At 47.1% G+C, this 72,089-nt stretch overlaps 1 long non-coding RNA gene across 1 annotated transcript; it reads left to right on the top strand.

Moving 5' to 3' along the window:
* Positions 1-54,164: 54,164 nt before the first annotated feature.
* On the top strand, positions 54,165-71,863 carry LOC142783967 (uncharacterized). Its single transcript, XR_012888540.1, has 2 exons — positions 54,165-54,477; positions 71,453-71,863. It is a non-coding gene; the product is annotated as an uncharacterized LOC142783967 (long non-coding RNA).
* The last annotated feature ends 226 nt before the right edge of the window (positions 71,864-72,089 follow it).

Raw genomic sequence — 72,089 nt, 5'->3', positions numbered from 1 at the left:
GACCTAATTAAAGTGACCTATCAACTTTCCTCATTCGTGCTTCGCATATACCATCGATTCCCAGTGCACGTGGGATCTGCCAATTTTTACTACCAGACGCCGCCTGAATCGTCCTTGCGAGGCGAGAGATGTTTTGAGAGTGTTTCAATGTTATTTCGTTTTAGGGGCGAAGCTCCTTATAGCAGCACCCGTTCGTCCCTCGTAGTCGTAGTAGCAGTGTGTAACCAGTCCTACATTTTGACCTTTAAGGTGGTGCCGGTGAGACATTTCTTCTGTGCGTTGTTGAACAATAACAAAAAATCGCAGCGTGCGCGTTAACTAAAAGCCGAATTCTCCTGTCTATCATTCTCCCTTGGCAGCCATTTTCATGCACATTGAGCACCATCTGACAAGAAAGGGTTGCTACGTTATACTCGCTGGCGTAACCTCCTTGGTTTTAGAAAGGTTTAGCGAGTGTTGGGCCGCACTGCCATGAATTCATTGAACTAGTATATACCACGAACTCGAGGTGGTTAAAGGTGGGAAGCAGACACGAAGCGCAAGCCGTAAGAAAGTGTGCGTGTGCCTGCTCTCAATCAGTCCTTGGAATGTCTGCTGGATGGCGGTGATTCTATATGGGGAATATATGATGAAAAGATGCGAGATGATGGTACATGGAGTGTTGAATAGGGGGATGAACGGACACACAGACACATGCATGGACGGACGCACGGATGGCTGCACAGACGGATAGACGCATGGATGGACGTTGGAGCGGATGCATGAAGGAACGCAGGGACGGACACACAGATGGACGTGCGGACGCACGAAGAGACGCACGCACGGACGGGCGGATGGACGCATGGGTGGCCACACAGACGCGGGCATGAACGGACGGTAGCTAGAACGAATGGACGGGCGGATGCTTCGCCCCACTCTGCATCATTCACTCCGTGGATATGCTGTCATTTTCATTATTCTAAAATAAAGAACTGAGACAGCCAGAACTGTTATTCGAGACCAGGTAGGAGGGTAGGCCTAGCCAGCGAAATCAGCGACAACGTCTGGGCCGAGCGTCTCGTACTTAGCACTGACAATGTGTTTGCCGAGCTTTGCATGACCCACTACATTCATCATTACATGTTTTCTCCTCGCTGAAGATGGTGCGAAGTAAGTGTTCTAAGGTGTCGTGAGGATAGGTGGTTCGTGATACGGCTTGAGGCGATCCACATGTACAATTTCACGGCCTCGGCGACACAGGTCCACAGTGGCCGTGAGGAGTTCGATGAGGTAGTTAACAGCGGAAGTTTGTTCTATGACACGTTAATGTCCATGGTACCTGCTGACAAACTTTGTAGAGGTACCAGGAGCAGCACTGGGAGGCACCCACAGCCAAACAAGAGAGTTGGGCGAAAACTGGTAGTTGGACTGTCCATCGTCGTGACGAAATTTCTGTACGCCTTGTTTTTGTGTTGTGAGGGTGCGAGCTAAATGCCGACATTCTTCCCAAAACTGGTAGTTGGACCGTCCACCGTTGTGACGAAATTTCTGTACGCCTTGTTCTTGTGTTGTGAGGGTGCGAAGTAATTGCCGACATTCTTCCGCATACCGAGCGGCTTCGAAAACTGGGGTGCCTTCGGATGAGTCGGGGCGGTAGGGGAGAGTGGTGTCAATTGGAGATGATGATTCTCGACTATAAAGTAAAAAGGAGGCAGAAAAGCCTGTCGTCGCTTGAGGTGCCGTGTTGTAAGCGTACGTTACGTAGGGAAAGATAAGGTCCCAGGTGGTGTGGTCGGAGGCGACATACATAGAAAGCATGTCGCCAATAGTACGGTTGAAACGCTCGGTCAAGCCATTTATTTGTGGGCGATATGCGGTAGTACAGCGGGGAATCACACGGCATTCAGCAAGAAGTTCTTGAAAAACATCCGCGAGAAAGACGTGGCCTCGGTCGCTCAAAAGTTCACGTGGAGCGCCGTGACGCAGAACAAAACGTTGCAGCAGGAAAGACGCAACGTCACGTGCCGTCGCGGCTGGTAGAGCGGCCATTTCTGCATATCTCGTGAGATGGTCGATCGCTACAATAATCCAGCGATTCCCAGCTGATGTATATGGTAGAATACTATAAAGGTCTATACCAACCCGGTCGAATGGTCACACTGGGCACAGTAGAGGCTGCATTGGTGCCGTAGGACGGCTAGGATTGTACTTGCGGCGTTGGCACTGTGTGCAAGATCGAATGTACTTATGAACGAATGTGTACATGCCGCGCCGATACAACCAAAAACGTAGCCTAGCGTAGGTTTTAAGCAAACCGGCGTGCGCGCACTGCGGATCGGCATGGAAAGCAGCACATAAGCTGACACGAAGATGCCTGGGTATGACGAGTAGCCATTTGCGGCCATCAGGGTGGTAGTTGCGGCGATAAATTTTTCCATCATGAATGGCGAAGTGAGAGGCTTGTCGGTAAAGTACTCGAGATGGTGAGTGCGCGAGTTTTTCAGATGGGTAATCCATCAGAGACGCAATCCACGAATCTTCGCGATGCTTCGCAGCCACGCTGATGGGTCCTGCTTGTGGAAGGAAGTTGTCTTGGATGGAGACACTCGCAATATCAGTAGAAACAGGCGAATGCGAAAGAGCGTCGGCATCGGCGGGCTTCTGGCCTCAGCAATAAATGACATGGATGTCGTACTCTTCGAGCCGTAAAGCCCATCGTGCCAAGCGTCCGGAGGGTTCTTTGAGGAAGGATAACCAGAAGAGCGCGTGGTGGTCGGTAACAACATCGAAAGGGCGGCCGTACAGATAAGCCCGAAATTTTGTAATGGCCCAGATAATTGCTAGGCATTCTTTCTCAGTTACCGAATAATTTGCTTCTGTTCTTGTAAGAGTGCGGCTCGCGTACGCAACAACATATTCTTGGTTACAGGCTTTCGTCGGGCGAGTACAGTGTCCAGAACGACACCACTGGCATCTGTGCGGATTTCTGTGGGAGCGCGTGAATCGAAATGACGCAGTATGGGTAGTGTTGTAAGCAATTCACGGAGTTTTGCAAAGGCACTCTCGCAGGCTGGAGGCCACGCAGATAGATTGCGGTCTCCCTGAAGTATGTCTGTCCGAGGCGCCATGATCGAGGCGAAATCCCGGACGAAGCGGCGGAAGTATGAGCAAAGCTCACTGAAACTACGCAGCTTCTTGAGATACGCGGGCCTCGAGAACTCGCGAACAGCACGTAGCTTAGCGGGGTCAAGAAGAACGCCATCCTTAGACACGACGTGTCCGAGAATGGTCAGCTTGCGTGCTCAAAAGTGACACTTCTTCAAGTTGAGTTGGCGGCCTGCTGCAGAGAGGCATTGTAGAACATGTTTCAAGCGACGAAGGTGCGTGGGAAAATCGGGCGAGAATACCACTACATCGTCTATGTAGCGCAAATACGTGTTCTATTTGAGGCCTCGTAAGATGGTGTTGATCATGCGCTCAAATGTTGCCGATGCATTGCACAGGCATCGAATGGCATCGCGAATGGCATCGTGGTAAAATGGTATAAGCCGTCTGGTGTAACAAGGGCAGTTTTTCGCCTATCATTCGGATTCATGGGCACTTGCCAGTACCCAGAGCGTAGACCAAGAGAGAAAAGGAGCTCTGCGCCTTGTAAAAAGTCGAGGGCGTCATTGATTCGAGGCAAAGGATAACCATCCTTTCATGTTATTTTATTTAGACGACGATAATCTACGCAAAAGCGTATGTTGCCATCCTTCTCTTCCACTAAATCAACTGGTGACGCCAGGACTCTTTGATAGTTGAATGACGCCTCGCTTTAGCATGTCACCTACTTTTTCATCAATGACACAGCGTTCCGTTGGTGAAACACGGTATGAACGCTGTCATAGTGGTGGGTGATTATCTGTGTCAATCTGGTGGCATAATGTAGGTGTTCGACTTAAAGTGGCGCTATGTCTGTCAAAAGATGGCCGAAAGTTGTCAAGGAGGCTCAAAAGCTCACACCTCTGTTGTGGGTGGAGGCCTTCTTCGATAACATGGTCTAAAATGTCGGTAGTGGAAGGGTCAATCACATAACTACAGGAGAGGGCACTGAATTTCGATGATCCATCAGGAACGTCAAGTGTAGCGATAGTTTCAAATGATTCTATCGAACCGATACATTCGCCTGAAAGCAGCATAATCATGAATAGGAACGGATTCTCCACGGGCACGTCAATCGCACCACCTTGAAGTGTAAGGAGAGCAGTAAGGAGCGCTGATAAGTGGCGATGAATGAAATCAGCGGAAGGCGTGAAGATTGCGGTAGCGTCGACGACGGCGTAACGCGACACAGGTGCGAAAACAGTAGCGCGTAGAGGGATCTCGGTGTCGTTACTAATGACATATTTCGCGCAGAAGGGCGATCGTGCGCTGGTAGCGCATCACCAAGGAGACAAAAGACGACTTTTGCACAGGCGCAATCAATGACGGCTTGGTGATGGGAGAGAAAATCCCAACCTAAAATGATGTCATGAGAAAAGGTTGGGAGTACTACGAACTGCGCTGTGTAGGGCACTCCTTGAATTACAAGTCTGGCAGTACACGCGGCTACAGGCTGCACAGACTGTGCAGTGGCAGTGTGAAGACATGAATCCAAGTAAGACGTTGTCACTTTTTGAATAGAACGGCAAACGTTTTCGGCGATGATAGAAATTGCGGCACCAGTATTGATAAGGCCAAGTACGGGTACACCTTCGGAAACGTCATTAATTACATTCGGCGGCGAACAAAGAGGGCTTGTGCTTTGCGAGGAGGACGCAGTTGTTGCCTCGGGAACTGCTTCATTTAGTTTTCGCGTCAATTGTAGGGGGGCGTCGGTGCATCAGGGATTGCAAGCGTCGACGTAAAGAAGAAGATCGGCGATCAGGAGCTGGTTGGTGGCTCGGTCGAAGAGCGTACAATGCGGGGTCTGAAGTGTAGGGAGTGTACGTGTAATCGTTCTCGTAGGGACGTAGGTTTTCACGTGAGAGGGGTGAGCGGCGGCGGTACAGACGTGCGACGTGTCCAGGTAGACCACACGAAAAGCAGATAGGTCGGTTGTCGACCGTGCGCCATAGATTAGGGACTCGGCGGACTGGAGACCGTGGCGGCTGGGCGGCATAAACGGGAGCAGGCAGTGGAGGTGGCGCTTGGAAAGTCTGTGGTCATAGTCGTGCTGCTGCTTCGGCGTGCGTCAACGGTGCATTGACTGGTGGCACAAGCTGCGGAGGAAGGACCTCAGACACTTCATCTTGTATAATAGTTCGTAGTGTAGGGCTAAGCGGCGCACTGCGCTTCGGTAGGCTGGAGATGAGCGAGAGTTGGCGGGCAACTTCTTCAAGCACGAAATCTTTGATCTGCGAGAGGAAGACGGGGTCTTGCGAGGGAGTTAATCCGGACATCGATTCCTGATGTGGGACAGCATGGCGGGTGACGAGACGTTGCCTGCGGAGCTCGTCATAGCTTTTACAGAGCTCGGTAACTTGGGCGAATGTAGCAGGGCTTTTTTAAATGAGCATCTAGAAGGCGTCCCCGTTGATTCCCTTAAAAACATGCTTGATGCGGTCCACCTCTGTCATGTTCACATCGACGCGTTTGCACAAGGAAAACACGTCTTCTATGTAACTTGTGAAATTCTCACCAGGCATTTGATATCTCGACTGAAGGCGCTGATCTGCACGAAGTTTGTGGACAGCAGGACGACTGAAGGCTTCGCTGAACTTTGCCTTGAAAGCTGTCTAGGTGGGAACGTCGGTCTCATGGTTCCAAAGCCACAAGTGGGCAATGCCACTGAGGTAAATGCGGACAGTGGCCAGTCTCGTGGCTTCGTCCTATTTGTGCAAGACACTGACGAGTTCTCGTCACCATCAGCCTGACTACTCCCACTGCTGGGCAAAGGCCTCTCTCACGATCTCATGATCATACTAATCCCGTACTCATTTCTGTTTACCCTAAGTCAATTATGTCATCACGAGAACACTCAGGCGTAAGAGACAGATCTATATATATATATATATATATATATATATATATATAGAGAGAGAGAGAGAGAGAGAGAGAATGAAGCACGAAAAGAAATGATTCGCAAGAAAAGCCACATGTCCGCCAGACACTTTGACGAGCAAAGCGAAAGGTATTCTTAGAGTTTTTAACAAACATACGGCATGCAGTGCACGTGGTCCCCTCATCTCCCGATAATGTAGCGACTATGCAGCTTGCGAAATTATGCGAGGCAAGCAAGTTGGACCTATGCTGACACCAAGCAGAGATTAGCCAAGCACGTACAATCTGTATACATTGATATTTTACAAGATATGGGGATCTTGTCACCACATTGGATTTCTTTTGCTTTTCTTTTATATGAAAAAAATGCCGCCACATCCACGAAGTGAATGATGATGAGTGGGCGAAGCTCCGGAGGTAAACCTGGTAAACCATGAATCCTCCGTACATTTTGCCCACTCGATTTTATTGCAACGCTCCCCCTAGCGTACGTCGCCGCACTATATCGAACGATTACACGCGCCATATGTGGCATCATTCCTATTTTATAACACCTCGCATCTTTAATAATCAACTACACGTACCGTCGTCTAGTTTATAACATCTTGCATCTTTTGGATGGACGGACGGACGGACGAATGGATGGATGGATGGATGGATGGATGGATGGATGGACGGACGGACGGATGGACGGATGGACGGATGGATATGGCTGTACCCTTTAGATCGGGCGGAGGCTAGCGTAATACTTAATGCCGTCAGCTACAAGTACCGCCATCTAGTGAACACTGCAAGAACTGAACGAGAGGTGGCTACATACAGGGGACGCACAGCCCACGACTTAAGGAGCTTCGCTCCTAAAAATGGTATTACCTAGGGGAAGAAGCTTCAAAGAATAAAAAGTTTTCAGTATGTGTTGTCACTGGAGCCTTTAGAAATTTGTGCAATAGAATTTATTAATACAGCCATGACAGTGCTCCTCTGCGGTCAAAGGATGCTGCAGCAAATCATCATCATAATCACCTCCTTTAGATCATTTACTCACTTTAGCCACGGCAGAGTTTTTACGTTTTTTAGTGCCACACGCATGCGCTTTGGCTAATCTCCTATTGAAAAAACGTCCACCATAGGAATGATGGATTCCACCATCCACCATTTATGTGTATTATGGCGGTGGAAATGTAGGTGGCGCGTAGTGTATGGTGACTATGATGAAGCGGATGGTGGATGGCGTGCTCCAGCTGGCAATGCTGCAGCACGCAATCCGTTGCGCCACGCCGACAAATGGATGTGGGTGTTAAAGCGGTAGTCAAGTAAGGAAGTCACTGTTTAACTTCACTTCTGTTTGTTGTTTACTCGGGAGGGACGGGGTCTGCATCTGCTAAAATTTGCACACTTGATAAACACGAACAACTGCTGCCTGTAACGATTGCCACTGCGATGATGGCAACATCGCTAGGTTTTGTTACAATTTACAACGTAAGGAAAAAAAAACAACTCAGTGGCCTAGGGAGCAGGTAGAGTTTATTGGTGGTTACTGCCAAGTTTATTATCCGTTTCTCGCTCCTTCAAAAGAGCGATATCAGTTCAGGCTTCATGACGCTTCTATGCTCATTCGATAGAAACGCCCAAACAATTGATTCTAATGTTTTTCGCGCAACGCAGAGTGCAGTCGTGCCAACGCACCGCTGTTGCTCTGTCGTTAGGAACTACATAACGGCTTGGCGAAAACGAATGCAGTGCGCCAGAAATATTATTCTATTATATTAATTCAGTAAGCATACAAAATGACTGATTGATTGATATTGATATGTGGGGTTTAACGTCCCGAAACCACTATATGATTATGAGAGACGCCGTAGTGGAGGGCTCCGGAAATTTAGACCACCTGGGGTTCTTTAACGTGCACCCAAATCTGAGCACACGGACCTGCATCATTTCCGCCTCCATCAGAAATGCAGCCGCGGCAGCCGGGATTCGAACCCGCGCCCTGCGGGTCAGCAGCCGAGTACCTTAGCCACTAGACCACCGCGGTGGGGCGCATACAAATTGACGTGCTATGTTCTCGCTTGAGAGTTAGTGAAGGGCCGGCGAGTGCGACCGGCGGCTGTCGATGAGGAGAGGCGAACCTTTGGTGGAAGTGCTGCAAGCGCGTCGCATCGATGTTTGTCGCTTCTTTCGCGGACATCGTCCACAATAAAAAAGGCTTCATTTAGGGTAAATGATGCCACACCTGTGCTGTATTGTCATCTTTAGTCATCAAAGTTGTGTATTCTGAAAGCCAGAAGTGCTAAAAACACTTAAACGGGCTCGGTTGGTATGACTAACCTTTGGTGGAAATCATGGTGGTAGAACAGAGGGGTAAAAATCGAATTCGCTGGGGCTCATCTCAACGCATGTCGAAAGTGAAAGTTTGTGCATATTCGCACGCACTTTGTTAACTTAAAGGTACGGCTCAAACAATAGAGTGTGCTACAATTACCAGAGTTGAGTTTCCAGCGTGACGACATCGAGGGATTACGGTGTTCTGCTCTAACATTGACAGGGGCGATTGCGAACTGGAGCCTATTTATTGGTCGACAACTGCGCGCCAATGTAAAACATTTACTGTCAAGTTCACAGTAACAATTCTAGTTTTCTAAATATCACAACAAAGAAACACATCGCGGATGTCGAACTGATGTAAGTACGTGCGAGAACCGTAAACATATTCTCGGCCGCATATTCTGTGCTCCACAAAAATTGAAGCGTTGTTGACACCACAGGACTAAAAAAACAAACGTACTAGAAAGCGTAATAAGCAGCGTCGGGTTCTTTTGGCTGTAAACATATATATCTGCGCATTCAAGAATGAAACACTACAAAGGAGTGATTTCGCATATTTTTCTGTGCTTTTCATTATGCCACCATCATCCACCAAGCTTCCACCATGCCCCCATCATCCACCTTGCTCACCAAGCATTCCACCAAACACGTTTTGCCTCGCCACCATGAGCTGGCATTTTCCACCGTTACTACTATATGCTCGCCACCACCACCACCATCTGACACCATTTTTTTCACCCTAGCCGTCATCAGCCGGCAATTTCCACCATCACCACCATCGACTCGCCACCACCACCACCATCTGCCATCATTTTTTTTCCACTTTCGTCGTCATCAGATAATATGCTCAATACAGTTTCCACCATATCCACTAATGTTTCCACCATATCCACTATTCTTTCGATCATATCCACCAACGATTCCAGCATCCACCAACCCAGGATTTTCAATAGGGCAGTATACTTATGAATAGGTGACAAAATATGGCAAAGACGAAGAATGCCGTAAAGATAATCCAAAATATGTTCTGTGCAACAGGAATACTAATTAAGTATCATTTGCTCATTTCCAGATGCCCATGTATGAAGCGGCCTCGCTAGCATAACAAATCGGCAACATTTGCACCCATAGGCACGTCTGAGATGAGCCACTTCACATAATGGTCTTCTACTGCATGAAATATGGCTTTTTATATAATAATGACAAACTATTTGCGTGTACCATTCTACGCCATCACGCAGCTGGAAACGGCAGTGGTGGGCGTGAGAACTTATCTGCATACTTGGAATGTTTCCCGAGACACGTATACATAGTGTACGCACTGCTCCAGGCAATATATCGTTGCCCTTGCAGCAATACCACCTGATAAACCTTACCTTACACGGTACTCAAGAGTGTCTTTTACTCAATGCTGTAAACTCATACTAAGGTTTCTTAAAATAATGTGTAACATGTCGATGGAGCGAAATGCTAGGCATCGTGTACAGTGATATTACTGTGTAGGCTTTAGAACACTTACAGTGTTCTAACTTACCCAAAGCCCTCATATGCAGCGTTTTAAGTAGTGTCACATCGCTACGTTAAACCCCACAAACCAAAGTAAAACAGCATACCCACGTTGTTATACCTATACTTATGATACCCGGGCCTGATTCGGGCCGGACGCAGGACCGCGCCCGACCCGGGCCCGCAGCTCCCTGGCAGAGACAGGCCCAGCCCCGATTCTACAAGCTCTTACGTAGCCTGACCCAGCCCGCGGGTCGGGTTGGCTCCGGCTCATGCACTGATCTATCCTCTGAAACACTGTCCCTCCATCCACACGACTCCCCTCGATGTAGGTGTTCGAGCGCTGCCAAGTAGCTCACGCCCTCGAAGCAGTGTGCCGTAACATCTCCCTTTCTTGCCTACTGCGTATCAGCTCTTTCTAACTTCACCCTCTCTACCACTCGCGAGGCTCGAAGCCACTCCTCACGTGGGCATCATTTCGCCTGCACCACTGTCTTCATCTGCCGGCGAGAAGAAGCCACGAGCCGGCGAGTGCGGCCTCTGCACGCGCCTCCAGAATCTCGCAGTGCTGGTAATGTAGACAGAGCGCCGCTGTTTCCCGCAGGATCGCACCGAAGGGCTGGACGCCATCGCGGCTTGCTTCCCGCTAGTGTGCGCATGCCTTTCCCGGCTGTCGCATGTGCAGCGAGGGTTAGCGAACACCGACGAGGTGCGAGCCAGGGAAGCCGAATGCAAGCGTCAGCACTTAAAGACCAGCGACAACTATGAGGTGCGAGTCAAGAACACCAATCGCGTTCGAGAATACAGACGGGTTGCGGTTAACACAATGGCAGCCACAAGAGCACGATTCAGCTGTTCACCACCCTCTCCTCTAGCTCTTTTCTGTTCTCGCCCATCGCCTAGATTTCGCGCGTGCTTTTCGGTCATGGGGAAGAGAGCCTCTCATACAGTGCCTCATGGCCGCTGTTGACAGAGGCATTTCTTAGTGAACTTCGGTTATTTTGAGCGTATCTATCTATCTATCTATCTATCTATCTATCAATCTAGCCACCTACGACTCTCCTGGCCGTTTCGATATTGGTATCGATACCAAACTTGGTATGGCATAACATCACTGTATGAAGAGCATGTTTGACTAGTCATTAGTTGAAAATCGTGACATATACGTCATGAATGTCATGATTCGCGTTTCTTGGTCCTGCAGCCTTTGCGGTCAACTTTTCTCATTCATGCTTCGTATTCAACACTTCTCATTCGTGCTTCGCATATCATCGATTCCCACTGTACGTGAGACCTGCCTTTTTTTTCGAGAAGTTGTACCATTGTTGTACCAATATGTGGGAGACGGTACTTTAAAATGCTCTTGGTCATCATGCTAGGCTGTCCGACTTGGCTTTGAAGAGACGCGACGTTTGCTGCTCACGTGTCTTTATTCCGCTAGCAGCAGCATGGCGCAACGTGCGCTGCCAATAGTAACTTGCAATGCTGCGCTGTCTTCAGAAGCGCATCACCTGCTTTCAAAAGAATGCACCTGCTTTCAAAAAAAAAAGCGAAAAGCTGTCATGTGACACTGATTTGATAGGCCATATCCGCACACCTAAATGGCGGTGTGGATCTTCATGACAAAGGTGAATATCATTAATAAATGAGAGTTTACAGTTCGTTAATACAGCAATAACTTGTTTTGAAGTACTTTTTGCACAAGTTGCAATACATGCTATCAGCATCTGTAATGCCACAGAGTGTTGTTACCAGAACCTTTAGCTGACTAAGCCACCTTATTTTGTTTTTCAAGTGTAGCGTAGCGAACCTTTCTGGTTAACCTTCCTGCCTTCTTACTTTCTGATTACTTCCACCTTCCTTTAATTTAAATGCGAAACGTTCCTTCGCAGACTTCTTTCACAACGAGCTTATCTATCTATCTATCTATCAATCTATCTATCTATCTATCTATCTATCTATCTATCTAACTAACTATCTGTCTATCAATCTAACCAATATATCCTAGCAGTAGCCAAGTGAAACGATATTCAGCCAATGTTCAACATATACTACAATCCTTGCTTACGATTTTGAATGGTAGACTTAGGGCAAAAAAGGTGCCACGCCGAGAAACGCGTAACAATAATTCTCGATGCTTTGCTAAACCATGTTCACAATGATCGTCTACCTTCGAACTACTCTTAATTAAGACATTCCCTATGCTGCGAAGGGTATTGTATTCGTGATTGCGAAGCCTGCTCTGCTTTTCTGTATCTTTAGCGCCTATATTAAGATTGGCGTGTACCGTTGTTGCCGCCTTGCATGTGACCGAGGAGCGAGGCACCTGCGGCCATGCTGGCAACGGAGCAAGAAAAGCTCTTGCGAGGCTCCTTACGTAGAAGAACAATATATTTGTTTAAACATTTGCTTGACAGTTAAACTAGGCGTACAGACGCGCCTTTACATGAAACATGAGAGGACCAAGGAAGTCCAGAGAAAGAGAGAGCAATCGGTGCACACGTGACGCTCCTTTTATATCGCCCGGTCTGAATACGTGCTTCTTGTCCGACACCTACTGCACGTCTCAGCGACACCGGTGCGTGTCATATGTGGCGCACACGTACGCCTCTCGCGTTGTTGCAGGATGCGCTACACGTTAGCAGGGCTCATCGATGACTGTCTCTTGCAGGGCTCTCTTTGCTGTGTCAGTCATAACGCCGCACGCAATCTTACTGCGATAGCGTGGATGAATTCTACCAACCTTAATCTCATTAACAGACCTTAATCTCATTAACAACTGGTGTGGTGCATGGCAAATGACTTTAAATTTATCAAATTGTAATGTAATATCTTTTAGTCGAAAAAAATTAACTCTCGAATTTGATTACACCATAAATAATTCCAACGTGTCACGGTCGTCTTCGTATAAGTACCTCGGCGTGCATTTCACTTCTAATCTTGCTTGGGCGGCACATGTAACCTACATATCTGCAAAAGCATCAAGAACACTGAAATACTTACGTCGAAACCTACGAAACGCGCCAAATAACGTCCGCAAACAAGCTTACATAACCTTTGTTCGCCCACAGGTGGAATTTGCATCACCCATATGGTCCCCCTTCTAAGCCTATCTCATTACCCAGCTAGAAGCTGTGGAAAACAGGGCGGCACGGTTCATTTCACGTATTTACAGTCGCCCCTCGAGCGTCACACAAATAAAACATGACCTTTCATTACAGCATCTAGACATACGGCGCACAGTTGCCCTCCTGTCTTTGCTTCATAAATATATTCACGCGTCCAGGCCACCACCCTTCCCACTAACGGCACCATTGCGCATGTCTGAACGACTTCACAATCAGCGAAGCATCACACGCATCTTTGGAAAAACAAAATCATTCAATTCATCGACTTTGCCTCGTGCCATAGCACTCTGAATTGAGATATCCGACGTCATTGTCAATTTAGCTAATCATGAAAATTTTCGCGAGCAATTATTGATACATCTATCTCAATAGCATTGTATAACTTCCTTGAATTCTGTTTTTGTTCTTTGTGCTTTCTTGCGGCTGGGAAATTCTTGTTGTTGCTTAAAGCCCTCTTTGTCATTTGTGCAACCACTGTTATTAGTTCCAATGTTATTACTTGCTTTGTATTTTATTAGTTATTAGTTGCTCTGTAGTTGCTTTGCTTAGTAGTTGCTTTGTATTGTGACAACAGTATCACCCACTAGCATTCTTTCCTATGTACGCCCCTTACTCTATGCTCCGTAATAGAGCCTGTAATGTATTCTACATAAAAAAATAAATAAACACTTCGTAAGGTTAGATGCTATCTACGTCGATTTGGATGCCGTTTTGAGTAGAACAATAATGATGGCGTTCGAGACAACGCGCTTTGCCGCAAGCTATTGAAGTCATTTGCCGCACCACACTTGTTCCTGCTGCTTTCTGAAACTGATCTAATGTGGTGCTCGTCATCTGATTTGACTCAACGATGCCGAACTGCTGTATCCCCTCGTGCAAGCGGAAAAAAGAAAATAGCGATCGTCATATCTTTTTTTCTTAAATTATAAGTGACGAAATGCTGCGCGTGGAATGGCAGAACGTGATCGGACGCAAAGGCTGGCCGCCGAAATATGCACCGGCTTGCGCTACTGTATGCAGCCACCATTTTCATCCTGAGGACTACAGAAAACACTGCAAAAAGCTCAGACTAACAAAAAGGGGGATTCCAGGAGTGTTAGAAGCCGCTGTTTCTTTCATGCTTGTAGCAAGCTCCCCTGGATTTCAAAGTCTTACTCATCCTAAACACACATAGTAGGGTCGTGAAGATGACGGCAATTTTTCACCAAAGAAAATAGCTCGTGACGACCATTCCCAAACCACTGGCCAAAGCATGTTGGGCGAGTTGCCTGTTGCTGTAAGAAAAGCTTTCGATGCCCCTCCTCCTTCCATCGCAGTCAATTTCGGCAGCTCAGTAACCCATGAATCCACAAGTCCCCTCATCAAACGTCCCGATTTCATCCGAACTGCTGTAACAATGGAATGGCTCACTGAGGATACAAATGACTATGCAACAACTTGCAGTTTACCAGCGTTAGGTCAGTGGCAGTGGCGTAGCCATGGCACACTGGGAGCATGACTAAGTTATTTTTTATTTGCCATGGCATGTAGATCCCAAAATCACATTCAACACGGGAAAATGGGCGGCTGCCCTCCGTTCATCCGTCCCCGAAAACGAAATTCTGCCTACGCCCGCGGTCAGCGGTGCCATCTTTTTAACAGTCTGGGAAAGTGACAACTTTTAAACTCAACGAAAGCAATGGAACGACGCGCAGGTAAAAAACTGGCCGATCCCACGTACAGTGGGAATCAATGATATGCGAAGCACGAGTAAGAAAGGTTGATATGTCACTTTAAAATGGCCACAACGTTATGAGGTGGAAGTGAATGATGCCGTACATGACTTCCGCGTCATGATTCTCTTGTTTAGATGGGTCGTTTACCTTCGTCATCTATTCACGTCACGTGATACCAAATTTAGTATATGTGGAGCTAGCGAAACGGCCGCGAGCACGCAATTAGCGTGGTATGTTGTCATGTTCTTACATGATACTAGTGTCAGGACTATCATGTTTGCCCCCAGTCATATATTTTATCATCCATTGACGCCTCGTAACACCAAATTTGCTATATGTGCAACCATCAAAACGGCCGCGAGCGCATCATGAAGGGCCCAATATACTCCAATGTAGCGTGGATGCGCGCGCACGCTGGACACAGCGACAATACCTTAGCGAAACACGAGCACTCTATAGTCTGACGCCAGGCGTGACTGGCGCTACCAGCATCCGTCAGCGCGGCCCAACGGCAACCGGCGCAAAATTCACGCTGATGCGTTACCCAGAAAACACTGCGTCTCCCTCTTTTTGTGACGAACAAACGCCGGGCACGCTGAAACGCACATCACATCACATCACTCATCACTTTAATACCTTAAAGACTCCCATGTTGGGGGTATTACATAAGGGGTGGCGACGGTCCACGGAAGGAGGGGTGGCGCTGCCGAAGATCCGGAAGCATGGGTGCCAGGGAGGGGCAAACAAAATGTTCGCCTTCGTTGGTAGCAAGTAGGCGGCTTCCCGGGGTGGCAGACGATACAGCCAGCAAGGCAGGCAGTAGCAGGTCGGCGATAATGCGGGCAAAAACCTGCATGATCAGGAGGAACGGGTTAGTGGCCTGTGTGGTGGCACAGCCGCGAAGCCCGCGGCTGTGCCACCACACAGGTATAGTCGACATACGGGTATAGTCGACATACGTCAAGGCAACGCAGCGCAGTGCGCGCCTGCGAACGTATGGCAGGACCGGTTCCTGGCATGGCAACACCAGTGTAAAATGAACGCGGGCGAGCACGCGCACCGCGTCACGCCAAATTGTATTGAAACCTTGACTGTGGCATTTAGTCATTTCCTCAAATGACACACATCTCATGTATATCATGTTTGCACCAGTCACATACCTTCATCATCCATTGACGTGATATAATACCAAATTGGGCATATGTGAAGCTAGCGAAACGACATCGAGCGCATTACGGTTGTGGCATGTAGTCATGTTGGTACATGACACGCATGTCATGATTAACATGTTTCGATGTGTCGTTTATGTAGTCCGTTTGCGTCGCGTAATACCGAGTTTGATAAATGTAAAGATAGCGAAACGGCCGCGAGCGCATCATGAGCATAGCATATAGTCATGTTGTTACATGACACGCATCTCATGCTTATCATGTTTTCACCAGTATCATACCTTCGTCATCCATTCACGTCCCGTAATACCGAGTTTGGTATAAGTTAGGGTAGCGGAACGACCGCAGCTCTTCATAAGCATGGCATGTATTCATGTTGTTACATGACAAGCATCTAATGCTTATACTGTTTGCACCAGTCACATACCTTCGCCAACCATTGATGTACCGTAATAGCAAATTTGGTAAATGTGACTCTAGCAAAAAGGCCGCGAGCCTATCGTGGGCGTCGCATGTAGTCATCCTGTTACAAGACATGCATTTCATGATTTTCATGTAAGGGTTTATCGCTGGTGCTCGCCTTGCAATCATGTCATACCATACTAGTTTCGCAACCTGCCATGTGAACGAAACCATCACCACAGCTACAGGATCATGAAATGTAACTTATCACATTCATGACATACATGTCATGATTTTCATGTCATGACTACTCAAATACGTTCTTCATACAGTCATACCATACCAAGTTAGGTATCGATACCATTATCGAAATGGTCAGGAGAGCTAAAGTCGTAGGCGGCTAGATAGATAGATAGATAGATAGATAGATAGATAGATAGATAGATAGATAGATAGATAGATAGATAGATAGATACGCTCAAAGTCATCGAAGTGCGCTAAGAAATGCTTTGTAATAAAAAAAAGCACGTGTATTATAATCGATACAGTTTCGCTGTTGAAACGAAGACAGCATCTCTGTTATTTTGACCAAACCTACTACACGCACAAAATGATGTTCATCAGCAAGGCCCCTGAAAACATCAAAGTGACAACGTATGGCGCATGATTCGCTTAGCGATGAACAACTATCAGCGGCATGACCATTGCGGAATGCAATCAAAGCTTCCGTGTGGTGCCTGAATGCTGTCGATTCATCAAGTGCCATCTACAATATCGCAAGCACGAAAAAAATTAGCAGACCCCACGTACGATGGACATCGATAATATGTGAAGCACGAAAAGAAAGGTTGATATAACGTGATATATCACGTAATATATCACGTCGAAATCAGCACAACGTCATGATGCGGACATCAATTAGGTCGTACATAACTTCTTTTTTGTGACTATTAGGTTCCGACGTGTCATTCACCTTCGTCGTCTATTGACGTCACGAGATGACAAATTTGGTTTATGTGCAGCTAGCGAAACAGCCGCGAGAGTGGTATGAGCGTAGCGTGTAGTCGTGTTTTACATGACGCGCATGCCTTTATTATCATTTTTGGTCATGGCACTTGCCTTTATCGTTCATTCACGTCACATACTGCCACATTTGGTTCATGTGGAACTTGTGAAATGTCCCAGAGAATCTTATGAGCGTACCATGTATTGACGTTTTACATAACATGCATGCATGATTATCATGCTAGAACGTTTCATATACTTCCGTCGTCTATTCACCTGACGTGATACCAAATTCGGTATACGTGAAGCTAGCGAAATGGCCACGAGCGCATCTTGAGTGTGGCACGTAGTCTTGTTACACGACACGCATGTCATGATTATTGTGTTTGGACGTGTCATTTACCTTCGTCGCCCGTTCGCGTCACGTATGCCTAATTTCATTTATTTGAAGCTAGCGAAACGGCTGCGAGCGCATAATGAGCGTGGCATGTAGTCAAGTTTTTACGTGACATGCATGTCGTGATTTCCACGTTAGGGTCTGTTATATGTGTTCGTCATGCAGTCTTGTGGTACCATACCAGTTTTTCAACATGTCTTCTGAGCAAAACCACCACGGGAGCCACAAGGCCATGAAATGTTAATCATGACATTCATGATATTCAATCATACTTTTCATGGTATGACTAGTCATGCATGCTTGTCAGACAGTCATATTTGGCCATGCCGATTTCGGTACGAATACCAGTATCGAAACGACCAGGAGAGCTAAAAGACTTAGGCGGCTAGATAGAGACACGCTCAAAGTCGCCGAAGCCCCTTAAGAAACACATCGCATTGAAAAGCGCCGAGTAGCGCCTACACAGAGAGCTACCAAAGAAGAGTGATGAAGAAAGCCTGGCAGAGGAAGGAAACAGCTTTTACTGGTTCTCCAGACAGCGACAGGGACGCTCCCTTAGATGAGCGCGGAGTGCAAGCAGCACTGACTCTCAAGTAGCGTCGCACAACGTCAACTCCTAGAACTAAGGTAGACCAACCATGGCCTCTGAAATTGCGGGTGCACGGCAACTCGCCGCGCAGCCACAATCTCGGAAGCCACGGACCAACGGCGCTCATTCCGGCGCGAACGTTTGCACTTGCATTGCACCGACGAGACGCGAGCTCAATGAGCCCCGTCTTTGCGTTTCAAACAAACGTTCACTCGAGTAGTAGTAGTAGTAAACAACTTTATTAAGGCAGCTGACGGTTTCCTAAGTGGCGAGGGCTGTCAGGCCATGTCTGGTCGCCACCTCATCAGCGCGTTTGATGGCCCGGGGCTGGGTGTCCAGGATTGTAGTCGTGAGGATTCTCTCCGAGGCCTCACCTAAATGCGACTGTTCTAGGAGGTGTGGTGGGGGAGCATCCTAGCTGCATTCCCAGATGATGTGGACCTAGGTTGCGGCCTGTGTCTTGCAAAGTGTGCACGTAAATGTATGTGAATAAGGCTGGGTATATGTGTCTGTATATGTACGGGGAAGGGAATGAATTCGTTTGAAGCCACCGCCAAGTGATTTGTTGAGCTTTGTTCAGTTGCGGGTGGTGGTCTGGTTTGCATTGATAGCTTGTAATACTGCGTGATGTCTTGAAAGGTGATAAGTGGTTCAGTTGCTTTGGTATCGTGGTCCGAAGTCCGGCCCACTGCTCGGCGTACGAGTCCTCGAGCTTGTCAGTGAGCGGCTTCGTTACCCAGGTTTCCCGCGTCCACAGGGACCCAGATGAGTTTAATTAAACGGGGATCGCCATCGTCGATGCTGCTGGAAGCATTGTCGTCTGAGGCGTTGCGTGCCACTTGGGGAAAAGAACGGTATATTCGCGCCGCGGTTGGGGAAACAGTGCAATGGGCAAATCGGGGGAAGGCAGATTTGGAGTCACTAATGATTGTTTCCAATTCGGCAATTGCGGCGAGTGCTATGGCAGCTTCTTCGAGCTCGGTTCGGTCCTGTGTGCGTATGGAGCTGGCACACACCATGGTAGGCTCGTTATCGACTGGGGTACATTTCGATGACACATTGATAGCATATGCCTGTATGGGGGTTGGCTATCTTGCCACGTTGATGTGAACCGCCTTAGTGTTCGTACCGTAGGCACTGTAAAGGTTTGTGACGCGGGCCGATCGTCTACCATCATGAATGCTGTCAAGCATGTTCTTCAGCAACGGCTTCACATAAAGCGCTGTCTGATGAGGGGTGGTAGCGAGAGCGAGTCTTCTCCGCTTAAGGACGAAGGAATGCCGGTACGTTGGAGTATCCACTTTACGGTTTCACTACCACGCAATCGTTCCATTTGTGCAGTTTGGTGTGCTTCGATAAGTTCATTTATTGTATTTATTTATTTATTTAAAAGTACCTTACAGGTCCTTGTTGCAGGGCATTGTGTAAGGGGGGTTACAAAGGGTGAGTGTCGCGACAAAACCGTAAGGAAACATCAAACTTTGAAAGAACTCAACAAAAAATAACGTGTTATATGTCACTAAAGAGAAAATGTACAAAAAGTCATTTGAAGTTACACATCGGAACATTGCTGGTGGGAGGAGAACAAATATCCGCAATACACTTACTAAAAAACACCTAGCACACACGTAGCCAATAATATTTTAGAGCAGCGCGCAGAAAGCGCGCTGCTCCAAATTGTGAGTTCCAAGGCTGAGAGGTGCATGGTCGCGGGGGTGCGTGTGGTGCGGGGCCCAAGGTGATCTTGGGGTCTGTGCGAATAAGTCTGTCAACTTTTTTTTTCTTTTTCAGCCTTGAGGAGTCGTAGGTACTGTAAGGCGTGATTCTTGTGGTTACGAAGGCATTTAATAGCTGGAGAATTTCATTTTCTTTCAAGTCATGTTTCGCGCAGAGATTCTTCCTAACACACGGGCAGTCTGATTTACGAAGACCACAAGCCTCTCAAGTGCGATGGTATGGCTCCGGCCGGCTTGTACGTGAAGGCTGAGAATGCGCATGTGCTGCACTATTGGTATTTTGGATCCGCTACGCCTACTATCACTTCAAAGTGTACTGCCAGCACCCACGCCGACTCTCATTTTAACAGGGCCACTGCCATACGCACCGCTCGTGCTTCGTAGCCCATCAGGGCTCTCTTCGGGGAGACGATCCATAGTTTCAAAGACGATAGTGTTTCTTTGGGACAACCGACGCAAACATTTCAGTCTGTTTGCCCTCCATAATGGTACCCTAAGCGGACCAGACAGTACCCCAAGCGGCCGACCACATACGCAGCGCCAACCAATATTGCTCAAGATTCAACGTTCATTCTTGTGCGATTGTCAATTAAAATCCAATATTGCGCATATCTGAGGCACATTAATTACGCGGCAATAATCTTTATGTGTGCCTTTTATTAGAAAAGGCATACATAAGTAATTCTAAACACCATAGCGTTTGTCACCCTGCGCTGACCGTGCAACGCTTGCACGAAAAGGCAAGTTTTGCAACGCTTTGTTAAGACTAATGTGTCTTAATGTTGGGACAGTAACGTTACTCTCCTCCATGCTTGCGTTTCCTCATCGATTCTCCTCGCTCGCTCGCCATACGCACGGCTCACAGCGCCATTTTTCACCGACGCGCCCGTGCGCGCGCCGCAGAAGGAAATGAAGGCTGTGTATTTCAAGCAGCTTGCGCACCACAGTAGTGCTGAATTTTTTAATGGCGATAGTAAAATAAAGGGCTTTTGCTAAGACGACAAGATTGTAAATAGCGAAGAATATGAAATAAAAAATTGAAAACAAGAATTAGTAAAATCAAGGGGCTTTTCCTAAGACGACACGATGGTGGCACTTACCTATCGCCTTGCGTTCTGCACCTCATTATGTCAGAGACAGGCGCGCAAGCCGCGCGCCCCATTTTCCAGGATAACTACCAGATAGCGCTCATGTCTCTCCTGTGACGTCACTTGATGCGCTCGTTCGCCTCCACTGCACGCTCGAGGCACTCTAATGCAGCGCCTCCAGATTACCATTCACCGATTTTCTAGCACAGAAAATTAAGTAACCGTTTAGTTCACTCTCTGCAGACGCAATCATCTTCCGACGACGTTTGCAGTTTAGCAAGCAGATGCATGGACAGCTTTATTATCGATTTCATAGGCTTGAAATATTTTAGATATGTAAATCTACCTCTTGCTCAGTTGAGAATGCTGGTTTATCAAACACGTGGCAATAGCCGAATCATTACCGAGCACTCCCACAGCGCCGAATTTTAACTGAAAATTTCCCGAAACAAATTTCGTGACGTTTTACTTGTGTTTTATTGACCTATGAATAACTAAACAATCAGTCTCTTCACTGTGTGCACGTGAATATGACAGGAAGATGGACTAAACGAACTTTAATGCATACCACAAACTTCCAACTATGCTACTGTAACACAAGGTATGCCTTTTTTAGTGTTTACTCGCCCGAAATGTCTGCAGTCACATGGATGCACAAAAGCAGTGCCTACAAACACCATATTTCGTATATGTGAAGCTAGCGAAACGGCCATGAGCGCATCGTGAGCGTGGCACGTAGTCCTGTTATCACATGCCATGCACCTCATGATTATCATTTTTGCACTAGTCATGTACTTTTGTCGTGCATTCTTGTCACGTAACAGCAAATTTGGTAGGACCTAGCCTTATGGCATGAGCAGGCATAAGCGCAGCATGCATTCAAGTTTCACATCACACGCATGTCATCATCATCATGTTTGACGTATCATTTACTTTCTTCATTTATTCACATCACGTAATACAGAGTTTAGTATATCATGAGCTAATGAACAAGCACGAGCACGCTATGAGTGTAGCATGCAGTTGCATCACACGCATGGCATAATTACCACGTTTCGACGTGTCATTTACCTTCGTCGTTTATTCACGTCACGTGATACAAAATTGGCTAATATGGAGCTAGCGAAATGGCAGTGAGCGTGAATGGGTGTAGCATCTAGTCACGTTTTACATGCAGACGCATATCATGAACATCATGTTAGGACGTGTTATTGACCTTCGTCGTTTATTGAAATCACTTTATACTAAATTTGGTTTATGCGCAGCTAGTGAAATGGCCATGAGCACGCTGGGAGCGTAGAAAACACTCTTAGTGTTTACTACGCTTTTAGTGCTTACTACAGTATTGCGTAGCGTTTCATCTTAGGGAATCACATTAAAACGCATAATTTGTTTTTCGCGCAATAGATGGGTGTGGTGCAGTAAGCGCACTGGGGCGACGGGCCAGCTGTCAAAATGGACGCGCTCATTTTTTCTCCAAACGTTGTTACTGAGTCGAAACAAGAACGAGCCTTCGCAGAAAAAGAATGTGGTCTCCTAAACTCGAGGCTGACCACGCCGACTAGAGATGCCGTGGATTTGTTATGCTGGGGAGAATAGCGGGTCGAAGATAGTTTGTTCTCGCGGTTTGATGTTGGCAGTTGAAAGTGATGCTCTCTATGCCTTACACAGACGGTGAAACGTAGTGCCTGAATGGCGCGCAAAGAGCATGCATGCTATTGCTTGCATCAACCGTTAGAACACGTTTCCAGTGTTTCCTGCCTTGCATGTCATCAAGAGAAGCTATTACAATGCTTGAAATCAAATGAAGTAACATTATGCTCCAGCTTCGAAGGGATAAAACATAATCATGTAACGTTTTCAAAAAGGGTGAGGTGCCCTTAAGTTGTTACCTGGAAATATTTTAATATTTATTTTGTGCTGATAAACGGAAATAAAAACCACAAATTAAATATGCTTTTCATTCGCACCTTGAAGGTTCATTGAGCTCTAAAGCGTGCCTTTGTGGACCTCGTGGCTGCACCTACCAGCAATCTGGTCGATGCCCTGTGTTGGGTAGTATGATCGGTCGAGGTTGTTTTCATATTGTCATGGGGTCGTGACGTGGCCGAAGACAGAAAACTTCGTGTCGGGATTTAACTGTTTATTTGGGCGAACCTGTGCCCGGTAAAGGGAAAGTCTTATTACAGCAGCAGTCTTGCACAGGCAGCAGTCTCGGACTGATAGTGGCGAACGCAGCGTCGGCCTTCGATCAACAACTGAGAAGCGGCGAAGCGCGTCGGCATTTATACCCTTGCCGTCGAATGTTCTAGCGTTATCGCTGGTGGTGGCGTAGGTTCCAGAACAATCTGTACTGTTCGCACAGTGGGCGTGATCTTATCGAAATGATCTACTACAGTCCGGAACCTTCTCGAAACCTGCAGGCGCGGTTTGCGCCGAGAATCGTGTGGTGTTTCGGAACGATAACAAAAACTTGGGAAATGGAACGTGGCATTGCCCCCCTCTGAAAAAAAGGCATCGTCCCGATGCTTTAACTAAAGATGAAGGTACAATAATAATGCAAGAAAGTACAATGAATAAATTACAATACAACAATAATACAAAAAACACTGTTTCAGTTTGTTAACGTGCATGAAACGGCTTGAGGCGCGCGACATGGACGACTTCAGGTCGCGATCGGCGTCGTTGAGAGTTCGTGATGCCGTCGGGGACAACCTCGTAATCAAGTGGGCCGAGACGTCGAACCACCTTGTACGGTCCGAAGTACCGTCGCAGAAGCTTTTCGCTTAGTCCAAGTCGGCGTATCGGCGTCCACACCCAAACACGTTCACCGGGCTGGTATTCCACGAAGCGTCGTCGAAGGTTGTAACGGTGGCTGTCGGTAGTCTGTTGATTCTTGATACGCTGGCGCGCAAGTTGTCGGGCTTCTTCGGCGCGTTGAAGGTACTCGCTCACATCGAGGTTTTCTTCGTCAGTGACGTTGGGTAGCATGGCATCGAGCGTCGTTGCCGGGCTCCTTCCGTAGACCAATTTGTATGGAGATATCTGCGTCGTCTCCTGCACCGCCGTGTTGTATGCGAAGGTCACATACGGAAGAATGGCGTCCCACGTCTTGTGTTCGACATCGACGTACATTGACAGCATGTCGGCGATCGTCTTGTTAAGCCACTCGGTGAGGCCGTTGGTCTGTGGGTGGTACGCTGTCGTCCGGCGGTGGTTTGTTTGGCTGTATGCCAAGATCGCTTGAGTTAAGTCGGCAGTGAATGCCGTTCCTCTGTCGGTGATAAGGACCTCCGGGGCGCCGTGACGTAGGACGATATTTTCGACGAAGAACTTAGCTACCTCAGATGCACTGCCTTTTGGCAGGGCTTTTGTCTCGGCGTAGCGGCTGAGGTAGTCGGTAGCTACCACGATCCAGTTGTTTCCGAAAGCCGACGTCGGGAACGGCCCCAGTAGGTCCATACCAATCTGCTGGAAAGGTCGGCAAGGTAGATCAATTGGCTGCAGAAGTCCCGCAGGCCTTGTCGGTGGTGTCTTGCGTCGCTGACAGTCCCGGCATGTCCTCACATAACGAGTGACGTCGGTGGTAAGACGTGGCCAGTAGTACCTTTCTTGTATCCTCGGGAGCGTGCGAGAAACACCGAGGTGCCCTGCCGTCGGATCGTCGTGCAGGGCCTGCAGGAGTTCTGGTCGCCGAGCTGAAGGCACCACGAGGAGGTACTTAGCTCGAAGCGGTGAAAAGTTTTTCTTTTGTAGAAGACCGTTTCGTACAAGGAACGACGCAAGTGCGCGCTTGAATACCTTCGAGACTTCGGCGGTCCTGCCTTCGAGGTATTCTATTAGGGCCTTAAGTTCCGGGTCGGCCCGCTGTCGTTCAGCGAAGTCGTCGGTAGTTATCGTTCCCAAGAAGTAGTCGTCATCCGGGTCATCGGGTAGCGGATGGTCGACAGACGCACGAGAGAGACAGTCAGCGTCGGAGTGTTTTTTGCCGGACTTGTAAATGACAGTAATGTCATATTCTTGAAGTCTCAGGCTCCATCGTGCGAGACGACCTGAAGGGTCCTTCAAGGTGGCTAGCCAACACAAGGCGTGGTGGTCGCTCAACATTTGAAGGGCCTGCCGTAGAGATAGGGGCGAAATTTCTACGTAGCCCAGATCATGGCGAGGCACTCCTTTTCTGTTGTGGAATAATTTGCTTCTGCTTTGGATAGCGATCGGCTGGCGTAACTAATAACCCTTTCAAGTCTGTCAGCCCTCTGCACAAGAACGGCGCCAAGACCTACGCTGCTTGCGTCAGTATGTATTTCTGTCTCGGCGAATTCGTCGAAATGGGCAAGTAACGGAGGCGTCTGGAGGCGATGTTTAAGCTCCTGGAAAGCGTGTTCCTGTGGCGTTTCCCACTTGAACTCCGTGTCGGCCTTGGTAAGGTTAGTGAGAGGATCGGCGATGCGGGCGAAGTTTTTCACGAACCGCCTATAATAGGCGCACAGGCCCAGAAATCGGCGCACGGCCTTCTTGTCAGTGGGCGGCGGGAAGTCGGCGATGGCGGCTGTTTTCCGTGGATAGGGACGAACTCCAGACTTGCTGATAACGTGCCCCAGAAACAAGAGCTCCTCATACGCAAATCTGCACTTTTCTGGCTTCAGTGTGAGTCCGGACGTCTTGATGGCTTGAAGTACAGCTTCAAGGCGCCGAAGATGGTCGTCGAAACTCGAGGAAAACACGACGACGTCGTCCAAGTACACAAGGCAAGTCTGTCACTTCAACCCTGCCAGTACGGTATCCATAACGCGTTGAAAAGTTGCAGGCGCTGAGCAAAGGCCGAAGGGCATCACCTTAAACTCGAAGAGGCCGTCCGGTGTTATAAACGCCGTCTTCTCTCGGTCTCTTTTGTCGACTTCGATTTGCCAATAGCCAGTCTTGAGGTCCATCGACGAGAAGTATTTGGCGTTATGGAGGCGATCAAGTGCGTCGTGTATTCGTGGGAGAGGATACACGTCCTTTCTTGTGATTTTGTTCAGGCGGCGATAATCGACGCAGAAACGTAGGGTCCCATCCTTTTTCTTCACTAACACCACGGGGGATGCCCATGGACTTTTGGACGGCTGGATAATGTCATCTCGCAGCATTTCATCAACTTGTCTCTTCATGGCCTCACGTTCTCGCGTCGAAACCCTGTACGGACTCTGACAGAGTGGTCTGGCATTTTCTTCGGTTATGATGCGATGTTTCGTGATTGGGGTCTGCCGAATTTTCGATGACGACGAAAAGCAATCTTCGTATTGCAGGAGCAGGGCCTTGAGCTGTTCTTTCTTATCGTTCGGAAGTCTGGGACTGACGTCGAAAGCTATGGGAGGGGCTTGGTTCCTCTAAGCAGGTTCCACAGAATCAGCGAGGGCGAAAGCACTGGTGGCTTCGACAATTTCTTCGATGTATGCGACCGCTGTTCCTTTGTTAGCATGTTTGTACTCATTGCTGATATTCGTGAGCATAACCGTTGCTTTGCCTCCCCGCAGCTCTGCAATTCTTCTTGCGACGCAAATATTTCGGGTGACCAACAGATGCTGACTGCCTTCAACGACGCCTTCCAAGTGAGGTGATTTAGGAGCGCCGACTGAAATAATGACGCTTGAGCGAGGCGGAATGGTGACTTCTTCTTCCAGCACATTCAAGGCATGGTGTCCTGACGGCGTGCGCGGCGGTAGTGCTTCTTCTGTGGATAACGTTATCGACTTTGTTTTTAGGTTGATGACAGCACCATGGAGGCATAAGAAGTCCATGCCAAGGATGGCATCTCTCGAGCAACGCTGTAGGACTACGAAGTCTGTAGGATAAATACAGCCGTTAATGGTGACTCTCGCTGTGCAGATTCCTGCAGGCGTTACGAGATGACCTCCGGCTGTGCGGATTTCAGGGCCTTTCCAAGCTGTCCTAACTTTCTTCAACTTCGCGGCGAATGACCCACTGATGACAGAATAGTCGGCTCCAGTATCGACGAGAGCGGTCACACTGTGGCCGTCGGTAAGAACGTCGAGGTCGCTAGTTCGCCGTCTCGCATTACAGTTAGGGCGTGGCGTCGGGTCACGGCTGCGTCGGCTTGTTCCGCTGCTTCCATGTTGCGTCGTCCGGCCACCTTCGGTAAGTGAGCTTTTGCTTTCAGGGCTTTGCCTGGTTGGTGTTGTGTTCAAAAAGCTCCGTCGCGGCGGCGTCGTCGTCGGAGGATCTTCGGTAGTTCGTCACACAGCAACCGCACCTCCATCGGTTGCTGCCCTTAGTTTCCCGGATACGGGCTAGGAGACCGACCCCGCGTTGGGCCAGAGTACTGCCGGAGGTGCGGTGACATGCGGCGGCTGGGCGACGGCGAACGGGAAGGACTTCGTGGTGTCCACTGAGTTCCTGCCAGGTAGTTGGCGATGTCACGTGGCCGATCTCCTGGCTGTGGACGCGGTGCATTGACGGCGAAGCCACGCAGTCCCATCTGTCGGTACTGGCAACGGCGGTATGTGTGCCCGGCCTCGCTGCAGTGGTAGCAGAGCGGGCGGTTGTCAGGTGCACGCCATACGTCCGTTTTCCTCGGTGCACTGCGCTGGCTCGCTGGGGAACGGTAGGACGTCGGTGGGGGTGGTGGCGGCGGTGGCGTCTGGCGACGGAAGTGCGACGGGGCGGCGTTTTGGCGTGGACGGGGAGGAGCGTTGTGGCGCACTGCAGCGGCGTAGCTCATAATTTCTGACTCGGGCAGCGGTGTTTGGGGAATTCGAAGCGATTGCCGGACTTCTCGCACAATGTCGGCGATCGAATCCACTTGAGGCTGCGCCGGAGGCAACAGTTTGCGCAGCTCTTCCCGCACGATCGGTCGGATTGTTTCACGCAGGTCGTCGGAGTCACTGACTTGAGCAGCAGCGCATTCTGGAGTCAGGCGACGATTATACTGTCTGGTGCGCATGTCCAGGGTTTTTTCGATGGTGGTCGCCTCGGATACAAATTCTTGGACGGTGTTCGGTGGATTCCTCATTAGTCCCGCGAAGAGCTCCTGTTTGACCCCTCGCATGAGAAAACGAACTTTCTTTTCCTCAGGCATGTCTGGGTCAGCGTGACGGAATAGGCGGGTCATCTCCTCTGTGAAAATTCCAACCTTTTCATTTGGTAGCTGAACCCGGGTCTCGAGTAGAGCAGCGGCCCTCTTTTTGCGAGCGACGCTCGCGAACGTTTGCAGAAATGCGCCGCTGAAGACATCCCACGTTCGGAGCGTAGACTCCCGATTCTCTAGCCAGGTCTTTGCGGTGTCTTCCACGTAGAAGTACACACGACGGAGCTTTTCTTCGTTGTCCCAGTGATTGAGCGTGGCCACACGGTCGTATGTTTCTAGCCAGGTTTCCGTGTCTTCAAACGATGAGCCATGGAACGTTGGTGGTTCCCTGGGTTGATGAATGACGATCGCGGGCTGGGACGCTCCGGTTGTCATTGTCGCTGCAGTCGAGGTCATGGTCTTTGTCTTCCGCGCCTTGTCTTGTAGAAGGCCGTACTCCGGTGGGAGACCTCTCTGTCGGCGGCTTGTTCGCTGCTCTTGGTTGGCGTCGGTGTCTTCTCCGCGATGGGGGCTGGGTTCACGGCTTGACGGGGGCGTCCGGTACATGAACGAAGCAGCACCTCCACCAGATGTCACGGGGTCGTGACGTGGCCGAAGACAGGAAACTTCGTGTCGGGATTTAACTGTTTATTTGGGCGAACTTGTGCCCGGTAACGGTAAAGTCTTATTACAGCAGCAGTCTTGCACAGGTAGCAGTCTCGGACTGATAGCGGCGAACGCAGCGTCGGCCTTCGATCAACAACTGAGAAGCGGCGAAGCGCGTCGGCATTTATACCCTTGCCGTCGAATGTTCTAGCGTTATCGCTGGCGGTGGCGTAGGTTCCAGAACAATCTGTACTGTTCGCACAGTGGGCGTGATCTTATCGAAATGATCTACTACAGTCCGGAACCTTCTCGAAACCTGCAGGCGCGGTTTGCGCCGAGAATCGTGTGGTGTTTCAGAACGATAACAAAAACTTGGGAAATGAAACGTGGCAATATTCTATGTGTTGGCGATGAGTGAAAGCAAATATTTTCTTGGCTACTACTACATGATGTGATTGGAGCGAGAAAAGCCAATATAACTCCACATCTCCATCATCTAGTCGATTATGCTTTCAGCTAAATGACACTTTAAGTTATAGGCTAACACATGACAAAACAGAATAAGGTCTGGAACTAATCTTGATTTCTAAAAGAAAACATTCGCCTCTCTCAAAAATTTGCAGTCCGGAGCATTATGCTCGATATAGATGACGGTACACATGCAAATGTATAATCATGAATAGTATGTACAAAACTGCAACGCCCATACTCAATAAGCGTCTTGTCAGTTACAAATAATAGCTGCAGAGCAAAGCACGCTTTCACACAACTAGCCAACCAATAAATGGTTAGTTCTACGTGTACCAGTCAACCTTCCTTATGTTCCATATCATTCAGCTTTATGTCCACCCTAATTTAATTATCAGCTGGTATGCAAGATCTAAAATTTGCCTAGTATTGCTGCTAGTACAGATTACACTTGAGAAACATTTATTGCCAGTACCAGCGATACAAAAAAGCATTTTATTGCAGCTCAGGCGTGTGTTACTCTTTTCTTTTCCTTGCAGAATTAGCAGCTCATATAGCAGTGACTCTCATAAGTATGCTGACAAACGCATATAAATGTGTAGCTATGGTCTTCTATTACGAAGAAGTGCTAGAAATAAACTGGCACAAGGAGACGCATGAGCAACCATCTTCCTTAAGCGAGTTCATTTCGCGTAGTTTTTTGTGGTCATGGATTACCATATTGTCTGGTGATAAATTCTACTATATCAGTTTTTACCTGCGGTTCTTACCATTAATGGACATTGTGTCACATGAAGGATATCTGAATATAGTACTAAATCGGTACTTCAATAAATCTTGAGACCTGAACCTTGCCCTAACAGCGTTCAGGCCACAGGTCAACGAACTTTCATGAGTCGACTCACTCGCACTTATTCAGACTCAGATGAAGCCGTGGTCTTAGTCTTAGTGAGTCCGGTGGAGTAATATTTTCGGGAGTCAGATTTCGAGTGAGTCCGGTTGAAAAAAATTTTTGTGAGTGTGAGTCCAAGTGAGTTCGTCTCAGGAAAGTTTCGGTGAGTCTGAGTGAGTTCAAAGTGTGACAAGTATTTCTTCAGTCAGTCTGCGTGAGCTCCACCTTCTTTTACCAACCAGATGTGTTTATGTGTAATCTTCTTCAGCTTTAATACCAGTCAATATGGTTGATTAGGCGAGTTGGTGATACATGATTGTTTTGAAATGAGAGCGCACTACTTAGACGCGGACAGAAAGACAGGAACAAGCGCTTACTACCAACTGAAAACTTATTTGGAAAAGGAATAAATTTATATATAGACAAATGAAAGTGTCATGGCACATACGATAAGACCAAATCATGAACCAAAGTAACAGAACCAATAAAATATCTATTCACGTAAGCTTCACCCCATCAACGCCTACTGTGTCTTCGAGTGAATAATTAACTCTCATGGCATCTGCTACTGTCTAAAAATGCTAGCTTCTTATCGAACAGAGCTATCGATGGTTTGCTGACGCAAGTCAGATGTTTACGCGCTATGTATGCTGATTCAATTATAAGCCTTGTGCGCTCATTTTCGTGTTTTCAAAGTACAACTGAGTTATCAAACTGTACTTTACAGCCACATCTAGTGACATGCTAGGCCAGAAAACTACCTTTGCCGCTGCGAATATTGCACGCATGCTCCAGCAATTCGTCGTTGAGGCATCTTCCAGTTTGCCCAATATAACATATACCGTACGAAAGTGTGATAAGGAGCTAGCATTTTTACACATTAGCAGATGCCTTAAGAGTTAGGTATTCACTCGAAGGCATGGTAGGCGTTGGGGGGGTGAGGCTGTCGTACGTAGATCTTTTAGCGGTTTCATTGCTTTGGTCCATAATTTGACCTTATCGTATGTGCAATGAAACTGTTTCATCTCTCAGTATATTTATTTATAGCTTTCCGAAAATAATTTCAGTTGGTAGTGAGCGCTTGTCCCTGTCTTTCTGTCGGCGTGTGAGTAGCGCACTCTCCTTAAAAAATACTACCAACCTAACCTAGACTTATGTTTCTACTCACGTGTGGTCACAGGTATTCCAAATCCGAGTCGTTCATACACCATGTCAATATTTATTTATTAGAGGCGTGAAATAAGTAGCAGGTTGACTTGACCACCCCTCCCACCTACCAACTCTTCCAGGGAAGTTATTGAAATGAAGGAACATAGTAGGCTAATGCGTAGCTACACGCTGAGCAGAACAATGAGATGTAGAGCCACGAGAGAAAATATAGAGAATATTGTCATGTTAGAATGTAGACAACAGTCAGTGAGAAGTTCTTGTATATCACAACAGGAGGACAGCTAGTCGACATAGACAGAAACAAAGGCACACACATCTAAGAAGACTGAAACCTCGTCTAATTACTTGCCCATCATAATGAACCGGCAGCACAACCACACATCATCAGAGGAAAGGTACACGAAACACAGCACTGTACTGTGTACTTTCTTTTCTATGTACGTGTATGGTTCTACTGCTGCTTAAAATGTATTCGAAAAACTCTCAAAGACCAGCTAGACCTTCAATAATTTCCCCATTGTTTTTCTCACCTGCTGAACACAATCATCCATGCAAATACAACGTGAGTGTTCGTCACCTATATTCTCTATTGTTGAAGTTTTTTTACCGAATCAATCAATCAGTTTATTCTAGCTTTTTTCTTTACAGGCAAAAAACTGAGGATGGCAAGAAAAAAGCAGTCATTACCGACTGCTTGACCAGCCTCGCTCCCCCTACATGTCAGCATACGCAACAACACTGTGCAATTATCAGAAAACCAATTGTCACTATTTAGAGCAAACAAGAACAGCAAGATTTTGGCAGTCATTCTAAACAATTGTTCACAACCAATATCTACACTTCAGAAACAGTTGTTCGTACAAGCATATCACGAAATACTAGGCGATGTAAAAAACAGATACACAGGCTAAAGTCTCGGTTAAAGAATTTTAGAAACATTAAAAGCAAGAAACAAGACGCTTCGTCTTCACTACCGAAACTGTTTACAGACAGGCTTCCGGCTTCACACAATGTAAGGCACTTCCCTTAGAAAGCAATGACAGTCAAGTTTATACAAAAATACAAAAATGTATTACACCTTATTTTACAAACCTATTGCGAAGTGCAGCAAATGACATGCGGGTCACGGCACCATACAATGGCCTGTTGAGATAGGTTGGAAAAATATCGGCTAGCATACTGTAGCCATAATTTGTTGTACACCTTGGCAAGACAAGTTTATTAGTTTTGCAAATTTATTAGTTATAAGGCAATGCATGAAAGTAGTATAAAAATAAATTCACCCTAAAATATATGCTCTATTCCTCGTAGCTCAGTTGTCAACCTCGACGAGTTAGATCTCAGCACTTCTGTACATAGCCCCTAAAAGTTTTCAGTAGTAGTTTCTCTGAAGTGATTTTCAAAGCTGCCATTGAATCAGATTACGATAACTGAATCTCATAAGCTCATCCTTTCAAAACGAATAACGTGGCAGTTCATGAGTTATATTCTAGCATGCTACATTGCGAATTTGGACTTGAATCTGTTCACTTTCATTGCCATTCTGTCCCAAGTACACATACTACAAGACACACCATTCGAAGTCTGTTGAGTGCAGCAATTGGCCTATCGGTTGTCAGTAAAATTTCTTTCTGAGCAGCCATAAAAGTTTAATAATGCAGCCTTGTAATAAATGATCATTTGATCTCATGGTTTCTGCATGCCAATCTCTTCTTTGAAATTCTTAACCAGTTGCTCCATCACCAATGATCACATTTGCTATGCAAATCTTGGTACCAATATGCACCTATTGATCCATTCCGCACTACTTCAACCCCGCATCCTATTACTAGACGTGTGATCTCACAAGTTACCGGTGCCTTTCTCTTGAAAATAACAGCTATATATGATTGCCATCACTTACCAAGTTTTTTTACAAATAAGATGACTTGTTTCTATTTTCTCAGTCAATGAGCCCCAACGCACTGCACACACTTCTCTAGTTTGGTACACTTAATTTTCAATGGCAAACAAAACTGTGCAACAAAGTACGCACGAATACAGAGTTTGCAATTAGGTGAATCTTATATTTTTGAGAAACAAACTCACAAAAATAACCAGCAATTAAAGTTTTGAACAACGAGATGGTGATTTTTTGCCAATAGGAAATTCAGGCCTTCTAATATGACAAAAATTAGATGGTCAGGACCCAGACTAAATTTGAGCACACCTATAATTATAAAAAACTCCTTCACGCTGAGTGCAGCTCAATATATACACTATACACAAAAAATTGCACAAAATAAATGGTAGGATCTACCTGTGTCAATCGTAGTAACTAAATACAACTAGATAAAACAGAATTGACTAGAGCAACGTAGAAGTATTGCACGTAGGTTGATCTTCATCGATATCAAATATTGGCCTTGGAAGCAAACGAAGACCTTGAGTTGTGCTTCAAACCTACGTCTGGCACTTTGTTTTCAATACGTGGCTAAAATACACAGGTGACAATTCTGTTAGTTATCATGAGCAATGTAGTGAACTGGGGTACTATGATATATAACAAAGGTATATGACTAAACTAAGTACTGTTGCGATGGACGGCGACGCCAACACGGTCCCGAAGGCGCCACTGCTTCGAATTCCACCGGGAAGGTCACCAGCCGTTTGGTAGCGTAGGTTTCTCAGCTCGCGACTGCTTCTGCACAGAGCTGATAGACGAGCGGACGAGAAGACGGTGAGTAAAACAAGATTTACGTACAGCATATATACATTCGCTTTACAAATTGGGCACTGGGGCCGACAGTGACGCGAAGAGCCGAGCTCTTCTCTTTAACACATAGCTCTACTCTCAAAAGGGTCTGCTCTCTACGCGCCGCAGGACTTCGTTTATATGCACCGGGTCCAACCCAAATGTCCAATGAAAAGCGCCGCTGGTCGTGAGGTCAGAATCCTCCAATGGCGTCGCCGCTGGGCCACGTCATTCTTTTTCATCGAATCTTGAGAGGCTGCGCTGCAGGTGGCTGCACCCAAGGACGAGTGACGTCGCCAGGCATTGCGTCAGCCCCCCCCCCCCCCCCCCCAGACAGGAAGATGCCGATTGCTTGCTCGACGGCTCGCTTGCTGAGGTGACTCACTGCACGTGGGCGACAGAAAGGCGCCGTCGCGTGTTGACGCCGTTGAGTTGTTCATCACGTCAGGCAGGCTCGCGTGCTGGCCTTGACAGATATTTCTTTTTTTTTTCGAGGCATGGATGTTAGGCATGGACGTTTGCTGCGGACTCGCAGGCATAACAGCACCCCCGCCGCCAGACAATGCGCCAGAAAGACGAGCTGCTTCCACGGGGCTCGGATGTCAGGTGCGCTCGTTCGCCAGGTCCTTCCAGGTTCGCCTACAGGGCCATGGGGAGAATGCAGCTCCAGACTCTGTTCCGGGAACACATCCCATTCTTGAGGACGGATCCCAGCTCCACTGGCTTGTCCCCACAACTTGCCGGCCAGCTTTGCTCGTCTCTGATGATCCTTGGTTTCAGCACTTGTCGATGGTTCTGCAACTTGTCAAGAACGGATCGACAACAGACAACACACGACACAAGCAAGTGCCCTCGGTCACCCGACAGAACACCAGACAAAGTATAGTACAACATATACCTAGCTACGCGTCTATCGGAATTTCGTTCTCTCTACACCAAGAGGCACATGTGGGACACAAGACTCTTAAAATGAGAACTCAATTTTTTTACACGTACAACAACGTAACTAAATAGAACAGAACATAAAGTTGGCTCTTTGCACTCATTCTAGACGAGAGCGCTCAGCTAAGACCGTGAGGAGGACAAAATTTTGCCCCAAATCGCCAGCGAGAAACCGAAAGGTGGAGAAGATACTAACTAAACGCACGGCTCAATGCGTCCGCATTAGCGTTTAGCTTTCCTTTTTTGTAGCGAACGTCAAAGTTGTGCTGTGTGAGTATCATGCTCCACCTCAGTAACCGGCCACTTTTAGGCGACATGTTATTTAACCAGGTTAGAGGACAGTCGTCCGTTTCAACCACAAACCTTGAACCGGAGACATAACAAGCTAGCTTTTGAACGGCCCACACAAGGCAAGCGCATTCCTTTTCAGAGGTACTGTACGTTTCTTCCCTGACGCTAAGTTTCCGACTTAAATACAAAACTGGCCTTTCGTTACCAGCACTGTCTTCCTGGCACAATACAGCTCCCATGCCGCGATCACTCGCGTCGCATTGAATCACAAATCTCTTAGAGAAATCGGGTGCCATGAGAACAGGCTTTTCGCTTAAGGCCTGTTTTAGCTGGCAAAACGCATTTACTTTTCTGAGTCCCATACTACTTTAACCGGCTCGGATTTTCGAAGTGCGTCAGCCAGAGGGCTGGCAATGCTAGTGTAATTTTGCACGTAATGCTGATATTATCCAGCCAGGCCTAAGAATGCCCTTATCTCAGGTTTTGTGGTTGGTCGTGGATAGTTCACGACAGCGGCTACCTTAATTTCTGAAGGTCTACGCCGACCACGCCCCACAACGTGCCCCAGGCAAGACACCTCGCCACACCCTAGGTACTATTCAGTAGGTTTTACGGTAAGACCAGCCTCTCTCAACCTGTTCAGCACGACACGTAAATGCTCAACATGTTCTTCCCAGTTGTTGGAGAATATGGCGACATCGTCAAGATACTGCAAAGCGAGCTCGGAGAGGCCTTTAGGAACGCGGTTCATTAAGCCTGAAAAACAAAAGGGTGCATTTTTCAATCCAAAGCTCAGCTTAAGTGGACGATACGTTCCAAATGGAGAAACAAATGTGGCATAGCGGCTAGCACGCTCTGTAAGGGGGTTTTGCCAATGCCCTCGCACGAGGTCTAACGTGGAAATATAGCTCGACTGTGATCCAGTTTCCACCCTCTTCTCTAGGTTTGGTATTGGGTAAGTTTGGTCGCGAGCTATTGCGTTAAGACGCCTGTAATCGATGCATGGCCTCGGATCTTTTCATGGCACCTGAACCAATATTAGAGGGGATGTATAGTCACTCTAATCCGGTACTATTACTCCCAACTCCAGCATTTTATCGATCTCCTCTTTCATGATCTGCTTTTGCACGGGGGAACAACGATACGGCTTGCTACGGCTTGGCTCCTCTGAAGTTAGCTCGATATCGTGCTCTATCACCGTCGTGTTTCCGGGATGGTCCGAAAACACGTCTTGAAACTAGGAAACAATCCTTCTCAGGTCCCCCTTCTGGACTTCACTTAACCTAGGCTCTATGTTCAACTGCTCCAAGATTACCTTCGATCCCCTTTCGATTACATCACTAGAACTCAAAATTTCTTCTCCCTCTTCCTCTGAAGCATTCAACAGCAGATTTACGACCACTTGACGTTGAACGTATGGTTTCATCAAGTTACTGTGGTGAATTTTGTTTGGCCGCCTTCCTAATTTGACTTCATAATTGGTATCAGAAAGCTTCGATATTACTTTGGCGGGCCCTTCCCAATGAACCTCAAGCTTGTTCTTTTTTGACGGCCGCAGCAGCATTACTTGACTACCAACTTCAAATGTGCGCTTCTTCGCCGATGTGTCGTAGTACTCCTTCGACAACACTTGTGCAGCCTTCATGTGGCTTTCCACAAGATCTTTCGTTTTTCCAAGCCTCTGAAGGAGGTCTTAAACATACGCAACTACATTAGGGTCCTCATCGAATCCCTCCCAGGACTCGCGTAGCATTCGCAATGGTGTTCTCAAACTCCTGCCATACACAAGCTCTGCAGGGCTAAAACCAGTGCTCTCATGAGGAGCTGATCTCAAAGCGAACATAGCGGGAGGAATAAACGCTTCCCAGTCGCATTTGTGCTCGTAGCAGAGAGCTCTCAGTATCAGTTTCAGAATGGAATGAATACGCTCTACCGGGTTAGATATCGGGTGATGGATCGAGCTGTGCACTACTTTTATTCCACATTTATCCATAAAGGTAGAGGTAAGGCAGCTGGTGAAGACCCTACCATTGTCGCATTGGATTTCAGAGGAAAACCGACGCGTGCAAATATAGATAGCAGTGCATCCACGACATGAGGAGAATTGAGCTCCTTAAGTGGTATCGCTTCCGGAAATTTTGTGGCTACACGGAGAGCCGTCAGGATGTACCGCCAACTTTGCCTTGACTCTGGCAGTGGCCCGACGATATCAATTACTAGGCGCCGAAAAGGTTCTATGATAATTGGCACAAGTTTCATGGGTGCCTTTCACTTGTCCGTGGATTTCCCCGCTCTCTGACAAGTGTCACATGAGCGTACAATGTCTTCGACATCCTTCCAGCATTTCGGCCAATAAAACTCAAGGAAAACTGTAGCCTTGGTCTTTTTTTATGCCGAGATGCCCTGTCCATGCGTTTTCATGCGCCAGTTACAATAGTTGGCGACGATACTTTTGTGGCACCAAGAACTGCTCATACTTGCGACCTTGCGCATTTGTGTAGCTCCGATACAAAAACCCTGCTTTCTCAAAAAAAGAAACATTCTTTTTCTTTTTTCCCAAGTTTACGCTTTCCATTAGCGCCTTAATCGAGAGCTCCTCACGCTGCTCTCGAAAGAGCGTTTCTCGATCAACCCCCCACAGCTCACTCCAACTTTCCGCTACAGGCGAGAGCGTTGCAGCCCTCTCGCTCTGATTCAATGGCGCCATGTCGTCTACCCCTTCTACGGAAACCGTGCCGGTCGCTTCGGTGACGGGCTGCTCGAGTGACTGCTCACATGAATCACGCGGAAAATTTTCTCTCTGAGGTTCCGTCGAGTCGCCGCCAAGCCGCCAAGGTCACTTGAAAGTTCACTGCATTGAACAAAATCAAGCCCCTGCGAAAGCTTCCGCGCTTGCGATCGCGTGAGGGCCATGTACGCTAAGTGGGGGAAGAACGATTTACCCTGCTCTTTGAGAAGCTGCTCTAAGTTGTTAGAGAAAAGATAAAGAAAACGATCGGGAAGCGCGGCAGACACAGCCGCTTCGGGGCGCAGCTTACCGAACGGGCCTTCAACGACAACCGTAGCGATTGGTAAGCAAGCACTCTGCTCCTAGGCGACTTGCCTGATCCACGCGCATTCACCTGTAAAGTCATCCGGAGACACCAATGAAGGATGGACAACGTCCATGGTTGCCGCGGAGTCTCTAAGTGCTCGACACGTTTTCCCATTCACACTAATTTCTTGGATATACGGCTCTAACAACCGCATGTTCTTTTCCAACTCTCGGATTGTTGCAAAAGCAAACTTTTGCTTACAGTTTATCGCGATGTGCCCTTCCTTTTTGCAGTTGTAGCAGATTAGCGGCTTCTGTGATTCAAACGCCCGTGTGGTATCAGTGCGTGGTTTAGGAACCTCACTCGATTTCTCCGCTTCCGTTTGCCCTTCCCCTACAGTGTCCTTCGTAAGAGACGGGTCCTTCTTGAAATTACGGTGCGGAGCGGGTTTCCGTTGATCAGGTTTCTTTGAAAAGCCCTCTTTCCTTTCATTATTTTCAATGCACACTGCCCTGCTATGCAACTTTCGGCGAGTATAATATTCCTCAGCTGACTCTGCTGCCTTGTTTAGCTGTACTTCAACAAGTTTTTCCTGCAGCCAAAGTTTGACATCCTCCTCGATGCAGTGGTAGAATTGCTCCAATGCAACGCATTTCACCACTTTATCGCGGTCGTCATAAACACCTTCGCCCTTGAGCCGTTCAATTAAATCGGCTTTAAGACGAAATGCGAAGTCAACGTGTGACTCATTCCTCTTTTTAGCATACCGGAACCTTTACCTGAAAGCCTCGGGTGACAACTTATAACGTCTCAAGAACACTTCCTAAACCTCGTCATACCTCTCAAACGCTTTCCTCGACAAGCAAGTTATCGCGTCGGACACTTCGCCGAGAAGAAGAACTAACAGGTTCTGTGCCCAAAGAGACCGCTCCAAAGCGCTTCGCTCACAGAGGTGTTCAAACTTGACGATAATGCCACGTTCCATTTCCCAAGTTTTCGTTAAAACACTGGACATGCGCACCAGGCAGTATAATCGTCGCCTGACTCCAGAATACGCTGCTGCTCAAGCCAGTGACTCCGACAACCTGCGTGAAACGATCCGAGCGATTGTGCGGGAAGAGCTGCGCAAACTGTTGCCTTCGGCGCAACTTCAAGTGGATTCGATCGCCGACATTGTGCGAGAAGAAGTTCGGCAATCGCTTCGAATTCCCCAAAAACCACTGCCCGAGCCAGAAACTATGAGCTACGCCGCTGCGGTGTGCCACAACGCTCCTCCCCGTCCACGCCGAAACGACGCCCCGTCGCACTTCCGTCGCCAGACGCCACCGCTGCCACCACCCCCACCGACGTCCTACCGTTCCCCAGCGGGCCAGCGCAGTGCACCGAGGAAAACGTACGTATGGCGTGCACCTGACAACCGCCCGCTCTGCTACCACTGCGGCGAGGCCGGGCACACATACCGCCGTTGCCAGTACCGACAGATGGGACTGCGTGGCTTCGCCGTCAATGCACCGCGTCCGCAGCCAGGAGATCGGCCGCGTGACATCGCCGACTACCTGGGAGGAACTCAGTGGACACCACGAAGTCCTTCCCGTTCGCCGTCGCCCAGCCGCAGCATGTCACCGCACCTCCGGCAGTACTCTGGCCCAACGCGGGGCCGGTCTCCTAGCCCGTATCCGGGAAACTAAGGGCAGCAACCGATGGAGGTGCGGTTGGTGTGCGACGAACTACCGAAGATCCTCCGACGACGACGCCGCCGCGACGGAGCTTTTTGAACACAACACCAACCAGGCAATGCCCTTCGGCCTTTGCTCAGCGCCTGCAACTTTTCAACGCGTTATGGATACAGTACTGGCAGGATTGAAGTGGCAGACTTGCCTTGTGTACTTGGACGACGTCGTCGTGTTTTCCTCGAGTTTCGACGAGCATCTTCGGCGCCTTGAAGCTGTACTTCAAGCCATCAAGACGTCCGGACTCACACTGAAGCCAGAAAAGTGCAGATTTGCGTATGAGGAGCTCTTGTTTCTGGGGCACGTTATCAGCAAGTCTGGAGTTCGTCCCTATCCGCGGAAAACAGCCGCCATCACCAACTTCCCGCCGCCCACTGACAAGAAGGCCGTGCGCCGATTTCTGGGCCTGTGCGCCTATTATAGGCGGTTCGTGAAAAACTTTGCCCGCATCGCCGATCCTCTCACTAACCTTACCAAGGCCGACGTGGAATTCAAGTGGGAAACGCCACAGGAACACGCTTTCCAGGAGCTTAAACATCGCCTCCAGACGCCTCCGTTACTTGCTCATTTTGACGAATTCGCCGAGACAGAAATAAATACTGACGCAAGCAGCGTAGATCTTGGCGCCGTTCTTGTGCAGAGGGCTGACGGACTTGAAAGGGTTATTAGTTACGCCAGCCGATCGCTATCCAAAGCAGAAGCAAATTATTCCACAACAGAAAAGGAGTGCCTCGCCATCCGGGCTACGTCGAAATTTTGCCCCTACCTCTACGGCAAGCCCTTCAAAGTTGTGAGCGACCACCACGCCTTGTGTTGGCTAGCCACCTTGAAGGACCCTTCAGGTCGCCTCGCACGATGGAGCCTGAGACTTCAAGAGTATGACATTACTGTCATTTACAAGTCCGGCAAAAAACACTCCGACACCGACTGTCTCTCTCGTGCGCCTGTCGACCAACCGCTACCCGACGACCCGGATGACGAGTACTTCTTGGGAACGATAACTACCGACGACTTCGCTGAACGACAGCGGGCCGACCCGGAACTTAAGGCCCTTAAGACTTTGTTCGGCAGCAGTGCGTCAACAGTGCACATACTAATCGGCATCTTCTCATCTCGCAGTGGGACGATTATCTTTGAAGCACGATCACCGTCCGCACCAGGAAGGTGACATCGCCCGGTGCTGCTGCTCTACACCTGACAAGGAACGTCGCATGCGCAAGCGTCAGCGACACCTGACAAGGAACGTCGCGTGCGCAAGCGTCAGCGACACCTACAGCACCTATTTAAACCGCTGTGACATTGACTGGCGACTTTGTTCGGCAGCAGTGCGTCAACAGTGCACATACTAATCGGCATCTTCTCATCTCGCAGTGGGACGATTATCTTTGAAGCACGATCACCGTCCGCACCAGGAAGGTGACATCGCCCGGTGCTGCTGCTCTACACCTGACAAGGAACGTCGCATGCGCAAGCGTCAGCGACACCTGACAAGGAACGTCGCGTGCGCAAGCGTCAGCGACACCTACAGCACCTATTTAAACCGCTGTGACATTGACTGGCGACTTTGTTCGGCAGCAGTGCGTCAACAGTGCACATACTAATCGGCATCTTCTCATCTCGCAGGTAAGCACAAGATTTTGTGCTCCTAAGTCCATAGTACCTTCTTGTTTTCTTGCACTGCTGCCGAGCAGAGTTCTTGTGTCACTTGCATTCGTTTTCTTTCAACATTGTGTTTCCATGTTCTTGCTGTCTGTGGCCATCTCGAAATGACTGGCCGCAACACGCGAAAAACGGGTAAAGAGGACACTGACGATAAACTTAGCGATAGCATGACAATGCAACAGGGGATTGATAGCCTTAGAAAGGAGGTGATGTCAGAACTTCGCTCACTGAAACAGAGCGTTCAGTACTGTAGCGAGTCTTGTGACAGCGTGACTGAGATGGGCAAAGACATAAAAGAGCTCATAAATGAGATAAAAGAGCTAAAGTTAAGCAATCGGAAACTAAAGGAAGAGAACGAGAGGTTGACTGCGCGAGTCGATGAATTAGAGCAATATACTCGCTCCAATAATGTAGAGATTAAGGGAGTTCCGGTAGAACCAGATGTGATTGACGTGGTCTCGAAGATGGGTCAGCTCATTGGAGAATCGGTATCGAAAGACGATATTGACATCTGTCACCGCGTCTTCACGACTAAGCACAGCGAACCAAACATAATTGTGCGCTTTGTCCGTCGTGAGAAGCGAAATTCTTTTCTGGCGAAGGCCAGGAAGACTCGCCAAACGGGCACATTGCTTGGTTGTAGTTCTACAAAACCTGTGTTTGTTAATGAGCACCTGACACGTCAGAATAAGCAACTTCTCGGTGCTGCTGTGGCTAGGAAGAGGGTGGCAGGCTGGCGATATGTCTGGACAAAGGATGGACGAATTTTTGCTCGTCGAGACGAAAACTCTGCCGTTCTGCGCTTAAATTCCGCAAGCGACTTGGAGAAGATGACGCAGTCAGCCGACGCGTCATAATTATGAGACTGTTGCCTACGTGGCCCTTTTTTCTTGTAGATTACTGCCGTCATGGCTGTAAAACCTTCTTCACTTAAACACCTACCTGGATATGATCACTTGTCTTTTCTGCATGTGAATGCGCGATCGCTGGAATCCAAACATGACGAATTCGAACTATTTCTTGCTAGCACGGGCGTACCGTTTGATATCATCATGGTATCTGAAACGTGGTACACAAAGTATTCCGTGCCGTTCGCCCAACCAGGCTACCAAGGCTTTGCTTTAAACCGCTCTCAACGTAAAGGAGGGGGCGTGCTGTTGTTGGCTAAGGCTGAGCTAAACGTGAGCATCATTGACGAATTCTCCGTTTCAAATGCTAACTTCGAAGTTCTAAGCGTGCGTAGTCGATCCAATATCTTTTGTGTCGTCTACCGCCCACCTGACGCCAATATACACACCTTTTTCTGTTTTCTTGAAGAATATTTTGACTTCATTCGTTCCAACAAATATTCTCTTTTTCTTGCCGGTGATTTCAATATAGACATGCTAAAAACCTCAAGAGATCAGATCGAACTGTCAGCTTTACTGCAGTCAAACGGGTTTGTAAACACTATTGTAAATTCTACCCGCATTACTCATTCGTCAAATACCCTTATCGATCTATTCATCACTAACACCGACAGAAAAAACCTTTGTAGCGGTTCGATTGCAAGCGATATGAGTGACCATCTTCCCATCTTTACTTTCATCGAAAATGAAGTGCCAACTAAGCGGATTATCGATCCGCCTCAGCGTTTCCAAGATATAAACAGTGCATCTCTGGACGCTTTCCGTAACGAGGTTGAAGCCCACGACTGGCGTCAAGTTTTTAGAAAACATGACTCAAATTCCATGTACGAGACCTTTATTGCTGAACTGAGGACACTGTACAATAAGCACTTCCCATACGTTGTCAGGCATAGAAGTAATAAATCGCGAAAACCATGGCTAACCAATTACCTTCGCAGCCAAATCAAGGTAAAAAATAACCTTTATTGGGATTTCATCAGGACCAGAAACCCTGAAACATGGAAAAAATTTAAATCTTTCCGAAATCGTTTGAATGCTACGCTAAAGAAAGCAAAGGAAGAATATTTTTTCAAGCATTTCTCTGTCGCGGCAAACACTGAGCTGTTGTGGAAACGACTAAACGCCATAGTTCATCCTAAGACTGACCGTGCGATTTCGAGCCTGTGTGTAAACGGTCTCATGAAGTGCGGTTCAGATTTGTCAAACGCACTCAATGACCATTTCATTGCGGTAGGCCAGTCAGGCGCTTGCAACGTAAATCCATATCCCATTCAAGGTACCAGTTCACCCTACTCCAGTATGGTATTTTTCCCAACAACGGAGAGTGAAGTTGTCGGTATATTTAGGAGCTTAAAAACTTCTAGATCACTGGATGCAAACGACATGCAAATCCGCCCTATAAAGCACATCATCGACATTATTGCTCCTATTCTGACAACACTGTACAATTTAGTGCTTGAAAGTAGCTGTTTTCCAGAAAAAATGCAAACAGCAAGGGTAATTGCCATACACAAGGGGGGCGATGAAAATGATTTGGGAAATTTTAGACCAATTTCTATACTCCCAATCTTATCAAAAGGCCTGGAAAAGATTATTCACGCACGACTTGTTCGCTTCCTGAATAAACACTCTTTCATTTCATTGGCCCAGTACGGGTTCTTGAAAGGAAAATCCACAGAACAAGCACTACTTGCTCAAAAAGAATGTATAATAGATGCCTTTGAAGATAAAAATATAGTACTAGGTGTATACATAGACTTCTCAAAAGCTTTTGATTGTGTGCAACATAACCTACTACTGTATAAGCTAGAACACTATGGCGTGCGTGGGAGGTCCAATGACCTTCTGCGTTCATACCTTCGCCATAGAAGTCAATTTGTCACAAATGACACTTTCGATTCAAAGACTAAACGCCTGAAGTCCGGGGTGCCCCAGGGCAGTATACTCGGCCCGCTCCTATTCATCGTCTACATAAACGACATTTTTTCCTCTTTTACTAATTGTAAGTGGGTAGGTTACGCCGATGATACAGCCCTTTTTTTCAGCGGAGTAAAGCCGGATGGGTTGGTATCTTTAGCTAATGATGCGCTTGCAGAAGTATCAGCGTGGTCAAAAAGAAATTCCTTGAAAATTAACACAAAAAAGACTCAAGCCATAATTTTCCGCACTAGAAACAGAGTTATTGAACTGACAAAAAAGTTGTATCTTGATAATGACGAAATTAGTGTTGTTAGAGAGATCAAAGCCTTGGGTGTCACTTTCACAGAAACATTGTCGTGGAATAAGCATGTGCAAAATGTTTGCAACAAGTTAAACTCCGTCACTGCATTAATTAATAAAAACCGTCAAATATTACCAGTAAAAGCTAAACGTCTGATATATAATGGATTATTTTTATCGACATTAAATTATTGTCATCTTGTATGGGGTACTACATCCTCTGACAACTTGAAAAAACTCGGTATATGCCAAAAGCGCGCAATTCGTGCAATAGCCAACGTTCCGTATGCTACTCATACTGCCCCTTATTTTGAAGCATATAATATACTCAAAGTTAAATTCGTCTACGCATTCCGTCTTTCCTGTACATACCGTCTCGCCATGAGGACTAATAACACCGAATTCATCAGTTCGTTTCGCCTAGCAAGACGTCACTATACATACGACACAAGAAGTCAGGATGACTGGATCCAGCCAATATGCCGCACAAACTATGGCAATCAGTCTGTATCGTATCAACTAGCCGTAATCTTAAACAAATATGCAAAACATGGCATAGCCACTGAGTCGGCCTCAGCACGCACCTTTCGCTCATTCTTATCGGGTGAAGTTTAGACTTCGTTTCACACTAACATCTAGTCGTATTCATCAGTCGCAGAATGATACGCACGGTTCTTCTGTTTGTACATGGCGTTTTTTTTTCTCTTTTTGTCTGTGTGCGTTTGGCTTGCTCATTCTCTTTCGGAAATTGTTTACTTTTTTTTGTTTTCTTTTTTTTTTTGCATATGAATTTTTTTGTACTGTGCGTTGAAATTGTAATCTTCTTTTCACCAATAGGACTTATTATCATGGTCCACATAATAAACCGAGGCTATAACATTTCTCATACTAGAGAAATGTGCTCAGTGTTGGTAACTACTACCTGTTTTAGATTTCGTTCAAATGACTGTTACGTTCATGTCGTTTACCAATGACTACGGCATGTTTTTTAACGTTTTTTTTATGTTCTCAGTGTAATACTGATTTATTGCCTTTGCAGTTTTTTTGTTGGATTATTTATCAACTTCTGTTGTACACGTAATCATTACCTACAACTGTTCGTGTTTTTCTTTTTTGTCCTTTTTTCCATAAGTCTTATGAATGTGTATTACTATGTATAATGATGTATAAAGACCAAGTCCTCCCATGTTTCTCCTAGAAATCGCTACATTTGCCTCTTCCTGTCAATGTGCATTCAAATCAAATGTTTTATTTTCCAGCAAAATCAATTTTTGTGTGGTTGATCATTGTTACTGCTGGACTTTGTAGGGGGCCGGAGCTTTGTCAAGCCGCAGTACTGCGGCTTTTTTTCCGTCACCCCCATATTTCTCTATGAGAAATAAAAGTTGATTGATTGATTGATTGATTGAATAGAATACCTCGAAGGCAGGACCGCCGAAGTCCCGAAGGTATGCAAGCGCGCACTTGCGTCGTTCTTTCTACGGAACGGTCTTCTACAAAAGAAAAACTTTTCACCGCTTCGAGCTAAGTACCTCCTTGTGGTGCCTTCAGCTCTGCGACCAGAACTCCTGCCGGCCCTGCACGACGATCCGACGGCAGGGCACCTCGGTGTTTCTCGCACGCTCGCGAGGATACAAGAAAGGTACTACTGGCCACGTCTTACCACCGACGTCACTCGTTATGTGAGGACATGCCGGGACTGTCAGCGACGCTAGACACCGCCGACAAGGCCAGCGAGACTTCTGCAGCCGATTGGTCCACCTTGCCGACCTTTCCAGCAGATTGGTATGGACCTACTGGGGCCGTTCCCGACGTCGGCTTTCGGAAACAAGTGGATCGTGGTAGCTACCGACTACCTCACCCGCTACGCCGAGACAAAAGCCCTGCCAAAAGGCAGTGCATCCGAGGTAGCTAAGTTCTTCGTCGAAAATATCGTCCTACGTCACGGCGCTCCGGAGGTCCTTATCACCGACAGAGGAACGGCATTCACTGCCGACTTAACTCAAGCGACCTTGGCATACAGCCAAACAAACCACCGCCGGACGACAGCGTACCACCCACAGACCAACGGCCTCACCGAGCGGCTTAACAAGACGATCGCCGACATGCTGTCAATGTACGTCGATGTCGAACACAAGACATGGGACGCCATTCTTCCGTATGTAACCTTCGCATAATACAACACGGCGGTGCAGGAGACAACGCAGATATCTCCATACAAATTGGTCTACGGAAGGAGCCCGGCAACGACGCTCGATGTCATGTTACCCAACGTCACCGACGAAGAAAGCCTCGATGCGAGCGAGTACCTTCAACGTGCCGAAGAAGCCCGACAACTTGCGCGTCTCCGTATCAAGAATCAACAGACGATAGACAGCCACCGTTACAACCTTCGACGACGCTTCGTGGAATACCAGCCCGGTGAACGTGTTTGGGTGTGGACGCTGATACGCCGACGTGGACTAAGTGAAAAGCTTCTGCGGCGGTACTTCGGACCGTACAGGGTGGTTCGACTGTGAACGACGCCGATGGCGACCTGAAGTCGTACATGTCGCGCGCCTCAAGCCGTTTCATGCGCGTTAACAAACTGAAACGGTGTTTTCTTGTATTGTGATTTATTCATTGTACTTTCTTGCATTATTATTGTACCTTCGTCTTTAGTTAAAGCATCGGGACGATGCCTTTTTTCAGAGGGGGGCAATGCCACGTTCCATTTCCCAAGTTTTCGTTATCGTCCCAAAACACCACACGATTCTCAGCGAAAACCGCGCCTGCAGTTTTCCAGAAAGTTCCGGACTGTAGTAGATCATTTCGATAAGATCACGCCCACTGTGCGAACAGTACAGATTGTTCTGGAACCTACGCCACCGCCAGCGATAACGCTAGAACATTCGATGGCAAGAGTATAAATGCCGACGCGCTTCGCCACTTGTCAGTAGTTGTTGATCGAAGGCCGACGCTCTGTTCGCCGCTATCAGTCCGAGACTGCTATCTGTGCGAGACTGCTGCTGTAATTGGACTTTCCTTTTACCGGGCACAGGTTCGCCCAAATAAACAGTTAAATCCCAACACGAGTCTCCTGTCTTCGGCCACGTCACGACCCCGTGACAATATACTTCGCCATGTCCTCGCCTACTACGAACGGTGGCAGTTGGTCCCAAATTCTATAACCGCTGACCTGAACTGTTGGGGAAGCTACGCTAGGCGCCTGCGAACACCGTAGTATTGCCGATTTTATTCGTTTCTACTCGAGGCGCTCCTGTCTCTCGGCCTCCTCGCGCTCGGCCTCCTCGCTGACGGCGCCTTTCAGCTTCCTCACGTTCTCGACCTTCTACTTCTCGCCTTTCAGCCTCCTCGCGGCGTGCTTTGATATCCGCCCAGGCCTCATCGACTTCCTCAGCCGACACTCCTTCATCCCTCATGATCTCAAGGATCGCTTGCTTTCGTTTCGCACGACCCAAAGTATTGCCGAGTTCCTCACAAATTTCGAGAAGTTCCTTCACTTTAAGGTTCTCCATCGTTCACACTAGCCTCTTGCTGTTTGCTCCTACTAAGAATTTACTTGTCGTACCCACTATAAGTCCACTAGCAAGACGCGCAAGCAATTTTTCACACTCCCGTGTTTACCCCCTCCGCATTAACTTTGGTTTCAAAGCACTTCGGCTTTGTTTGAAACGATCAAAGCTCACTTCAATGCTTCACACAGCCCTTCTCTACTACAACCTGAGCTAGATTAGTCTGGTGAACTGAGGGGAAAACATCCGGCACTCACCGCATCGATGCATCGATGTCACTGACGCCGGCCGATCCCGCAGCTGCCAACCACTGTTGCGACGAACGGCGACGCCAACACGGTCCCGAAGGCGCCACTGCTTCGAATTACACCGGGAAGGTCACCAGCCGTTTGGTAGCGTAGGTTTCTCAGCTCGCGACTGCTTCTGCGCAAAGCTGATAGACGAGCGGACGAGAAAACGGTGAATAAAACAAGGTTTACGTACAGCATATATACAGAGGCGTTTCAAATTCGGCACTGGGGCCGACAGAGATGCGAAGAGCCGAGCTCTTCTCTCTAACACATAGCTCTACTCTCAAAAGGGTCTGCAATCGACGCGCCGCAGGGCTTCTTTTATATGCACCGGGTCCAACCCAAATGTCCAACCAAAAGCGCCGCTGGTCGTGAGGTTAGAATCCTCCAATGGGGTCACCGCTGGGCCGCGTCATTCTTCTTCATCGAATCTGGAGAGGCTGCGCTGCAGGTGGCTGCACCCAAGGACGAGTGACGTCGCCAATCATTGCGTCAGCCCCCCCCCCCCTCCCAGACAGGAAGACGCCGATTGCTTGCTCGACGGCTCGCTTACTGAGGTGACTCACTGCACGTGGGCGACAGAAAGGCGCCGTCGCGTGTTGACGCCGTTGAGTTGTTCATCGAGTCAGGCGGGCTCGCGTGCTGGCCTTGACCCAGATTTCTTTTTTTTTTCGAGGCATGGACGTTAGGCATGGACGTTTGCTGCAGACGCGCAGGCATAACAGTACTCTGCATTGTATTAAGTCTGAAGATTGAGAGAATGTTTCTGAATGTACTGGCTGATATATTTTCATAACAGGGGTATCAGCTGTGCAATAATAACACAGGATATGATAATATAATTTCCTAATATACATAACTTTTTTAAAAATTCATGCATCAATATTATTATGATCACTGTGTATGGTATACTACAAGAAAAATTAATAATTGAACAATTACTCTTTAAACAATGGCCTCTCAGTAAATGAAACTCCGTTAAACGCAACAGTTGCTTAAATGAAAAAACTGCCTATGATATAATTGGTTGCTCACCTGAATGCTGCAACTGAGTTCTCCTCTCAGTGAGCAGAACCGCTGTTAAATGGAACACATTTTTCTGGTTCCTTCGGGTTCCATTCATTAAGTGTACTGTATAATGCCACGTTCCTTTCCTCAAGTTCTTCATCGCTGAATGATTTTATTGTTTGGTGGGGTTTAACGTCCCAAAACCACCATATGAGAGATGCGTAGTAGAGGGCTCAGGAAATTTAGACCACCTGGAGTTCTTGAACACGCACTCGAATTCTGAGCACACGGGCCTACAGCATCTCCGCATCCATAGAAAATGCAGCCGCCGCAACCAGGATTCAAACCCACGACCTGCGAGCCAGCAGCCGAGTACATTAGCCACTAAATCACCGTGGTTGGGCGAGTTTTTCTATCGCCCCGTTACGCGACATTGAGCGCAAACCACGGCTACATTGTTGAAGAAGCTGCGAGGCTACAGTAAATGGTTTTGTTCAAATTATGCCCACTTCGTGAACATTACAGATTATTGTGAAACCTACGTCACCTTTAGCGATAACGCTAAAATCTTTTATGGCAAGGGTATATATGCCGACACGCTTCACCACTTGTCACTTTATCAATGGCCAATGCTCCGTTCGCTGCTATTAGGGCAAGACTGCAATCTGACTTTCCGTTTACAGGGCACAGGTTGGCCCAAATAAACAGTTGATTTATTATTCGACTGGCAGTGTGCTTCAATCGTCCATATCATGGCCCTGTGACATCTGGTGGAGGTGCTTCCCGGCCCATGTACCCAACGCCTCCGTGCCACGTCCACACCGTCAAGGGACATTGATGCCAACGCTAAGCAGTAAGCCAGCCACCGGCAGCAAGGGCTCCCGCCAGAGTTCGGACCTCTACCTGACCAGACCCGGAAGACTAAAACCCTCAGCTCGGCAACTGTGACGACGACAGTTCCTGCACCACCTGTACCCATCTTGCTCCAGCAGCCTAAGGAGTCTCCCACTTCCCGGGGATCATCGTTCGAAGACCCCGAAATCTGGCTGAAGATCTACGAAAGAGTCGCCGCCTTGAACAGCCGGGACATTGAAGAAAACTGCGCCACGTCTACTATTACCTAGAAGACGCCACAAAAACATGGTTTGCCAACCGGGAACCCACCCTACGAACCTTGAATGTTTACCCGGGCGACGTTTCTGAGCACCTTACGAGCATCGTTTGCAAAGAACGTGCCGCTAAAGCCTCGGACACACGTGTTCAACTTCCCAACGAAGACGTGAACATCTTTGTGAAAAAAAATGAGCCGGCTGTTCCGTCACACCGACCCCAACATGACCCAGGAAAGGAAACTGAGCTTCCTTTTGAGGGATGTAAAGCAAGAACGTTTCGCTGGACTGATCAGAAACCTGATGATTGATTGATTGATATGTGGAATGCAACGTCCCAAAACCACCAAATGAATATGAGAGACGCCGTAAAGGAGGGCTCTGGAAATTTCGACCAATGAGGGTTCTTTGACGCGCACCCAAATCTAAGCACACGGGCCTATAACATTTCCGCCTCCATAGGCAATGCAGCCGCCGCGGCCGCAATTTGATGCCGTGACCTGCGGATGAGCAGCCGAGTACCTTAGTTACTAGACCACCGCGGCGAGGCTGATCAGAAAACTGCGAAAGACAGTCGCTGAATTCGCCCCGGAAGCATCCACACTAGAGAAGACGCTCGAGGTGTGAACACGGCAATACAACTGCAGCTTCCCGGCTAAAGCTGCGCCGAGATATAAGCACTGGGAACCACTGACCGGCGTGAGACGATTCGAGCAATCGTGCAAGAGGAAATGCGGAAAGTACTACCTTCAGCGCAGCCTCAAGTGAACTCCATAATGGAAGTTATACGCCGGGAGATCCAACAATCCCTGTGCGTTCCAGCTACCAAAGACAAAGGTGCCAGCCACAAGCTATGCTGCAGCATCCCAACGTCAGGTCTCACATCTAGGACCCCGCCGACACGCCGCATCACTGCCATTTTGCCGCGAGACAACATCGAGGCCTCCAGTGTCGTCATATCGCCTACCAGCCGGCAAGCGATACACGCCAGAAAAACCGACGTTTGGCGTGCTCTCGACATTCGCCCGCTATGCTACCACTTCGGAGAAGCTGGCCACACCTACCGCCGCTGCCAGTACCGACAAGTGGGGCTACGCGGTTTCGACATGAACGCGCCGTCCACAGCGGGGTGAACGACATAAAGATATCAGCCGACTACTTTGCAGTAGCACAGTGGTCACCCCGACGACCTTACTGTTCCCCGTCGCCAGGCTGCTACATGTCACCGCAACGCCGTCAGTACACCGGTCCTGCTCGCGGCTGTTCCCCGAGCCCATACTCCGGAAAAAAGGGCGGCAACCAATGGAGAAGTGGTTGCAGCACGACCCAAGATCCTCCGCCGCCGCTGACGACGACGACGCAACAAAATCGCAAGCACCGGCCGCAAGACGAAAAGGGCCTTGACGTTGAACCTTCGCATCACGAAGATGGCCCGACGCAATGTGGAAGCAGTAAAGCAAATAGATGTAGCGGCGACCCCACACCACGACCCAACCGCAACGCACAACGATGAATTAGTGACCTCGACGTAATATTCAACGACCACGTCGTCACTCCTCTCGTCGATACTGGAGCCAATTATTCTCTCATCAGTGGGTCTTTTGCGACGAAGTTCTTCATTGAGAACATCGTCCTCCGCCACGGAGCCCCCGAGGTCCTCATCACCGACAGAGGTACGGCCTTTACGGCTGACCTAACGCAAGCGATCTTGAGGTACAGTCAGACAAGCCACCGCCGAACCACCGCGTACCACCCACAGACGAATGGCCTCACCGAGCGTCTAAATAAGACCATCGCCGACATGCTGGCCATGTACGTGGACGTCGAGCACAAGACGTGGGACGCCATACTCCCGTATGTAACCTTCGCGTACAACACGGCCGTGCAGGAAACGACGCAGTTTGCTCCATACAAGCTCGTCTACGGACGGAGCCCAACAACGACGCTTGACGCCATGCTACCGGTCGGCACCGACGAAGAAGACCTCGACGTCGCCAGCTACCTGGATCGCGCTTAAGAAGCTCGACAGCTAGCCCGCCTGCGTATCAAGAGCCAACAGACGGTCGACAGGCGCCACTACAACCTTCGACGACACCACACCGAATACCAACCCGTCGACCTTGTCTGGGTCTGGACGCCGATACGACGACGGGGATTGTCTGAGAAGCTCCTGCGACGCTACTTTGGACCCTACAAGGTAGTCCGACGTCGTGGTGAACTGGACTATGAGGTCGTGCCCGATGGCTTAACGTCATCCCAACGACGCCGTGCACGACCCGAAGTCGTACACGTGGTGCGACTTAAACCTTATTACGCGCGCTGATTAGCTGTGACGCATTGTTAATGTAATTTATTGCATGTACTCTCTTTTATGTTCTGTCTTTAGCATCAGGACGATGCTTTTTCAGAGGGGGGTAGTGACACGTGCGGTTCTTTTGGTTTACGAAGAAAGCCGCTATCACTTTCTGTTAAGCGCAACGCAGGCCGCGTTTATCTTGTATGCCACTCTGGAACGCGTTATGACGCGTGTATAAAAGACTGACACGTGCGGTTCTTTTGGTTTACGAAGGAAGCCGCTATCACTTTCTGTTAAGCGCAACGCAGGCCGCGTTTATCTTGTATGCCACTCTGGAACGCGTTACGACGCGTGTATAAAAGCCGGCGCAGTGCGCCACTGGGGAGTCCTTTTTTTCCGTCGGCTGACGACTGTTCACGCCGCTGTTGCTGTGAGTTGTGTTTGGCCCTGTTTTGCTGGGCACAAGTTCGCCCAATAAACAGTTCGCCTGACACCGCCCTGACTCCTGCGTGCTTCCTCTCAAGTGCTGCGTGTATCACAACCTCGTGACAATATATATAGATACGTATACACATATGATGCATGAAATTGACGCCCGGCGGCGAAATCTTGCCGAGAATGTTCATATAACTGCTTTCGCAATAAAACTAAATTGTTTCTAATGTTAGGTGAAATCGCTTGCTTTCGAAGAATCGCGAAGAGCCATTGGCGAAAGTGTCAAAACAGCAAATCGAGACACTCTTTTGTGGTCTGAAGTGTCAGCTATTGGTTGTATCGTGTAAATGCACGCAACATGTGCGGTTTCTTGATCAATTTGGGTGCGACGACTTCACGAAGATTTGGCCTTAGAGCACAGATCATTGTGTGTCCTGCAGTGCCATCAGCGCTAGCGTGTCTGCTGAACAACCACTGCTTTTACCGAGCAGCGCGGACTTGCGGCACAAGAGGCTGTCATTTCGGTCGTTTTTCCTTGTGTCACGTGATCCTTCGCTCGCTACAACGGTCCGCTTAAACGCTCGGCGCCTGCATGCGCAGGGGCGCGACTCAAACTGGCTGAGCGGAGCGGCACGCAAAATACGGCCAGCTAAAAGTTCTCATATATTTTTGGCTGCTTTCGAAATGGAAACAGTGTTGGGCGCTCATTGCGTCAACTTGATGATGTCGAAAGCGCGATAGTTCTTTTTCATGAGATGCCTGCCAACATTGGTGTGTGGTAGATATAAATAGCTTGCACTGAACGGCTGCGTTCGAAAATTCTCTCCGCTGGGAACAGCGTATCAGCCACAAGCCGAGAACCATGCACCCCGTTTTCTAATGAAGATGCAAGCTAAAAAGTCATTTTACCATGTCTACCAACCGGTAATGACGTTTTGAAATTCGTTTTCCTTCATGCGGATTGGGTGGTAGACCATTCCGGGCCCCAGATTTCTGTCACGCTCTTCTTGAAGTACTGACTACTGCGGACATTGCAGGTAAGCCACGTGTTAATGGTTACGTGTGCAAGTAGAATTGCAAAAAAAAAAAGTAATAGGAAAATGAGCCGCGTATAAATGGTTGCCTGTGCAAGAAGAATTGCAAAGCAGAAACTTGTCGCCCGTGGTGAGCATAGTGTGAGAGAGCGTAAGTGCATGGTGTTAGATCCTGAGACTAAGGATAGTAAGCCTAAACTTCTATGACTTCCGCCTCACTTGGAAACTAGACGTGTGGAAGAGGCGTTTCAATCTTATCGACTCGTGAAGTTGATAGGGAGAGAGAGAGAGAGAAATGAAGATTTTCTGGTACATAGCAATGAATGACAACAAACCAAGATGTGACCTTAGAGCTCGAAAATGGCGTCAATGTCAGCTCAATACCACATATTATATTATCACCATCTTTGGTTACCAGTGCCTAGTGCTCATTCCTGGTAGGCCTCTGTACTGTCTTCGTTGCAAGCGAGTGAGACACGTTCGTCGACAGTGCAAAACACCGCTGTGCTTGCAGTGCACCGCTTTGTTCACCTGTCGGATGTTTGCGTGTCGACCTTCGAAAGCGAGCTGCGTTCTGGGCCGTCTAGCACAGAAAATCCTCATGTCAACCATCTAATATATGCCCCAGAGGTCATCGATGCGTCTTGACTGATTTAATAATATGTGAGATTCAACATCGCGAAACCGCAATATGCTTATGAGAGACGTTGTAGTAGCGGGCTCCGGAAATTTTTACCAACTGGGGTTCTTCAACGTGCACCCAACTCTGAGCACACCGGTCTACAACATTTCCGCTTCCATCAGAAATGCAGCCGCCGCAGCCGGGTTTTGATCCCACGACCTGCGGGTCAGCAGCCGAGTACCTAAGCCACTAGACCACCGCGGCAAGGCGATGCATCCGTAAAAGCAGTGGGTGGAAACACAGAAAGTAAACAATTGGACATCAAGCCCATGCCAAACAATCACAATGACGCTGCTAAAAGCGCATATGATGACACCCGGGAACAAGATGCTGTAAGCGCACGTGGCTCAGAAAAACCACAGGGAAAGCCCCCTGATAAAGAAGTTCTAGAAGATGCTGTAGATAGCTGCCAGCCAAGAAAACACCCTGCGTCGGAGAGTGCCGAAGCAAGGGTGGCTGCGTCGGATGTAGCAGAACACGCGTCCTCATGTGGGCAGCGTGTTGTGTACTTTGGGAGTGATGAAGGAATGCGCCACATATGCAAACGTGCTCAAGAAGTGCCACAAAAATGTGCAAGGAAGGAAAATCAACAAGTTTGCCAGTGGCAAAGTGGGATCAACAAAAACATTGGGTAAGCAAAATGGCTACTTCGCTTACCTTCCTCCTGTGTGCAGCAGCCCTAAACGTACGTGACGTAAGAAATGTAAGGCGTCAGCGGCAGTTAAACCACGTGCTTAGGCAACAAGACGTTGATGTTGTAGCGTTGCAAGAAATAAAGATTTTGTCAGCTCGAGATATAAGCTCTGCCCTAAAAAGTTTTTTGGATTGTTATCTGTACAATAGTTACGCACGTGGTGCTTCCGCGGGTCTTCTTATTAGTTGAAAAGCAGTGGGGTCACTCATTGGTGTCGCTGCTAATTGATGGGGAAGGCCGTCTTACTTGCTTTGACATCTTTGTTAATTCAGAAAGTTTGAGGTTTGTTTGTGTTTATGTTTCTTCAGTTATGAATGAAAGGAAGGCTTTCTTTTTGTCCTTAGCTTCGTTGCTAAACAAAGATAGACATTTGATTGCGTTAGGGGGAGCTATTGCGTTTGTAACCCTAGTAATCACTCATATTTAACAAACCGCTACTACGGGAGTGCCGCTTTACTTCAACATAAGATGAATGACCCTAAAATGATAGATGTGGGAGAGCATGCGCCTGCCTGAATGAAGTTTACGCATTTTCATGCCGTCTCTCATGCTCAGTTTGATCGCGTCTATGTCTCTATAAACCTATGGTCCCACTTTCACAGCTATAATATAAAACGTATGTTTTTCACAGATCATTGTTTAGTGGCAGTTTCTTCGTGTCTTAGTAAATTTCTGAAGATTAAAAAAAAAATCGAGACTTACGGAGGTAAACGCACAGCTTCTGCAAGAGGGATCTCTTGCTAAAATAGTCAAAGAATTGCTGAACGTGGTAACCCAACATCTATAGCTGCCAATTTCTGCTCAATGAGAAATCTTCAAAGAAAAAGGTAATGAATAGATCACTTCTCATTAGAGTTATATAAATAAAACAAAGATGAAAAACGTTATCCTAATGATTTACTTAATAAGCTTCATGCTTTTGAAAGCCAATAGCCGGGGCAGTGCGGGGATAAAATATAGTTCGGGCACAAATACAGAAACATAAGACAGAGGCCAACAGAGGAGCAATGATTCGTTCTTGTGTTATTCGTTTTACTGAAGATGAACCAACAAAAAGAGCTCTTGTGGATGAAAAGCGGTACGCACTCTCCAAGTATATATTACAAATTGAGTTCAATGGCTCCGCATACACAGACACACAGCAATTACCAGCCACTTTTGAGGATAATTACAAAAGCCTCCTCTCCACGGCTGAGCCTACGGATTACTATGAAAGAAAAGCTGAACAATTCATCCCTTTAATGCCGCGTTTACAGGAAGATGATCGCCTCACTTATGATGGATCGATAATTAAGGAATAAATTAGGATTGCAATCAGAAATTTGCAGAGAAACAAAACTTCAGGACCAGATTACCTTGGCGCGGAATTTTACATGCCGTTCCAAGAACTTCTCGTTCCTTTTCTTTAAGCAATGTTTAAAGAAGCCTATTAACTTGGGGAACTTCCTCCTTTCTTTTATCAGGCCCATACTACTTTGATACCGACAAGCACAAATAGTGAAGTTTAAAAAAAAGCAACTGGATATAGGCCCATATTTTTATGTAACGTTGATTATAAGATATCTGCAGAAGTCCTCACGAAGAGGTAGCAAACACTGCTTACTAAGTGTTAGGCGCCCATAAAACATGTGGAATAAGAGGTCATTGTATACGGACGCTACATGGATACGTAGCGCGATCAGTCCTTGAGTGCACTGATGATAGCATGAAACAGGTAGCTCTTCTTCAGATTGATCTTTCTAAGGCTTTTGTCCTTGTCTTTTGTTCACGTCCGTCTTTTCTACCGTGTATTACACTTAGATGCTGTATCACCAACTGGCCCAATCTTCCACTTCAATTCACTTTTGAGAAGGTAAAACATGACTTTTTTTTCGACTGCTCAGATATCTCTAGTTATGGGATGCCATACCATAGCATATTACTATGTTATAAAATGTGCACAACAAGGTTAATTGTGAATCGCACGCTTTCGATTTATTGGAGGTATATTCATCAGTGCGTCAGTATTGTCGGCTTTGGCCTTTACTTTTTTGTGTGCTACTTATTTTGGTATTATAGGATATAGATATGAAGCAGAGAAAATGAAACTGCTAGCCTACGCAGATGACATCGTTTTCTTCAGCGTCAGTGTTCAGTTTATTCTGCAATAAGCCAGGATTGTTATCGGATACTAAGATGGTGGTGTCAGCAGCATAACGTAGACATTGTGGATGGGCTAATACTTGTGGCAAATCATTCATGACTATCAGGAACAAAAGTGGTCCAAGTATTGATCCTTGTGGAAGAGCTACGTTTATAGTTTTTGATGAGAACACCCTCAATTTAGACTCTGTAATCTCCGTCTTTTAAATAACCAAAGTGGGAAGGTGGGCATCTTGGTATTCCATGTTTAAGAAGGGTAAGATCGCACTCAATACGATACACAAAGAAAGGACACACAAACACACACATAGCGCTACTTTCAACAGTTTATTTTTGTGATCACAACACTACTTATAGGGCTCAACGATGAGCACTACTCCTGCGCAGAAGTAACCGCAACATTACTACACATCACAATGGACACCAAGGAAATCAAGTTCTTTCTTCGTCAGCGCGATAGAAGGCATACAACACACCTGTCACTCAACAGTTCAATCTCTCCTGCCTCTATTATCTCGCGTGTAAGCTGATTCCTATTTCTTGACAAAACCCCACACGTGTCAAACAGGGGCATGCAACCACACTTTTTACAATGTATTGCTAAGAATCCACCTGCCCCCCTTTTTTATATTGTAATTATGCTCATGTAGCCGGTCATTCAAGCAACGACCGGTTACTCCGATGTCGCAGCGACCGCAAGATAGCAGCAAGCAATACACGACACACTCAGCGCACTCAACAAACTTACTTTTGCGATTAGTTTTTTCACCCCCGATTTTCGTTTGCATTTCTCGCCGTAATCTTGCACAACCTTTAAAACTTGTTTGGCGCTGAAAAGAGCACGTGCAATTTGGCCCGCTGGACAATCTTTTTGAGATTCTGTGAAACCGCGTGCACGTAAGGTAACAAACACCCTTGTGCGATTCCCTTGCTCAAATAACCACACCGCATTTCGCTTTTTGTTTTTGCTGTCCCTCAAGATACATTCAACTACAGAGACAAGCAAAGCCTGGGGAAACCCGGCATCCAGCAACCTGTTCCTTCGCTGATCGAAACTGAATTGGACCATATGGTGACACGACTTCACTACGGCATTCTGGAAGCAAAGCTTCGTAATCGCCCTCTTAACTAATTTGGAATGTGCTGAGTGGTAGGGAAGAAGGGGTTTACTTGCACGAGGTTCATAATGCCAACTAGTATGATTGCACTCGAACGACAGGCGAAGGTCCAGAAACCTCATGGTGCCATTCGTGGTGCACGGCCACTATTGGGATTGGAGACCTCCGTTCGGACGTCATTCGTCTCGCAGGCAGAGGAACACCACAGGGCTCAGTTCTCTCGCCCACTTTGTTCAACGTGGCTATTGCTAAACTCCCTTCCCTATTACAACAGGTTCCCAACATCCAGCATGCCATCTATGCAGATGACATTACAATTTGGGCGACCAAAGGATCAGACGGAACCATTCAAGACGCCCTACAGGAAGCTGTGTCTGTGGTACAAGACTATGCCGCTGCCGGCAGCCTTACGTGCTCAGTGGATAAGTCAGAGTTGTTATTGGTATACAAGCGGCGCCGCAAAACTGCTGATTCTCCTGACATTTCGCTGTTTCTTAATGGCCATCCTATCCCTCTGGTACCACGAATTCGCATTTTAGGCCTCTACCTTCAGTCCGACGGCAAGGCCTCGCACACTACACACCTTCTGGCTCAGCAGATAACTAAAATTACACACATGATCCAACGCATCACAAATCGCAGGAGAGGCCTCTGTGAGAAGGATATCCTCCGCTTAGTACAAGCATTCATAGTTAGTCGGCTCACCTATCATCTTCCCTTTCACAATCTCACTCTAGCTCAAATAAAAAAGATGGACATCCTTCTACGGACGGCTGTGAAGGCGGCTATCAGTTTGCCTCCACACGCATCTACACAACGCCTCCTTCAATTAGGAGTCCACAACACCATAACCGAACTCATCGAGGCCCAGCACAACAGTCATCTCTAACGACTCAGGCAGACCCGTCAGGGCTGCGCCATCCTGTCTCGTCTTGGCTACCCGATTCCTCAAAAACCCGCACAAGTACCGCGACATAAACTTGCTTCTACTGTCCGCGCACTCATCAAAATGCCTCCGATTCCACGCAATATGAATCCCTCCCGCCACGCCGGTCGTCGACGTGCCCGAGTTCAGGCTATGACACGCGTTTTCGGTGATGGTACATCAGACTTACAAGTACTTTACACTGATGCAGCACGCTACCCAGAGAAGTCAGCCATGTGTTTAGCCGTGACAGATGACACAGACGCCCTTGTGGCGTCTGCCACACTTCGCACTACAGACAGTGGTCTGGCAGAGGAGGGAGCTCTCGCTCTGGCGATTGTTCACGCTACGACACTGTCGCATGACTCCCCTGTCACTATTGTAACACATTCACAAGCTGCTTGCCGTGCTTTCGCTCAAGGACTTGTGGCTGCACATACACACAATATCCTCTCTTCTGTCTCACCGTCCGCATTACGTCCTGTGCGTATCGTCTGGACTCCTGGACACGCCTCTCTCCATGGTAATGAACGCGTTTATGCGGTTGCCCGAGAGCTGACCGGCCGGGCTCCATTGGAAGAGCTGTCCAATCGAGACGACGCATCGACAGAACCACTAAACTACAACGCTACGCTGCAGTACTATCGACAGAGCCGTTATACGTATCCTCCCCCTCATCCTCCACTTAACACAGCAGATGCTGTCGCTTGGCGGCAACTACAGACCAATTCAATTCCTTGCCTTTATATGCTAAATCACTTTCATCCGACTCTCTTCCCCTCCTACTGCCCCTTCTGTCGATCCGTACCAACGATGTACCACTCCACGTGGGATTGCTCTGCCCCACAGGGCGTTCCTCCCATTCCCAATCCCACCCCTTCCTCTTGGGAGTCTGCACTGCTCAGCTTACGCCGGCAGGAACAGCAGCAGCTGGTCCAGCGGGCTTGTAGGGTCGCGCAAGGCAATGGAGCCCTGGACTGAGGGCCCCACCCAAAGAAGGCTCAGTGTACATTTGTTATTAATAAATGTTTATTCTCTCTATCTTGCGGACGCTGCTACGTCGGAGTAACCGGTCGTTGCTTGAATGACCGGCTACGTGAGCATAATTACAATATAAAAAAGGGGGGAAGGTGGATTCTTAGCAATACATTCTAAAAAGTGTGGCTGCATGCCCCTGTTTGACACGTGCGGGGTTTTGTCAAGAAATAGGAATCAGCTTACACGCGAAATAATAGATGCAGGAGAGATTGAAAAGTTGGGCGACAGGTGTGTTAGTATGCCTTCTATCGCGCTGACGAAGAACATATTCGATTTCCTTGGTGCTCGTTATGATGCGCAGTAATGTTGCGGTTACTTCTGCGCAGGAGTTGTGCCCTATAAGTAGTGTTGTGATCACAAAAATAAACTGTTGAGATTAGATTAGCGCTGTGTTGTGTGTGTGTGTGTGTGTGTGTGTGTGTGTGTGTGTGTGTGTGTGTGTGTGTGTGTGTGTGTGTGTGTTCATATTCAGTGCGCTCTTACCCTTTTAAAGCCCCGCCGCACTGGTCTAGTGGCCAAGGTACTCGGCTGCCGACCCGCACGTTGCGGGTTCGAATTCCGGCTGTGGCGGCTGCATTTCCAATGGAGGCGGAAATGTCGTAGGCCCGTGTGCTCAGATTTGGGTGCACGTTAAAGCACCCCAGGTGGTCAAAATTTCCGGAGTCCTGAACTACGGCGTCTCTCATTATCATATGGTGGTTTTGGGACGTTAAACCCCACAAATCAATCAATCAATCTTCCCCTTTTAACTTTGAATGATTACGAATTATTTCTAAAGGTGGTTCAGAAATGCCATAACCTTCAAGTTTGTTTAAAAGAATGCGATGATCGTAGAAATAAAATGCTTTGGTGAAGTCAATGAAGAGAGGTCCGACAAAAAGACCTTGGTCGATGGCTAGTTTAACCCTTTCAACAAAACTAATAATTTTCGCGAAAACTGAATTGGTCACAAGTTAAAAAATTAAATTTGAACAAGTATTTACTTAGGCGATTGTGTAATCATTTTTCTATCACATTGCTGAGGAAAGGCAAAACTCAGATAGGACGATAATTACTCATGCACTTGTGGTCAACCGTTTAAAAAATTGGGATTATTTTACCAGTTTTGAGTCTGTTACGAAAGATCCCATCTTTAAATAATTTGTTTATTACATGTGCTAACGTAGGCGACATCTTTTGCAAACAAGTTTAATGCTTGAGGGGTTTAGAGGATCAAGACCTGAACCAGTTGATTTAAGAAAGTTGATGACAGTGTATACTTCTTCCGGTGTTGTTGGAAATAAGTAGAAAGAAGGATGACAGTGCTTAAAAGTGAGTGGCGTCGAATTACCCTGATCACTGTCTGTGAAGCTGAAATGATCACTGAAAGCATTAACGTTATCTTCAGGTTCTGCAATGATAGCAGAGTGCAAAATAGCAAAAACGCCGACAAGGGTGAAATACACACAACATAAAAAGTCCTTTTTTCTTCAAGTGGCACTTGAAGGAAGCCACCTTGCAGGAGAGTGCGACGTAACGCCGAACTTGCTGGATGAAGGAGTGGCCAACGCCTTGCGAAGGTTTATATAGTCAAGAGTCTGACAGAATCCCGTCTGGTCAGGGACAAACATGGTGCAAAATAACAAAAACGCTGACCAGGGTCGGCGTTTTTTGTTATTTTATTTTGTTATTTTATACACAAAACTTTTTAAGTTTTGTGTATTTCACCTTGGTTGGCGTTTTTGTTATTTTGAACTATGTTAGTCCCCAACCAGACGGAATTCCGTCGGACTCTTGACAATGATAGCATAATTGTGATTTTCACACGATATGCGGTTTCTTAATGTACTGATGTTCAAGAATTTCTTAATTACCTGCCAGTTCCGTCTAGTGTCGCTTCCGTTTCTTTTTATTTTATTTTTGTAGTACATACGCTTGGTATCCTTTAAAGTGGCCGTTAGAATATTTGAGCACATGTTAAAGCGTGACCGCAAAGCTTTAATAAAGAGATGGGCTTTAAGCTACTTACGACGATTATCTCTGTTTTTAATAGATCGCAATAAACATTCACTGATCCCAGGCTTTCTTGGTGATCTAAAGCATCGAGTGATGGTTTTGTTACTTGTGCATAAATGAGAGCATTCTGATATTTAAAAAAACATTCAAAAACTTTAACGCCGCATTGTTCTTCAAGCACGTTAGTCCAGTCGATCGCACGAAACGTACGTATAAATTTCTTGGAGTCAAACATAGTTCTTACAAATCTGGTGGTCTAAATTTCCGAAGCCCTCCACTACGGCGTCTCTCATAATCATATAGTGGTTTTGGGACGTTAAACCCCACATATCAATCAATAGTTCTTATAAATTGTTTGACCAAAATTGTGATGAATGATCTATCCAAAAAAGAGAAGTGTAATGGTCTGTTGCAGCATATTCCACTATTCCAGCTGTGCTAAGATCTGCAGGCAAGCCAGAAAGCAGATGGTCAATTTAAGCGTTGGGGCCACCTATCTGACTTGTAGTTGGGACAGAATTTAGTGATGAGAGACCGCAGCTACGGTAAGTGCGTAAGTACTCGGAACATGATTGGTTGTTAGGGTCGATGATGTGGATGTTAATATCACCACATAAAACCATATCTTTGTTTTCATAAACTAGTATAGTATATTCAATAACTGCTCAAATTCCTTACAGAACTCAATATATGGAGATTAGGGTGAACGATAGATGCACGCAATTATGATGTTACGCTTAGAAGGAAGCTGCAGGCTGTTACTGTCAACTTCTAATTATACTGATTCGAACAGACAGTGATGAAAAGCAAGGTCACGACGGCGTTTATATGACAATGATGATTTTACTAATATGGCTGAACTACTGCTACGATAACCTTTTTGGTGACAATATTCTGGCGGGCAACCAGAATGACCGTATAAATTTCTGTCATGCGATGTTAACCACGTTTCAGATAGGCATACAAAAGAAAAGGCATGATCCAAAACACAAAGAAGAGCAGTGAGATCATCAAGATGCTTACGAACACTTCGTATGTTTAAATTAAATAAGAATAATGTGTGTTGATCTTTCTTAATCTGAGTTTTCGCTTTATCGAGAGTAAAGACAGGTTTATCCATGATGATTGAGAAGTTATTTATTCAAACACGGAACGTATATATTTTCCTACTTGAATACTGACAGATCATGCAGACTTGGTATGCGATAAACACGAGTATTTCCACACTTTCAGGCCTTAATAGTACAGTTATCAGACCACAAAATACTTCCAACCCTTAGCCTTCTTAAGTTCTAGCGCCTGCGCGAAGAGTCGCTTGTTCTCGGGTGTGAGGTGATCATTCACAATTATAGGAGTTGCTGGCTTTTGTTTTAGCCCTATTGCAGTTGTTGTGAGCCTTGGCTGGCGAGCTTTGGAAGTGAAGTGAGCCTTTTTTGTTCGCGAGCAGAAGTGCGCTATAATATTTGTTCCTTGATCGCAGGTACGCGGTGAACAATGCCAATGTCACCAGCATTGACTGGGCATCCTATCTTGTCCCCCAAAGCCTGCATAATTTCCAAACAACTTTCGCCTTCAGTTTTCGGGATGCATTTAATTTCTACATTATTTTTGTGCGAATACTGCTCAAGGTCAGCTACTCGTTCTTTGAGGCTCTTGTTACTCTCAAACAAAACCCCGTTTTCGTCTTTCAAGAATTTGTTTTCTTGGAAAAAGCTCTCGCTTTTTGTTTTTATAGACTCGTACAATTCATTAAATACACTGGGACTTTGGCGCATTTCTGCGACTTTAGAACGGAGAAGGTCAAGCTCTTTTGACAACTCGGAATTGGTTGGCATCTTGCAAAATTACACAGATCAATACACACAAGGCACAAGAAAAATGGCAGCATAGGTAGAGGCGGGAACATATGAGCTATATAGAAAATTTTTAATGGCCCTAACTTGTACAAATATACAGAAGATAGTCAGGGCAGTGCTTAAGCCGCAACGACTGCTGCCAAAGTGATGACCACCGCTTCAGGGCAGTCGTCTATATAGGCAGCGATCCCTGCACTGGCGTCGCTGCGATGACGATATTTGGGTTGCCTGCTTACACGTGTGCTTCTTGATAGTAGCGTCACACAAGATGTCGCCGGGAATCGGACGCACTTGAGATTTGTACAGACATACATAAGACAGTTAGGGCAGTCCTTAAGCCGCAACCACTGCTGCCAAAGTGATGACCACCGCTGCACGGCAGTTGTTTACATAGGCAGCGCTCCCTGCACTAGCGTCGCTGCGATGACGATACTTCGGTAGCCTGCTTACACGTGTGCTTCTTGATAGTAGCGTCACACAAGATGTCGCCGGGAATCAGACGCACTCTAGATCTGTACAAATTTACAGAGGATAGTTAGGGCAGTCCTTGAGCGGCAACCACTGCTGCCAAAGTGATCCATCCATGTTTTCGCGCCGTCTTGGTAAAAGTAGACGTGGCGCAGTTTTTTTCAGTGACCCTGCTATTCAAGTGGTTGACTCTATCATAGGTCTCCAGCCAGATTTCCGGGTCTTCAAACGATGATCTCGGGAAAGTGTGAGGCTCCTTGGTCTTCTGGAGCAGGATGGGTACAGGTGGTACAGGAGCTATCATCGTCGCAGTGGTCGAGCTCAGGGTTTTAGTCTTCCAAGTTGAGTCAGGTAGAGGCCCGAACTCTGGCAGGAGCTCTTGCTGCCGGCGGCTGGCTCACCACTGAGCGTTGGCGTCAATGTCTCTTTGACGGTGTAGACTCGGAACGGCTGAAGGGAGGTGTTCGTACATGGGTCGGGAAGCACCTTCATCAGGTGTCACGGGGCCGTGACGTGGACGAATGGAGCACACTGCCAATCGAATAATAAACTATTTAGTTCGACGAAGCTGTGCCCAGTAAACGGAAAGTCGGATTGCAGTCTTTAACTGATAGCAGCGAACGGAGCATCGGCTGTCGATTAACTGACAATCGGGGAAGCATGTCGGCAGTAATACCCTTGCCATCGAATATTCTAGCGTTATTGTCAGCAGCGACATAGGTTCCAGAATAATCTGTAATGTTCACGAAGTGGGCGTAATCTTATGAAAATATCTACTACGACCTCGCAGCTTCTCGAACACCAGTGGCGTGGTTTGATTGATATGTGGGGTTTAACGTCCCAAAACCACCATATGATTATGAGAGACGCCGTAGTGGAGGGCTCCAGAAATTTTGACCACCTGGGGTTCTTTAACGTGCACCCAAATCTGAGCACACGGGCCTACAACATTTCCGCCTCCATCGGAAATGCAGCCGCCGCAGCCGGGATTTGAACCCGCGACGTGCGGGTCAGCAGCCGAGTACCTTAGCCACTAGACCACCGCGGCGGGGCCCAGTGGCGTGGTTTGCGCTGAACTTTGTGTAACAAGGCCAAAACAAAACTTGATTTGATTGATTTGTGGGGTTCAGCATCACAAAGCTATGATACGATGATTAGAGACGCCGTAGTGGAGACCTCCGAAGTTTTGATTATCTAGAGTTCTTTATCTTTGACCCAAATCGGACCACACGGGTCTATATTTCCGCTTCCATCGAAAATACAGCCGCCGTAGCCGGGATTTGATCCCGCTACCAGGGGGTCAGCAGCCGAGTACCTTAGCCACTAGACCACCGTGGCGGGGCTCCATAACAAAACTTCAAGGAAGGAACTTGGCAATATACTTAGGACAGGTCTTAACCACGGAGCCGAACGATGAGCACAAAGTAACTCAAATGAACAAGATTGAGGTGGAGCACACTCGGCAGGCCTTCTGAAATCGTGAATGTTAGACTGTCACTATCTGTCAAAAGGAAAATACAAAAGAGCTGTATCTCAAGAGCATATACATATGTAGCAGAAACCTCGAGGGTCATAAAGAGTGTTCAAATTAGATAGAGGACGACGCGGTGAGCAATGCAAAAGGAAATGGTAGCTGTAACCAAAGGGAAATACAGAGAGCGCAGTGTAGCAGGAAACACGGGGGTGTTAGGACATGATTGATTTATTTGATTGTTGTGTGGGGTTTAACGTTTCAAAACTTCTATAGGATTACAAAAGACGCCGCAGTGGAGGGCTCCGGAAATTCAAACTACCTGGAGTTCATTAACGTGGGGGCAAATCTGAGTAGACGGGGTTGTTAGGACACGGTAGTCGAAATGAATAAGACATGGTCATGGGCTAGCCACATAGCCCGAAAGCAAGATAAGCGCTATTAATCAAGTTTGACAGACTGGATACCAAGAGAAGGCAAGCGTGCAAGAAGTAGGCAGAACGTCAGGTGGCCTGATGAGATTTGGAAGTTAGAGGAAGAAGAATGATAAGTGTGACAAAGACTGATAGGTGTAACCAAGCAGGTGGAAACACGAAACTGATTTGAGTGTAGAAAGTATGAGAAGCCTTTGTTCTGCATTGGGTATAGTTAGACTGATGATAACAATGATGATAATGATGAATACTTTTATTAATGTCCTTTCTGTTACTGCTGAGAATTTAATCGCTGTTACACAAGGCACACACACCACCAGAAACAGCTAAGCACAGGAAACAAAGTGTTGTCTTGTGTTTGAAATGTGTTGTCTGCCTTAACAGGTAGAATAATACTCTGTTTGTACGAGGAAATGTACCAAATAAGTTAATAATCACATTTATTTTTCCACTTTTTTGTCGTTATGCTTACCGCTTTACTATGAGCATGCTCATTCGATCTCGTCCCTTTTTTTCACACTGCATTTTCCTTTCAGTAATTCCGCATTTATTATCTCGCATATCAACAACTCTACAACTTTCTGGGGTAATGCAACACTCACCTCACACCGTTAGAGACAATTAAGAGCAAATAAATCATGAAAGTAACTTCTACTTCACATAACAGCACTTTCATACAGTTGTTCTCCGCGTACAATGTTCTTGAAGTGCGTAATACAGCTAAATATCATCTAATTTGGTTATTTGGCATAACAATAATAGATGTCCTATTTCTATGATCACTTCTCTTTTTAACCCTAATAACACTACTTTTGCTTCACACAAAAAGTTACCTTGCCAAAAATCCAAACCTAAAACGGAAACAAAACGCTCGTTTTAGTGCTTTTTCATATAAAACTCACTGTCTGTTTCAGAATCACTGAGAATAAGCTCACTTGTCAAATACCTAAAAATATTTATCAATCAGTTATACAAGTGCCGTTTTCTTTACGCAGCTCCCAAAACATTTTAGAATACTTATAAACAATGGGAAACACTCTCTTATCTTCCAAAAGTTCGCAAGATTTCTTCTTTCATAATAATTTCGAAAGATTGAACGCAAAATCTTCAAAACGCAGGAGTAGGCCTTTTTGTCATGAGCTTATTTGGTCTTTTGTGCTTCGACTGCTTCACATCTCGCCTAGTTGCTCACAGAATTCCTGGCAATACACTGGCTTCTTGAAAATCAGGTTGTCACCAATTAAAAGCTATTTTTATTCCGCATGCCTTGTCTTTTTGTATGCATTTGACGTCCTCCAAGAAGTCTCCTCTTCTGAGAATACTTTGATCTTTCGTGGTACGTAGCTTGTCAGAAGTTCGGTTTTTTCGGGTCCACGAGAATGCTTGAAATATACGAAATGAAACAGCTGACTCGTTCGCATCAGCGCATATAAATTTGCTGGTGGTACTACCAGCTCTACTGTTTTCTTTTATTACTGAAGAATTACTCAAACGCCTGTTAGTATTAAAAAACAACGAAGCACTGCTTATACATTCTTAAAAGCTTCAGCACTTGGAGTTCACATGAAACGATGCAAAATGCCGTTGCCGTCGATGTGTGTCGATATCAGGTGACCCATACAAGTTTTCTTTGTAAAGTTCTTCAGTTAAACTATTATGTTCACAAATCTGGATTCTCCTTAACTAACCTATGTAAAGTTTCAATGAACCGGAAACAATAGAGCACTTTTTTCTCACATGCCACCGTTGTACCTCACTCCGCCGAATGATTCTCGGGCACCTCATTGCTATGCTGGAATCGGCATTTATTACATCCAACTTTTTATTGTTTGGAGCCGGTCAATTGCATGCGGGCCGCAGTGCTATTCTGTCAGCGCTACATAAATTTATTCAGGCAACCAGATGGATACGTTGCTCGTGGTACGACTAGATAAATTTGATTCTCTGTCCCCTCCTACTTTTTTGCTATTTTTACTATGTGGTTTGTCAAACCCTTTTGTCCTTTCAATTTATTTCTTTTAATTTTTATTACGTTCTTTCTTGTCTTGTTCGTATGTGTTTTTCTCTCTTTTACCGAGTATTGTAATACAACTTACGTTAAAAAGTACAGTGTGGCCAATCCCCTTGGGGGTATGAGCCAAGATCATTTGGGCCATAAAACAAAACAAACCAAATTTTTCCTAACTACTACTTCCACAGTTTACATTTAGTATTTTTCTCTCTTCTTGTTAATGAAAACGTCCAATTGTTCTCCATGTTTATCGTGTAACGAGGGCCCAATTAGTCTGCGACTCCGGGACCTTTTCCTTTATACTGAATGCTAATAACCTGATTTTTTGAAAGTTATAAAGCTTCCTATTTATCCTAAATGAGTTGCTGAAAAGATATTAAAACTTCTTATTTTAATTCTGAAGCATCTCCTGTAAACATTATTCCCCAATGTTCCATGGTAGTGCCTAGTGGCTCGAATAGAAGTCACTACAAATGCATTTTTATACAGGCTACGTGAAAAACAAATAAAACGCATCATGAAAAAATAAGAATGTTTTATTACGTAATGTACATATTGATGTCGTTTACGTACTTTGCTCTTTTCGGACTATGAAATGCACAGTGCGGTCTTGTTCCGGTATCAGGATAAGTTCACGCTACTTGGCTAGATAGCGCAGTCACGTTTATTCTGGAACACCGAAACAAACACGCGCACGAGTCATTTGCGTGTGGTTTTGGCACTTTCTGTATATGAAAACGTGCACGTAGATTAAACGTGTCTTTCATGTTGTAGTAAATTTGTACTGCGAACCATTATGGCTTGCCAGCCATTTCCAGCTCTTTTAAATTCTTTCGCAAGCTGCCGCACGCCCCGCCGCGGTGGTCTAGTGGCTAAGGTACTCGGCTGCTGACCCGCAGGTCGCGGGTTCGATTCCCGGCTGCGGCGGCTGCATTTCCGATGGAGGCGGAAATGTTGTAGGCCCGTGTACTCAGATTTGGGTGCACGTTAAAGAACCCCAGGTGGTCAAAATTTCCGGAGCCCTCCACTACGGCGTCTCTCATAATCAAGTGGTGGTTTTGGGACGTTAAACCCCACAAATCAATCAATCAAGCTGCCGCACGCGGTATAGCGTCGGCAATTCGCACCGGTACGATTAGGTGCGCTCCAAAAGGCGGGCAGCCTTACATTGATGGCAGCTCTCGCGAGCAATCTCGTGAAACATGAAAAAATGAGCCCTTAGGTATACACTTCTTTATTTATTCATTAAACGAGGGTCTCGTACTGGCAGACTTAGTGCCTTTAGATTGTATACGAGGGACTATTGGTCAGCTGCCCACTCGTAACAAGTTCACGTGCTAGGTTACGCCAAGATTTGGGTGCACGTTAAAGAACCCAAGGTGGTCGAAATTTCCGGAGCCCTCCACTACGGCGTCTCTCATAATCATATGGTGGTTTTGGGACGTTGAACCCCACATATCAATCAACGTTACGCCAAACATGCTCAAAAGAGTGTGCCACACTTGCCGCCATTGCTACTGGCCGCGCTGACTTACACTCCCGCGATTAATTTTTATATAAAACTTATAAAGTGGCTGGGGGATAGCTGTCGTGGTAGCTCAGCGGTAGAGCATCGAACGCGCATTCGAAGGTCGCAGGTTCGGATCCTGCCTATGGCAAGTTATCTTTTCACCCACTTTTCTTCATATTTACATTACATATTCGTCTAATATATTCCCCTATCCTTTCCTTGGCGTTATTTTCCGTTAGATCTCAAAAATATTATTCTGTTAGATCTCGGGAGGGGTCCTCCCTTCATCAGGGGATGAGTTGTCTAACTCATCCCCTGCTGAAGGGAGGACCCCTCCCGAAACTGTTGGGAAATAAATATATTTATCCTTGTTGACAACGCTCCCGTTGTGCCATATCCCATACCTTATATATATATATATATATATATATATATATATATATATATATATATATATATATATATATATATATATATTAATAAAAATATTCACAATGTTTGACCATCATCTTCTTCATCTGTATATAATCATCATCACGAAAAACCGAAAAACGTCGTTTTAGTTTGAAGCGTTAATCAGGTAATTCGGCCTGATAAACGCCATCGAGACTACAACGCTGCTACTGTCTTACAGACTGGTGCAGGCTGCTTCAATCCCCAAGTCCTCTCCGACGTCGCGTTCCCCTGGAGCTTCGTTCGGGTCGCCGCTTGCTTCCCCCGTGCGCTGTCATGGCTCAAGAACCGCTGCCCGGAACATCCAGCATTCCTGTCCAGCAAACCATTTCTGCGCGGATCGTCAACGCCCGGCAGGGCGACCCACCCATCTTCTCTGGTCTTCCACGCAACAACGCCGAGGTATTGCTGAAAGAATACGACTTGACCAGTGTGATGCATTAACAAGGTGATTCTAAGAGAAGCCGACGATGAGGAATTGCGCGTGCATTAGAATAAACGCATGGTATCTGGACCACGACGTGTCTTCATTTTGTAGCGTCACACAAGCCGACAGGATCGACCTCATCAACGTGCCATGGCTAAGCCAAAGCCTCCGCTCAACATACAGAAGTTCAAGGGAACACCAGAAGACGTCCCCATCGACAAGTGGCTTCTTCTTTTCGACACGAAGGCAGCCGAGGCGTCATGGACTCTCCGCGATCGGGTCAGTCACTTCAACGAATCCTTTGAAGGGGAAGCGTTCAAGTGGTACCTGACAGAGATTTTTGGCAACGGCGAGACAACTTGGGACGTTATCAAGCGTGACATGCAAGCCC

Source organism: Rhipicephalus microplus, unplaced genomic scaffold, assembly GCF_043290135.1.
Source record: "Rhipicephalus microplus isolate Deutch F79 unplaced genomic scaffold, USDA_Rmic scaffold_13, whole genome shotgun sequence".
Lineage (NCBI taxonomy): Eukaryota > Metazoa > Arthropoda > Arachnida > Ixodida > Ixodidae > Rhipicephalus > Rhipicephalus microplus.
Note: the sequence above shows the minus strand (reverse complement) of the source record. Positions and strands in the feature narration are given on the sequence as shown.